Raw genomic sequence first — 72,089 nt, forward strand, 5'->3', positions numbered from 1 at the left:
GTGGTTATTTGGAGGGTCTTAATTCATTGGTTAGTTGGTTATTTGGTAGGGTTGGTTGGTTTTTACTAATTTATAATTGTTTTTTAAAATTTTTTATCAGTGTCGAGGTTAGTTGCGTTGGTTAAGTTGGTTATTTGGTGGGGTGGATAGCGTTGGTTAGTCCTTCTAAAATTCCTATATTTGATAAAGTCGTCAAGTGCGTCACATCAACGACGTCATACCTATTAACGGCATTTTAGTAAGCTACCGTTTAACGGCAGTTTAAGTACAGCCTAAATAAAAATATATACATATTTCTAGTCTACTGTGAATATTCTTGCAAATTACAAAAGTGAAGGGTGTAAACAAAACAAAGTAAAAAACTACAAGTCAGTTTTGTATGTTTTATTTTTAAATATTTATTTTTATAATATTTTAACAAAACAGCGTTATTTTTTAGGGTAAGTTACTAAACTAATTAAAAAAAATTATCGCTTTTTGCCACTTTTTTAATTTCTTACTCACTACCAGAAAAATGTAAGGACATAATAATAACAAATCAAAATAGCCTTAAAATTATAAAATATGTCTATTAATACTACCAGTCCATTTTTATTGTGAAACAATCTATCTATACCCTTCTCCATCACAATTCACTTCTACAAGTTCACAACTTGCAAACGGCTATTTTGATTTATTTGGCTTAAAAAAACGGTGCAAATTTTTGCTTTTGCTACAAAAGAAAGCGGAAGTATTTTCTTTTAAAAAACACCCAAAGCTTACATTTACAAAAAAAATATTTTGAAAATATAAGACTTATTTTTTTTTCTTATATTACTATTATTATTGTTACCCTACTCTAAACATGAAACATATATTTTTTATATTTTTCTTTAGTGTGTATTAGAAAATTATCGTTTCTCAAGAAATAATAAATACCTATCTAATTTTTTCAGTAAATTTTATATCAACTTCTTCAACAAAGACATTGTTGAAGATTTAATTAAATCCACAGAGTTTTTAAACTATAGAGTTGCCAAGTCACTCGTTCTTTCTTACTTATTTTCATGGCAACAATATTTTCTTATGAATTAAGTTGGGGAGAGTCAGTTTTTAGTTTAAAAAATTTCTGACTTGGCTAACCCCATCTGAATTTCTCTATTGTAAATTAATTATTTTTATTTTCTTGTAATGTATACCGGGTGTTCTTCCAAAGTGGCTCACCCCTATAACTTTTTTATTTTCTCAGAGAAATAAACGAGATTTGCTATGTTAGTATACGACATAAATTAGGATTGATTGACGTATTCAAATGTTTTCGGTCACTTCCTGTTTCATCGGAAATGACTACAGCTTTTGATTTTTAAATGGCACCCTCTTTTACTTTATTCCATAGAAAATGACCCTTATGTCATATACTAACATACCAAATCTCGTTTTTTTTGTCTGAAAAAATAAAAAAGTTATAGGGGTGAGTCACTTTTGAGAAATACCAGGTGTATTGAGGACGATTTTTTTTCACAATGTAAAAATACATAAAGCAAAATTAGTGAACCCTACAGTGTTTTTGTATCATTTAAGTGATCTACTACGAAAATAAAAAATAAATTACATGATTACTGGTGACATTTTTTTGGTTTACATTGTTTTCTAACGGTGATATAACTGTTACTTTCTTCGACTTAAGTATATATGTAATAAAAAAAACCGGATATGTGACGAAAACAAAAAATATACAGGGTGCTCTGTTCCAGGAGCCCTTTGTTCTAGTGGTGTTGATTCAAATTCTCGTCTGCTACTGGTGCCTTTGTCTCTTGGGACTGAATCGAATGCTACAGCAAAAATAAACAGTGTTAAAATAGTCTACATCAAAGCTAGGAACATCTACAATAATTAATAAATACAATAATGCTCTATGCAATATAATAATGTATTTCTCTTAAAAAATCAGTAATAAAAAAGTTATTCATCTTGTAAAGAAAATCCGGGGACGTACTGTATATTAACACAATAATATTATCAGTTCGGCCTCTACGAATATTTTTCTATGTCAAATATAGTTCAGAGTTTTATCGAATGCCGAATATCGCATGTCACTTTGTCCTAAATAGGATTGTACTTTGATGGAACTGGAACTAAAAAACACAAACTAGGCAAATTGAGTTAATGTCATGCCATCTGCACATGGAAAAACAAGGAATAATCTTTCTAAACTTTTCCTCCAAGAAATCGTGGAAAATTTTAAAAAAGGCATATTCCAAATCGATTTTGTTAGTGGGATATGGATGCTTTCCAATATCGTTATTTTGGACTAAGTAAAACGGACATAAATAGAATTGAACCATGAATAATACCTTTTAGATTGATTGGATGAAGGCATATAATTTTAATAAAAGGTATAGAGGTAGCTTGGATCCTACGAAAAAAAATATAAATGGAGTTATGGATATTAAAACCATTTTTAAAGGTCTTTAAAAAGCATTTTCCAATTCAGAGACTATAGTATTTTTAATATTCCCATTTAAATCTCAATTTTTTTAGTAAGGTTTGTAAGTTTACTTAAATTTTACTTATCTACTTGGTGATTTCTGAAAATTTCTGATCATCTCTATTCAAGCTGGTGGCTTACCTGCGATCCAGACAAGGAATGATCCATACTAGACTTTCCAGATTTCTGTTGTTTCAAATACTCTTTGTCGTCGAAGATCTTCTTGTCGCCTCCTGCAGGTTTGTGCTTGACATTGTCCAGAGAACCGACCTTGCTGTTCGCGTGGAGCTCTATTTTCTTATTCTCGATCTAAACAAAACATGTTTCAGTTAGAGAATTGGAAATCACACCATGTTTCATCACGGTTACTAAATATTTGACTCAACTTTCGTTTAGCTGAAATCTGTTATATAAAAAATGAGTTTATACAGGGTTGTTCACCACATACGATACGGAGTATTGTAGCTAAACGATTAGATTTTTACAAATTTTAAGTTTTGGGTTCGTTGAAGGACTATTAGAGCTACAATTTAAAAATATTTTTACAAGATACAGAGTGTCCCAAATAAATAAAAAATATCAAAGTTGTATTTTTTTAAATGGAACACCCTGCATATTATTACATTTTTAGTTTCTACGATTAAAATAAAGGTAAATTTGATAAAGGTTTATCACACTTAAACCTTACCGTTTTTGAAATATTTTTAATTTTGTGAAATTGCAGTCAAAATTTTAAGGCTTCATTTCTCCAAGGGTATCAAAGTTTTTAATACTAAATATTTACTGAAGTTTATTTATTGATCAGTTATTGTGTTGCAATAATAAAAATTATACTACCTTATACAGAGTGTCTAAAATGTTATTTTAAATAATTACTAGCTTTAAACGGCAATAACTTGTTTAATTTAAATCGAACACCCTGTATATTTTATGAGAATCAGATGCACAATTTAATTGTCTATCAAATTGTATTATACCATTTTTTACCTATCTCTTCAAGTTTCCGTAGAAAATGGATTTTCTTGTAATTTTAAATTCATTTATCAATATACCCATGGAATACTGACATTTTAGATTATTTTTAAAGATGTACCAAATTTTTAAAGAGTATTTTTAAAGATGTACCAAATTTTTAAAGAGTACAGATACTAATATTGTCGATATAGTTTGTTTATTTCATTAAAAAAATAAAAAAAAACTGTTTAAATATTTGTTAAAGAGGACCAATTAATATGATTCCAATATTCAAACTACATTAATTGACTGTTTGCGTTGATTAATAATAATTGCTCCAAAAACTAAAAAACTGAATTTTTTATGTGTATTAGACAGTGTGGTAAAAAGTAACACCTTAAAAATGATATTTAATTTTTTGACAAATGCTTATTTGTAACAACAGAGACATTCATTTTTATAACTTATTATTTTATTGATTTCTTATTCAAATCCACATTTATTTAGAATACTTTATTCACGAACATAATGAAGTATGTAATTAATTAGTATTTGGGCGGAAATAATGGTGGTATATTTAATTAATGGTATACTCTTTTATGAAGATTTAAATAGTTTTTTGCTTTTCATTTTGTTAAAAACGATAATATTACTAGCCTGTACATTTTGTACATTTGTTGCTTTAAAAACAATCTAAAATGTCAATATTCCATGGGTATATTGATAAACGAGGTCTAAATTATAAGAATAATATAGACAGGTAAAAAATGGTATAATAAAATTTGATAGACAATTAAATTGTGAATATGATTCACGTAAAATATACAGGGTGTTCCATTTAACTTAAACACGTTATTGCTAAAAATTATTGCTTTAAAGCTAGTAATTATTTAATATAAATTTTTGGACACTCTGTATAAGGTAGGAAAATTTTTATTATTGCAGCACAATATCTGATCAATAAATAATCTTCAGTAAATATTTAGTATTAAAAACTTTGATACCCTTGGAGAAATGAAGCATTAAAATTTTTACTGCAATTTCTTAAAATTGAAAATATTTCAAAAACGGTAAGGTTTAAGTGTGATAAACCTTAATCAAATTTACCTTTATTTCAATCGTAGAATCCAAAAATAGAATAATATACAGGGTGTTCCATTTAAAAAAATACAACTATGATATTTTTTACTTATTTAGGACACTCTGTATCTTGTAAAAATATTTTTAAATTGTATCTCTAATAGTCCTTCAACGAACCCAAAACTTACAATTTGTAAAAATCTAATCGTTTAGCTACAATACTCCGTGTCGTATGTGGTGAACAACCCTGTATCTGATTTCAGCTATTCTAAAATTTAATAAATTTCCTTAGAAAATGAAAACAGCTTATTTCCGCGGGAAAATTTTTGTGTTTATATGTTCAGAAAAATAATAAAAAAAAACGTAAAATGTATTTTTTTATAGCAGATTTCAGTTATTCTAAATTGCGAAATTTGGAAATTACGCATTTCAGCAGGAAATTTTGTGTTTTCCGTGGTTCCCAGTAGGTTTTTAAAGACATTTTTTTTTCTTCTAATAACTGATTTCGGCTAAACGAACGTTGACCCAAATATTTTTATAAATAAGTACTGTATGATGTTATTTATGTTCTAGATTATTTTGGGTGGAGACCCCTAGAGACCCTTAGTTTAAATTAATAAAATACGGAAATAAACAACAAAAAAATCACGCACCCCAAAAATCTGCGTGTTTATGTTTACTAATTAAAAAACTGAGCGCCTTTTTATACATATTAAAAAAGTTGTTACACTTGGATGATTTTAGGCACGTAAACCATTACCCAAATTAAAACTTTGCGAGGAGTGGTAAATAGGTTAGAAGGACGTTGAAAAATTCAGCGGAAGTTAACCTTAATTTGGGGATGTTTTTCCTTAATTTGATAACAGTAATGTTGAGAAACCCTGTTAATGACTCATATTTTTTAACAGTTTTCCATTATGAAGTGTATACCTATTAGGGTGTCAGTTATTTACAAAGTTTATCATTTCTCTCACGATGCCCTCTAAATTTTTAGTTTATTGTCTATAAAACAATAACAGACCATTGTAAACCCTTAATATTTACATAAACTTTGCCCCAAAGACCATTCATTTAGGAATTTGACACTTTTTGCAAATATTTTTTTTTCTCTCGATTTTGTTCTCTCGTAGCCATGACAATTACACATTCTTATACAGAATTAAACGCTCTACAAAAAAGGTCTCTTGCAATTTTTCGATAAACCTACTCCTTCAAAAGTTATTCACGGTTAAAGTTAACCACTCGGTAAATTCCTAAATTCTTCAACTTTTTTGACAAAATTATGATTATTTTTGAAAAATTTCATCTATTACTGTAAAAATATACAATTCTGATGGTGTTAAGGTTGGGAATTAAGAAATCTTCAAGTCTAATGGAGTTTAAACCATTTAAGCTGATTTAAGTATAGCTGATTTATTTTAATAAACATTATTTATTAAAATAAATGAGCTATACTTAAATGGTAGGAATAACAATTGAAGAAACCTTTTTTGTAGAGCGTTCACTTCTGTACAAGAATATGTGATTGTCATGGCTGCGTGAGAACAAGATCAAGAGAAAAAAAACATATTTGCAAAAAGTGGCAAATACACACACCGGAAAAGTCTAGGGATATTACAATTTTATCCAGCCATCATCAGTAATTTTATTATTTGCATTTCTGATATAATAAAATTAAAATAAACAAATCCTAGTTTACAGGACGTATTGGAAATAAAAATGCGAAATTTACCGAATTTTTCAAATTTACCTTGATTTTTATTGAACTCAAAAAATATACACATTTTTTTTTATTCTAAACTGTGAATTAAAAAAAAAGATAAAACCATTTTTACTTAATAAAGGGTATGGCCTCCTGTACTGTTTATTACAGCCCTACATCTTCTCTCCATGCTCCTGATCAGGTTTGTCGATCTCTTCTTGAGGTACAGCCTGCCACGCTGCATTCACGGCCCGAACCAGATCCCTACGAGTTTCACGAGGCATACCCATTCTCAAAATGCTTGTTTGGACCGCGTCCCATACGTGCTCCATGGGGTTGAGGTCAGGAGATTGTGCCGGCCAGGGTAAGATGTTTAATTGATGAGCATTGATAAACTCACTTACCACTTGTACTGTATGAGGCCGTGCATTGTCATGTATGAGAATGAAGTTTCTCCCAAAATCATGGGCATTTGGTAACACGACAGGCTCAAGAATTAAATCACGATATGTGATTTCTGTTAGAAACCTTACAAGAAAAACGATATCGGGTTTTCGGCCTAACTGGACTCCTCCCCAGACCATAACTGTTCCACCTTGATAAGGGTGCACTTCCTGAACATGATCCAACCGAATAAAATTTCCCGGTTCTCTCCATACCTTAAGCCTTCTCGAATCCGGATGAATTCCAAAGCGTGACTCATCCGTGAAGAGAACATTGGCCCATTGTTCATTCGACCACTGAACATGATCTTGAGCCCACAAATATCGTAACCTCTCGATTTCTCTCTCTCGTCAGGTTCCAGGGCGTCTGCTTCGTTGACGTCTCTAATCTATTGGTAACAGTGTCAGGACTAACGGTTACATTATGCTTCCTGGACCAAACTAAGCTCTGGTGCTGTAAGAGTCGGTCGGCGTCGAGCATTTAATTGTAAAAAATGATCTTTGAGGTAGCGCGATGTCGCCCTGTGTGCTTTTCAGCAACATCACCACTTTCACGGTTGCACTTAATCGCGATATTACACTTTGCGTTGTATTTAATGCTCTAGCTACGTAGATTTGGCGCACTCCAGCTTCGAGCATACCCATGGCCCTTAGCATTTCGTCTCTGTTAAGATGTATACGCTCCATAATGTCGTTTAATACTAAACAGAGTTATTTGAATGAATTTTGGCCAATTATCATAAAAACATAGCCAGTACAGGTTAAATTCGAACAATTGATGCTAGGTGCTTTTTATACATTTGACAAAAAATGCACAAACACTTTTGCAAATATCTCAAATTTAGAAATAACTAGTGTGACTACTTCGTTTCAATCGAAGTAGAAAGAATCGGCCTACAAATATGTGGTTGTTTATTCGAAACATTTATTTTTAACTTTAATAAAATGATATCCCTAGATTTTTCCGGTGTGTGTATGTAAAACAATCTCAGATACTGGCCTGAGCGTGTATGATAAGTTATAACTCAAGATAGGGTAATTTCTACTAATCTGAATTTTGTCATCCGATTGATATTTTCAAATATATTCCTGGCTAACCAATATAGCTTCTCATCAATATTCCTAAATCTAAAATGTATACCTATAAGCAAACAAAAGCGAAAAAAACAGACAGACTAAAAACAAAAAGCGTTTCTACGGTATCACAAGTCAAAATAAAACTAACATAAAATAATATGAGCAGTTTTACGTTATGATAGAACATCATAAATTTTCGTATTTTTAGCTCTAGCATTTCGTACAGACACGACAACACAATATGGATCAAGTGAAAGTGAAAAGCATTATCGATATATCCTATCGAAACATTTATGTAAATTGCATGTGTATACAGTGTGATTTTTATTTTAAAACACTTTTTACCTCACACAATAATTTTTAATTCGGATGAGTCTTGTTATAAGTTTAATTTTTTTATATTTATCATAAGTATATTAATTACTATTTCTATATACAGGAAGGCTTCAAAACACACTTCTTAAAGAACATGAGAAATGGTGTCTGGGAGTTTTTTGACATGAGAAATTTGATTTTAATGTCAATATGACTCCTACTTGTAGAGGGCGCCACCTATTTACTTTTTAAATGGTTTGAAGAATAATAACTTTTCGTCCGTACCTGTATAAAACTACTGAGTAAAAAAATATACATTTTTTAAAAAATATACATATTAAATATACAAATATCATTTTTTTGAAGAAATTTAAAATTTTAAATTTATGATTAATTTAAAAAAAATTTCAAAGTTCCCAATTTGATCATTTCAGTCAAATAACTCTAACTATATATAATCTACTCAACATGTTTATTTTTTGTCAATAATGACATACACTTCTCCAATAAATTAACGCACCACAAAAAAATAACCAAAAGTTTAAGTGAAGTTTTTGTCAAAACCACTTAACCGATTTGGACGATTTGGAAAATTTGTGACACCCTGTAGAGTTGATCAGTTACAGTATCAAGTTAAAATTGAAATCATATTTTAGCCTTATCTTTTTTTTTACATTTTGTTTTTTTATTTACTCCATTATCTTCCTTATTACACGAGAAACAACATTTTATAGGATGACATGATTTAATATTGGTTTTAATTAACATTTTTCCATTTTACTCACTAAAGTAAGTAGCGGCCTTGGTAGCAGGCTATGGAAAAACACGGATTACCAGTAAATGTCAAATAGAGATGCTTGTTGTCAGTGTCAGTCGTTTCCGTCCTTTTATTATATCAAAAATATGCAACGTGCACGTGAAACAGGAAATCTTACTGGCGAAGAATGTGCTCAAGCATTAATATTGTCTGAGGAAGGTTGGAGCTACCGAAGAATTGGTGAACGATTTAATGTAACTCACTCAACCATTTCACGAATAATTATACAACGGTATAGATATACTAGGAGTAATTGTCGCAGGCCGGGACAAGGCAGGAATCGAAGAACCAATCCGATTCCGGAACGTTTTTTAAAACTCTCAACATTAAGACAACGTTTCGTAACAGCTCGGATCCTTCAAACTCAGTTCAGAGATACTAATGGTCTACAAGTTTGCACAGAAACTAGCATCTCTATTTGACACTTACTGGTAATCCGTGTTTTACCATAGCCTGCTACTTACTTTAGTGAGTAAAATGGAAAAATGTTAATTAAAACCAATATTAAATCATGTCATCCTATAAAAGTTTGTTTCTCGTGTAATAAGGAAGATAATGGAGTAAATAAAAAAACAAAATGTAAAAAAAGATAAGGCTAAAATGTGATTTCAATTTTAACTTGATACTGTAACTGATCAACTCTACAGGATGTCACAAATTTTATTAAAAAAACACGTTATAATTGCTACACCCGGTGTTAGTATAAAAAGGGTTCCTATCAAAATACAGTTAGTATAGCAACATGGTGGAAAGAATAACCTATCATTCAAAAAAAAAATCGTCCAAATCGGATAAGTGGTTTTGACAAAAACTTCACTTACACTTTTGGTTATTTTTTTGTGGTGCGTTAATTTATTGGGGAAGTGTATATTGACTATTTCCATTCTAAATATCTTGAAAACGCTTGCTCGTTTTCAAGCGATTTTTATCAAGAGACATTTTTTACGTAAAAAATCACGGAAATATATATTTTTTTACTCAGTAGTTTTATACGGGTACGGACGAAAAGTTATTAGTCTTTAAAACAGTTAAAATACATGTAGGTGGCGCCCTCTACAAATCGGAGTCATATTGACATCAAAATCGAAATTATTTAGAAAAAATCGAAATAAAAATGAACCTTCTATACAGTGTATCTCCGAAACTAAGCATTTTAGGACATACATTTATATGAAGTTTTTTACTTATTTTTATCTGGAGAATACGCTGCCTAAGTTTCCGGAATACAATCCGGTCCGTCCTGTATATTCACCCAGTGGGAAATAAGTACAAAAAAATTCAAAAGACTCCTGGACTATATTCAGTCAAAATGGATCAAGTAAATTGTGATTAGACAAAAAGAAGGAAACGTTTTACTTGAAATTAGTTTACCAAAAACTGATCTTAAACCGCAGCAGGTAAAACTTCTATGATCTAGCTTATCTGATCAGTTAACTGCCAGGTAAAACGTTACGTCTATGACTGGGCTTTAAGCTTTCCTGTATATTATTTATTAAAGTTATATTAATCAATAACCATTAAAAATAATTTGTTTTTGCTTTTGATTGTTTGTGATCATTTCTAGCATGTGACATAGTGATAAGGACATCACAAAGAGCACGTGTTCATTTCTCTGAGTGTATTTACAGGAGAGCACACTCAAATTTCGTTCATGTTCAACGTGAGCTACTTACGTTAGTATCATTGTTTTCGTTTTTTTCTTGATTTTTTTCCTCGTTCTTATAATAAAAAGTAAAATATTTAATTTATGCTTATAGTTAAAGGAAATTGATGAAAAATATTTTAACCAATGTAGTGAATTCTTTTCTTATTTTAGGGTAACGTTGCCACGACCATAAATATTGGGTAGTGTGAACATTGTTGGCCATTTATAGTTATTTTTTATACAAAACGATAAAATGGTATTTTATCGTCGATCGAAAAGATTAATTCAATTAATTGATGGAGACAATAATGCAATTTTATCGTAGTGTATAAAACAATATTTTTTCCATAGCGAGTTACGTTTTAAAAAATATTCAGAAATTATTATTTCAAGGAATTTATTACGAGTAGAAAAAATATAGTGCTGGGTAGGTGTTGGTTTTTATGTAAATTGACAAATAAATAAAGCTGTCTCTTTAGTTGTCAGTTTTGAGTCAATATTTTTTAATTCTCTTTCGTGTCGATTGCTGACTGAATTGGAGCCGGAAATGGCTCAAAACGAAATAAGTAAATTACCAACAGATATTCAGGCTGAGGCGACAAAGGCCATATCCAAACTACTTCTATTTAAATCCCGAATAACTTATGAAAAGGAATAGAAACATTTTCAAAAATGGAAGCAATTAAAAAACGTGCGAGAAGAATATCCTCCCCTAGGTATCCTCCCTGTTAAAGTATCATTTAATCTACCCTTGAGGGTTAAAATACTATTTTAACACGCTAATAGTGAAGAAAGTCCAAAGAAGAAGACTTTCTTTCTTCTAATTTTAAATAATTTTCATTCAGAAAAATCCTTCACTACATTAATTAAAAAAATAATTATGAAATAAGGGATGAAATGAAAAAATATGGTAAGCATAGCCGTAGAATGCTTACTTTGACATCTCCACCACCTGGTTGATGCTTAATATTATCCTTGGAGCCTATTTTCGATTTGGCCTTGTCCTTGAAGTCCAATTTAACGCTTTCGATTTTTTTATCCCCTCCCTTTGGTTTGTAGGTGGCGTTTTCCAGTGATCCAATTTTGGATTTGGCGTTCCATTCTAGTTTTTGAGTGATTATCTGGAAAAGAACAAGGAAAGTTTATTTTTATGTCCTTTTTGATAGGATTTTATGTGAATATTCTAGATATACGTGTCCTGAACAACCTATTTTAATACAATATTTATTGCTGCTAATTCACACTATTGTCAGATTCGTTTAACTAATACTTTAATTACAATGATGATAATTGTAAGTGATGAAATGAATAAAGTAATGTACTACAGGGTGAGTCTCAAATAAGTGCAAATATTTTTAGGGGTAGTAAATTGTTTGGAATTTTTTTTAGTTTTTAGTTAAAACACATCATTTCTTAATAATATGGCAACATAGGTACCCAAGTAGCAAAATGAAATTCTAAAGGGATTGAATTATTTTATAACAGTCGAATAGCGTTGTCTTAAGGACTGCTTGATTTTATTAAGCGTTTGGTTTCGACCATTCTGTTTTTTAATAAAAGTTGTCATATTAAACTATTTTCTTGTGGTTTTTACAACGTATCCTATAACGCATTAAACGATAATTTCTTTTAGTATGATATAACACTTAATAAGACAAAGCTATATGATAACAAACATATTATTTTATTAGACTCTTATACCCACCATGTAAGAGTTCCAAAATATTCATATAACTAGTAGTCACAAGATCATATAATAGTTACTTAAACTTGTCTTATTAAAGTTGTATTACGTTGTATGATATTTTATGATGAATATTTTATTGCGTTAAACTACGCTGCTATATACAACACTAGTTATATAGCCTTATATGATAAAATTGTAATTAACAAAATAAATTTGCTGTAATATCTGCATTATAAAACTGGTAATGTATAATATAACCTCATTTTAAATTAAATGGTATACCTAGTTATTTATTTTGTTATTGTTGTTGTTGCAAAAGTAATATCTACGTACGAGTATAATCAATTAGAGCTATTATGAATTCTGGACAAAGTTGGAAAAAAGTTAACAAACGCAGTGGTAGTTATAAAAGAGCATGTAAGAAAAAACTCCTCGAAATTACGGTAAATAATCCCGAGAATTCCCTGGGCCAAAAAATCCAAAATCTTCTTGGGTTGTCTGGCTTCTTCAAAGCATTGTTGCCACGTTGATGTAAAAGTTTTACTGTAATAATAATGTTTGTATTGTTTTATTGTTGTTTTTCCAAGTCCTTAGGTTGCCGCTCACTCGTCGGTCATGCATGAAATGCATTGCGTGCATGAATCCATGAAAATCTGATCATGTTTGTTAGTTTAAATACTAATCAAATGAGATTTGGTAACATCTATTTGTCACAAATCTCAATATGTGAAAAATAGTTCTATTGTGCCTGGAAATTCTGCGTAATGATAGATATTTATCCTATACCGTTTTATTTTACAACAAAGACTTATTTAAGGGATTCATTTATAATAAAATGGTTGCATTATAATTCGCCATGTTTAAGGTAGAATTTTTGTATGGCGTATGGCCGCCATTATATGAAGCAAAATTAAAAACATCAAAATAAATTGTAACATGTTATTTTTGAGAACTATTTTGTGATAAGATTCCCACATACAGTAATAAACTGTTTAATTAAATTAAAAACAAGAATTTTTGAAAATTTTATTTTATTTTATTGTTTAAATTTATGCGTAAACCTTAATCGAAATTAAAGCGCTTTAATTTTTTGCCAAATACATACCTATAATCTACCAGTAAAATTTTCGGCGCAACAAAAATTGTCCCTACTTTTCAAACCCTATTAATGATTTTTTATATTACATAATTGTTGTACCTTTTGGCTCTACCCGCCATTTTCACCGTCGAGTAAAGGCTACTTTTTAACAATCCACATCCTCTAGATTCATTTTACGACACGCTTAAAATATAATTTGCTCCTAATATTCTTCGGTAAAAAATAAAATACTCTTTTACCTCGCTAAATGATCAAATGTTTTTAGTGTTCTGTCTCTTAGATGTGACCACGTAATACACAATAAAACTAGTTTTATAATAGTTATATAACGCTGTGTAAAATAGTTGCATAAGAGTTGTATACCCTTTTTATAGAACTTCTATACTACTAAACGGTTGTATAAAAATGGGCCTATTTTGGTTGTAAAGCTATCATATTACGGTCTTATAGCACGTTATACGAATTGAGGTATCCTATAAAAATGATCATATAGCTGTTTATACAGCTTTTATAAAATAAAATTTGCTACTTGGGTAGTAGATTAAATTTACAAGAAAGAAAACCCAGAAAAGATTCAGTGGTTCTCAAAATTAAAAAGTATTTTTTTTATTTTCAAAATAACTCGGTTATTTTGGACTTATCTGAAAAAAGGGTAAAGAGAAAATATGTTTCTTTTATCGAGATCTACCATCCCTGAAAATATTTGCACTTATTTAAGACTCACCCTGTATAATGTAGATACTTCTTTGCCATATTTAATCTTATTCTATCTACCAAAATTAATTTCGTTCATTGTTTTAGCGGATTATAGTGTGTAAAATGTTGTATGTTTGGAAATCTGGGTCACTCTGTATATTGTAGAAACAATGCAAGAGCTAGAGCCATGCAAGAGCCAATTGCTGCATAAGGACAAATTAAAGTTGTATTTTTAGTTCGATTAAATATGAATAAATACATTGCTCAGACCGTTCCTAGATATTAACAACGTGTGGCTAACGTTCCTTTAATTAGAAAGGCAGACAAACACGCAAAGCAAATCGATATAAACAACGTAATATGCTACCATTAAATTCAATCCTAGGTTTTAACTTATTAGGTAACTAACATACATGTCGTTAACAAGAAGAATTATTTTTTTTAAACTTAAAACAAACAACTTATTTTGGTAACGATAGAATAAGAAAAAATGTTTTCAAGTTATTACTAAAGAGATGATGTTCACTATGCCCAATAATACAGTACTGTGATAATGGTGATTGTCTTAATCTAGCTCAATATTGTAGGTATCACAATCTACTTCACCAAATTCACAAAATCTTACTTTTCTAGGAGTTGGACAACTCCTCACGCTCCTAGCAGAGTTTAGATCCTGAAATATTCACATGATGATGAAACAAAGAACGTTAAAATTATGGAGAAAATGAGAGTTAAAGTTTTTAATGTTACTTAATTAAAATAAAACAAGCTGGAGAAGAAAACTTGACACAATGTTTGATTATATTTTAAATTGTATAACTGCGAACTAAAGTAACTCAAAATACACCTGTGGTAATTTTTAAGAATGTTTGTTTTATCCTTTTTTGGACTTGAACCATTTTATCTCTGAAAATATTTGAAATTTGAGATATACAGGGTGTTTTAAAACAAATGCGAAAAACTTCAGGGGGTGATTCCTTGTTCAAAATAAAGGGTAGTTTGCTTTATAAACGTTGGGTCAAAAGTCAACCATTAGGGAGATATCGCGGTACAAAGATGGCGGAAAAATAATGTTTTTATTTTTTATCTTGAAAACGAAAAGAGATAGACTAATGAAATTTTACGGGAAGCATTACTGTTATGAAAATACACTTTCTGGTAATTTTTCACTTTTTAAAATGAGTGGAAGGGGTTGAAATAAACTACCCCTATAATTCTTGTTAATGAAATTTAAAGAAAAATCTTATAAACACATGCAAAAAAATTAATTTGGATAGTTTAGTTTATTTAGAAACTTTTTTATCTCTTGTGTTTTTTTGATAAAACTCACTGATTTGAAATTAAAAAATAAAATGTAAAGCATTACATGTCAGGACAAAAAACATTTTTAGATAAAGAATCTAGTGGGCAGCTGTAATTTCTTTAGGAAAAAATCTAGTCGGCCGCTGTCACTTTTTAGGATGTTTCTAATATTGTTTTATTTGACATTACCCTACTGCAATACGTTATTATCTAGATTATTATTATTATCATTATTATCACTAGATTCTTAATCTAAAAATATTTTTAGTCCTAACATGTAATGCTTTACATTTTATTTTTTAATTTCAAATCGGTGAGTTTTATAAAAAATACAAGAGATAAAAAGTTTCTAAACAAACTAAACTATCCAAATTAATTTTTTTGCATGTGTTTGATAAGATTTTTCTTTAAATTTCGTTAACAAGAATGATAGGGGTAGTTTATTTCAACCCCTTCCACTCATTTTAAAAAAGTGAAAAAATTACCAGAAAGTGTGTTTTCATAACAGTAATGCTTCCATAAAATTTCATTAGTCTATCTCTTTTCGTTTTCAAGATAAAAAATAAGAACATTATTTTTCCGCCATCTTTGTACCGCGATATCTCCCTAATGATTGACTTTTGACCCAACGTTTATAAAGCAAACTACCCTTTATTTTGAACAAGGAATCACCCCCTGAAGTTTTTCGCATTTGTTTTGAAACACCCTGTATATGTGTATATTGGTTCATCGGTACATTCTTCTTCGTCATTAAGGGATTTGTTGATTTCACATTGTCTATTAATAATGTTTTCTTGGATTTTTATAAAAATTATGGTATATAGGCGGGATAAAGGGAAGAAAATCTTTCCCTAAGTATTTATAAAAAAAACAGCCTAACTTATTGATGTACAGGGTGTCCCACTAAGAATAGCTCTCGGCTGTATCTCGGAAAGTATTAGCCGTAGGGGCTGCGGAAAAAAATATTTATAACTAAAGAGGCTATGAGAAATTGCTGGAAATTATTTTCAAGTTTATAGAACGACCGCTAGGGGGCACAACTGCAACAAAAAATAAGAAAATGGAGTTTTTACACCATTTTGCCTAGATAAGGTGTACTATAAGTAATAGCTTCATAATCTTCAGTAAATTTTGGATTTTCTTTGTTAGAACCATTTTTCCCGATCTGCTAAAATAAAGTGGTGGGGGAAGGTTAGATCTATCTTTATATAAATGTTAATAACTCCGGACTGTATGATCAGAATCCAACAAACGAGGGCTCGTTTAAAAGAGCGTTTCTTACTCTATATTACACCATAAAAATAATAATAATAATAAGGTTTTGAACGTAGACGCTAGGGGGCGCTTTATTACAATTTAACAAACATAGCGCGTTTTTTTAAAAAAATAAATACGAGAGTATATGTAATTTTAGCTGATAGTAAAGAGTAGTAAAAGCTTAAAAAGTCAGTGAAAACCGCATCTTGATATCTTCTTTCAAACCGAAGATATTAGCAAAATTATAATAAATACCTAAAAATAAGCCTTTAATTACCTTATTTTTAAAACACGGTATCCCTCTTGATTATGCCCATTCCAACAAAAAATAAGATAGAAACAGTTAGTTTATTTTAAAAGTGACGAAATACCAGAATACCATAATACCAGAGGTATTAATAATTAATATTAAGATATTAATAACAGTGAAGAAGAAACGATGATTCAGTAAAGTCATGGTAGGTTTTGGAAAAAAGTTGCTTTTCACCTAATAGCATAAACGTCAAATTGTTATTAGATCAACATTTTGATAGCCTTAGCAGCGTTTTTTTATCTGTTGATTGCTTTTTCAAAATGCCAACAACTTCAACTACTTCAAATAATGAAGTTATTTTGAAAAAAGCAATTAAAAGATAAAAAACGCGGCTAAGACTATCAAAATGTTGATCTAATAACTGTTTGACGTTTATACTATTACGTGAAAAGCAACTTTTTTCCAAAGCCTACTATAACTTCACCGAATCATCGTTTCTTGTTCACTGTTATTAATATCTTAGTTATTACATATTAATACATCTGGTATTATGGTATTCTGGTATTTCGTCGATTTTAAAATAAACTAACTGTTTCTATCTTATTTTTTGTTAGAATGGGCATAATCAAGAGGGCTACTGATACCGTATTGTAAAAATAAGGTAATTAAGGGCTTATTTTTTGGTAGTTATTATAATTTTGCTAATATCTTCGGTTTGGAAGAAGATAACAAGATGCGGTTTTCGTTGACTTTTTAAGCTTTTACTACTCTTTACTATCAGCTAAAATTACATATACTCTTGTATTTAATTTTTTTGAAAAAACGCGCTATGTTTTTTAAATTGTAAGAAAGCGCCCCATAGCGTCTACGTTCAAAACCTTATTATTATTATTATTTTTATGGTATAATATAGAGTAAGAAACGCTCTTTTAAACGAGTCCTCGTTTGTTGGATTCTGATCATCCAGTCCGGAGTTATTAACATTTATATAAAGATAGATCTAACCTTCCCCCACCACTTTATTTTACCAGATAGGGGAAAATAGTCCTAACAAAGAAAATCCAAAATTTACTGAAGATTATGAAGCTATTATTTATAGTACCCATTATCTAGGCAACATTCTGTAAAAATTCTATTTTCTTATTTTCCATAGCAGTTGCGCCCCCTAGCGGCCGTTTTACAAACTTGAAAATAATTTCCAGCAATTTCTCATAACTCCTTTAGTTATAAATATTTTTTTCCGTAAGCCCTACGGCTAATGCTTTCCGAGATACAGCCGAGAGCTATTCTTAGTAGGACACCCGGTATTGTACTAATAGTGAAAATAATGACAAACAAACTATACTTTCAGAATCGATAGAATCAGACCATTCAGATGGCTGATATTCTGATTAACTTGGAGCAAATGGTTCAGACATTGTTTCATTGTCATCCAGATTTTTTTTGCTCTAAACTTTAGCACGTATGTTAAAATCGTGCAGAGCGTTAAATTTTATGGACTTGATCCAGTTCACTTTTGAAAGGAATCAACAGAATATTCAGAAATCAAACAGAAACGATATAAAGACGATTATCTTAAAATAGTAGGAAATTGGACTTGATCCATTTTAATTCTGACCACTCCAAATAATGATGACGTAACAGTGAACGATGGCTAAACAGTCTTTACGTGATACGTTTGTTAGTATTGTACGAGGAAACAGCCTTATATGCTTTACACTTAAATTATTCTTCATCAATTCCATATTGTCTACCAACTTTAGACAAACCAGTAAATAATATAATCACTGTTCAATTATAAATAAAATATCTGACTTACTTTCTTTTCACCCTTCTTAGGAAGGTATCTCTCGTTCTTAGCCTCGATCCTAGGCGCTGCGTTCTTGAACTCCAGCTTCTTGTTCTCGATTTTCACCTTCCCACCACCCGGCTTGTAGTGGTAGTTCTCCAACGACCCGATTTTCGACTTGACCACCTTCAAATTGGGCGACGGAGCTGCACCGACCTGGATCTTGTTCATAGGAACTTCTGGAATCATCGAAAAACACAAATTTCGACCGGAAAATGAGCTAAAACGAGCGATTTTAAGGGTGAAGGATGCCCTAGGATGGCCTGGGAACGACTAAATCCATTACTGTCATTAGTCCGGAGGTATTAGGCGGTGCAAGTCACAGATTAGGAGCTTAATAGAAATGGTATTGTTCGTGATGGGGTGGATTTTGATTTGTTTCGGAGTCCTTTATAATATTTTAGAATAGAAAAAGAAGGTTTCGCGGTATAACTTTCGGAAATATTAATAGTTTACTTAAAGTTTGGGAAGATTGATCGTTTTTTTGTAAATGAAGGGGCCTGTGTTTGTTTCTATAGTAGCTTATTGATTTGAAAATAATATTAATATATATTCGATACCGATTAAACTTTTAGTTACGTAATCGAGGGCGCGATTTTTAAATGCATTGTTGCCAACCATGACATATTCGGCGCCGTGCTGACTAACTGGAATTTAAATTTCCCGCTGGGGATTCAGGCTGTAAAAAATGTCATGTTGCCAAATTTATTTATTTATTTCATGACATTGTCATTCGTTTTGACACTTTACTTTTGTATAATTTAGTATAATATAATATAGTATAAGTTTTTGTTTTAAATAAATAGTGTTGTGATATTTTAAGCTTAAATTTTTTTACTAGCAGACCTTGTCGGACAAAATCTCCTCAATAGTGCCAATAAGCAAGGAACAACAAGGATTCCGAAGAAACCGATCAACTACTGATGCACTATTCATACTCAATCAACTAGTTGAAAAATCCTTAGAATATAACTCTCCAGCCTATCTATGTTTTATAGATTTAACAAAGGCCTTTGATAGAGTCCAACTAAAAGACATCATCACCATCTTAGAAAGCAGTAATGTCTCGAAAGAACTCACAGAACTAATTAAGGACTTAAACACAAACACAACAACCCAAATAAGAACAAACTTTACCTTAACGCAGCATCTTCGAACTACAACTGGTATTCGCCAAGGCGACAGCCTCAGCCCTCTGTTATTCAACACAATCATGGATCAAAAACCATCAAGAATACTGGATTAGGATATCGAATGGGAATGCATAAAGTAAACATATTATGCTATGCCGATGACGCAGTACTTATTGCAGAGTCAGAGGACGACCTCCAAAGAATGCTACAGACAGGCAGAAAAACTTAACATGCAAATTTCCACAAATAAGACCATTACAAAGGAGCCTCTACGGTGCAAATTGGTAATAAAAAACAAAACTATTGATCAGATAATGTCATTCGAATACCTCGGATGCAAAATTACAAGCTCAGGATTCCTGGAAGAAGAAGTAAGGAAACAAGGCAATAAAGCTGCCGCAATATCAGGACATCTTAAATATCTCATATGGAAAAACAAACATTTGAGTACAGAATGTAAGTCAAGAATATACAAAACCTGCATACGACATTGGTGCGGAAACCAGAGCTGAAACATCAGTAACAAAGAGAATCCTACGAACTACTGAAATGAAGACCTTAAGAATGATAACTGGATACACATTGAGGGACAGACAGAGAAATGTAGACATAAGAGAAAAGTGCCAAACAAACGACGTTGTCAGATGGATAAGGCAGAGAAGAAGAGAATGGAACCAGCGTGTCAATAGAATGGGCCCCGACAGAATGGCCATAATAATTCGCAACAACGTACCCCATGACAGAAGACCTACTGGACGACCACCTAAACGTTGGCAAGACAGTTGGCAGTCAACCTCGCAAGAGTTGCTTAGACGAGGAGGAAACCGGAACTAAACAGGCGATACACCTTCTAAAAGAAGAAGAAGAAGAAGACCTTGTAGTAGTATATTGTTCTTTTTAGAACCTCTTTTAGTGAGAAGTAGTACAAGATAGCTTAATAGCCGTACAAAAATTCATATTAGAATATTTTGAACGGGAAAGCGGTAAAATGGCCCTTTATGTCCCATAAGTGCAGTTAAGAAGCTGAGTTTTGTTGATATAAATAATAACTGTTTATATATCTATAATTAATTTATTTTTGTTTCCTAAAATATTTAGATTAAAGGAAAATATGAAAAAGTGGGCAACGCTGTGTCGGTCAAGCTTAATCACGTGACTAAAAGTTTATTTGATATGAACTATACTAAAAGTTGGAGTTGACAAATAATAATAGCTTTTCACAGTGTAGAGAGATAAAGTCAAAAGTTACTGGTTTAAAAAAATAGGATTAAAGTTAATTAACCAACCAAGTGTTTGTAAATTATTGAAGTTATTATTAATAAAATATTTTGTTTTATTTATTCCCAGTGGCGGATATAGAGGGGGGCCCACGGGGCCCTGGCGCTCCCTAAAATCTATAAATTGGGTTAAATATTAAGCTTTTGGGTTAAAAATGGCGCTCTAAAAAGCATATTTTACATTACCTTGCCGGAGTTTCTGGAATACAGTTCGGACCACGCTGTATATAAGATATCTGGATAAACTTGCAGAATCCAGTAATAATATTTAATAATACCTATTTCTATTAAGTTTCTTTATCAACTCACTTTTTTTTTCAGCTGATCCTGGAGTGGTTGCTGCGGAATCTGGCGACTGTAAACTGGATGGAGTCTTGGAACCTCTGGACAGGGACCTTCCCTTAGTAGGTGTGGTGGACGACGTCCTGGATTTGGTGGATTTCCTGGGAGACCTGGAGTCTCCATTACAAGACTGGTCCTGAACGGAAAACGGTTTTTCTTGTTGTTGAATTGTTACAGTTTTAAAATATCGCTACTTACATTTCCTTGAGTTGATTCGTCTACGCCACTGTCGTTATCTCCTTCTGTAACAAGAGAAAATTACGTTAATACAATTTGCTTAAGGAATAAAGTAAATTGATAAAAAAAATATTCATGTTTAATGTTTATATCTTTCTGGCGAATTCATTTGGGGATGTTTTTTAATTACGTCAAGATTTTTTAAGGATTTTTCAAAAAAATTGTCAAAAAAAGTACACAACGAATAAAAAAAAATATTGAAAGTATCTAACTTTAAACTAAAGTGTTCTTGTTTTTGTTCCAAACCCATTACTATACAGGGTCCGGCAAAAGTGCGTCGGACATCTGTAGCTGCTAGAATAAAAACTTGGGAATTTTCGAATTTTGTTTAAGTGCAAACCTAAAGTATGTACGGGGATGTATTTCAGAAAAATATTTTAACTTCTATAGGGTGGCTCAAAAAAGTGTGAGTACATCGGGATGATTTTTTTTAAATGGAACACCATGTATATTATTGCATTTTTGGATTCCTTTTGGATCACTTTACATACTCCTAAGATATGAGTAAATATATTTCGATAATTTCAGAGATATTAATAAATAAATAAAAATATATATTTTTCTTCTTTAAAAAAATTATTACAAATACAGGAACTGTCCTGGAATCAAAACTATATGAGGTTTTACTTTAGATAGTCTGTACTTAACTTTGCTATAAATAGCGTAATCTTAAACCATACAGGGTGCTCAAAATTCTATGCCAAACTATCTAAAATATAAAATAATTTTTCTTTTTTTTTCAACAACCTGTATATTATTTTTTAATTAGATAGTGTAAAATCGCTATTTTTGGGGCTTACTCAACCGGGTCTCACAATGCAAATTCACCTCAAATATCCATTTAGTTGGTCATTGGCAAGCACTCTCTCATTGTACATGAAAATAACAAAACAAACATTTACTGATCTGGATAAAATTGATAGTTAAATAGTAAGACTCACCCGGGGGTACTCCGCCCCCTAGCCACTGACATCACTGATATTCTATTCAATATATCCCATTCCATCTAATTCAAATATTATTCGGATCTATTGGTTAATAATCTTCAACAACTAGCTAGTGTCACCTGAAATAGTATAGGGGCTTCCCCCGGACGCAATTCTGCCGCTAAACAGATTCGCATCCCAATCGAATAAGCTAATTGGGGTAGCTCACTACCCCAACGCCGCATCGACAATCGAGAAGACATTATGGAGATCTCAAACTCTCAAGACCAACTCGAAGGCAGGACGTCACAAGAGGTTTTCTTCCTGTGGTCAAACGACCCCGGTGGCTTACAGTCAAACGACTTGCAACTATGTTAGTCAAAAAGGCTCGCAACCCCCATTTGTCAGCTCTATGACAAAACACAACACTACACAGCCGGCCGGCCTATCAACTACTGACTGACCTGCCGCGCGCCGCGCCGGCAAGCTAAGCCTCCTCTCTTACATCACAATTTTACCTGATCACAAATATTTACATCGCTTGCCAATGAATCATACTATTTTTTCTAATCGACAACTTTTCAAACAGAGTGTTTTAGCATCACTAGATAAATAAATAGAGAGTTTCCGAAGGAATGCATATTGTTTATTAGAATAGTGAATAAATAAAAGCATTATTATGACGAACTCATTTTCCAAGTTTTACAATAGAGAGTTAAAAAATGAACATGTTTTGTATTTAAATGGTTTTGAATTATTTCATATGGCTCTTTCAACGGTAAAATACGAGAGAAAAATCATTGGGTGGCTTTGATAAAAAAAATTTATGGAAAATTCCATATGAAATATAAAACCGCGAATTTCTGCGAAACCGTTAAAAATTTTTAAATACAAATAATGTTAATTTTTTTAATTCTCCATCTATTGAAAAAATAATATACACGGTGTTCCATTTAAAAAAAACAAAGAAAAATTATTTTCTATTTTAGAAAGTTTGGCGTAGAATTTTGAACATCCTGTATGATTTACGATTACCATATTTATAGCAAAATAAGTACAGACCACCTAAAGTAAATACCTAATAATATGGTTTGATTTCAGGGCAGTTCTTGTATTTTTAATATTTTTTTTTAGAAAGGTGAAAAATACATATTTTTTATTTATTTATTAATATCTTTGAAACTATCGCAATATATTTACTCATATCTTAGGATCAAGTAAAGTAATATGAAAGAAAGCCAAAAATACAATAATATACAGGGTGTTCCATTTAAAAAATCATTTTGAGCCACACTATAGAAGTTAAAATATTTTCCTGAAATATATCCTAGTACATACTTTCTTTACTACTTTTTATTCTAGGAGCTACATATGCCCGATGCACTATTGCCCGACCCTGTACATGACTGTGAATAAAAATATAAATTTATTCTTAAGATGACACGTACTATTACGACTCAATTTCAGATCCAAATCATTCTTTTTCTCCTGATCCCGATCAAGAGCTTCTTGTCTGTGATCAGACGCCTGAGCCTTAACTTGCGACACCTGCTTGGAAGCCTCCTTGCTTGGAGACTGATGCGGGACCCCATTTGACATTTCGATACCTTTAAAGAGAACGACGCTCTAATAACGGCCTAGCAAAAAGTTCTACAGAGTGCTACAGAGGTGTGCTATAAGTTTTAGAGAATTAGTAGTGAATATTGCGTCTTGAGTCGTGAACATAAGCGGTAACCTTGACTATGTGATTTGTTTGCAGCGTCTCCTGGTGTTTTGCTCTCGTCGATTTTGTCCATTCTCGAAGGAGGTCGAGAATCGGGTCTCGACGGGGGTTGATCCTCGTATCTTCTTTGCATCGTTACATTCTCCATAGATCCTTGTCTGTTTGGAAAAGAAAAAACTTCCTGTTAACTTTCCAGTAAGCTTACAGGACGTTTAAAAATACCGATCTCGATTCATTTCTTTCACGATTAAATTGATGAAATAACATGATCAAATTTTCGACAGAGGACTCAATTGATAAAAAGCAACGTGATTGTGTTATATTTAACGTCAGTTTAACAAAAGATTCAAGTATCCTGAGAGAAGCTCTCAGCTGAATCTCAGAAAGCATCAGAACGCGCGGAAAAATATTTATGAATGAAGAGGCTATGAGAAATTGCTGGAAATTATTTTCAAGTTTGTAGAACCTACAGAGCTACAGATCATACTCAAAGAAAATAGGACGAATAATACCTGAAACCAAATTGTTACCATACCACCAAACAGTGCGGTGGCACATATTTTTTTTAACATAGCCGCTTGGAGAGATATTTATATTTTTGATATATCTGTTTCGACTACGCCTATGATATCGCTTATACAGGGTGTTTCAAAACAAATGCGAAAAACTTTAGGGGGTGATTCCTTGTTCAAAATAAAGGGTAGTTTGCTTTATAAACGTTGGGTCAAAAGTCAACCATTAGGGAGATATCGCGGCACAAAGATGGCGGAAAAATAATGTTTTTATTTTTTATCTTGAGAACAAAAAGAGATAGACTAATGAAATTTTACGGAAGCATTACTGTTATGAAAACACACTTTCTGGTAATTTTTTCACTTTTTTAAAATGAGTGGAAGGGGTTGAAATAAACTACCCCTATCATTCTTGTTAACGAAATTTAAAGAAAAATCTTATGAAACACATGCAAATGCTTTAATTTGGATAGTTTAGTTTATTTAGAAACTTTTTTATCTCTTGTGTTTCTTTGATAAAACTCACCGATTTGAAATTAAAAAATAAAATGTAAAGCATTACATGTCAGGACAAAGAACATTTTTAGATTAAGAATCTAGTGATAATAACGATAATAATAATCATCTAGATAATAACGTATTGCAGTAGAGTAATGTCAAATAAAATAATATTAGGAACATCCTAAAAAGTAACAGCGGCCGACTAGATTTTTTCCTAAAAAAAATTACAGCAGCCCGCTAGATTCTTTATCAGAAAATGGTTTTTGTCCTGACATGTAATGCTTTACATTTTATTTTTTAATTTCAAATCGGTGAGTTTTATCAAAAAAATATAAGAGATAAAAAAGTTTCTAAACAAACTAAACTATTCAAATAAATTTTTTTGCATGTGTTTGATAAGATTTTTCTTTAAATTTCGTTAACAAGAATGATAGGGGTAGTTTATTTCAACCCTTCCACTCATTTAAAAAGTGAAAAAATTACCAGAAAGTGTGTTTTCTATCTCTTTTCGTTTTCAAGATAAAAAATAAAAATATTATTTTTCCGCCATCTTTGTACCGCGATATCTCCCTAATGGTTGACTTTTGACCCAACGTTTATGAAGCAAACTACCCTTTATTTTGAACAAGGAATCACCCCCTGAAGTTTTTCGCATTTGTTTTGAAACACCCTGTATAACTGTGATGGCAAACAAGAAAATTGATTTTTTACAAAATTTTACCTAGATAACAGGTACTAAAAATAATGGCGTCATAATCTTCAGCAAATTTTGTTTTTTTTTTTTTGTTTGAATTATTTTGCTGAAATGGTGGAGTAATGTTAGATCTGTTTTTATTTAAATAATATCAACTCCGGAGTGGGTAGTTGAAATCTAAAGAAGTAGTCTTCCTTACCCTATATTATACCATATAAACAATAATAATAATCAATTGACAGTAGACGCTAGAGGACGCTGTCGTACCATTTAACAAACATTGCGCATTAAAAAAAATGCGATAATGTCTAATTTCAGCTGAGAGTAAAGAGGAATAGAAGCTTAAAAAGTCAGCGAAAATCGCATCTTGATATCTGTTTTCAAACCGAAGATATTAGCAAAAATATAACAATTACGAAAAAATAAGCCCTTATAACTACTTTATTTTTACAACACGGTATCAGAGACAAATATAAACGATTAATTTATTCTAATATCGATAATACACCAGAATACCATAATACCAGATATTTTAATATCTAATAATTAAGATGCCATTGACAGTGAACAAGAAACGACGACGCCTCAGTAAACTCATGTTAGGCTTTGGAAAAAAGAAAGCAACCTCAAATAGTCTCAGCAGCGTTTTTTTATCACTTTAATCTTCCGTTTTAAGTTGCAGGCAAATTGTAATGTAAAACGTAACGTGTAGACACGGTTTTAGAACTGCTTCAAAGCGAGATAATAGTGTAATAAATCGAAATCGGTATAAATCACTAACAAAACACAAAACTTGCTTTGTCTTTGTCCCTATAAGTATAAGCAGTGTAGTTCTCAACCTTTTTCTGACATATCTACAAGAAAAACGGTTAAGAACCACATCAGGAACAAATTTGATCGCTTGCCTTGAAATATTGATCGATTCCTGGCTTCCGCTGTGCCTTTTTTGATCGAAAAACGGCCCCTGCGACGAAGAACTCATGCTACGCCCCAGTGAGGCTACGGAGGGGGGTCTCTGGTCCGCTAATGGACTCCTGCCCCCGTCCGCATACCTCTGGCCCTCGATCTCCGCGGTATCCAGAGTTTGCGATCTGAAACAGCGCTTTCCAGAATAACTCTTCTATTTGATTGGGTGAATTGAACCGTGACCATCGAGAAAAGAAGGCCCGACGAAATTAAAGATAAAGGATTATACTATATCCGTATTGTAGCACATTTTTAGACGACTTCATTATTTTTAAGATTTTGATGGTCAAACATCCACAAAATATTCGTTATGTTTGGACTACATTTTCTCGAAAATAAAGACATAATTTAAAATTCCGTTAGAATACGGAAATAGATTGAAGTTTTGTGATTACAGTGATATAGAATTTATATGGTTTGGTAACAAATTGCTCGCTTTTTTATGGCAATGCTGAAGCCCTGCAAACCTTAATCAAAGCACGTGTGTTTGGATGATTTAATCATCGATATCAAAAAATCTGTTACCAAAAAGTCGTTATCTGCTACAAAAATTAGGCAAAGACAACTAAGGACTGGCTTCCTCTCTCGATGGTAACGGTTTGTACTGTATGTACCTGTAAAAAGAGTCTTCTAGAGAGGGTCTGGGTCGGTTAAACGACGGTACTGAGCTCTGCTGAAAGATCTGAGGCCGCTGAGCCAGCAAGGGAGGTCGAGGATATGGAGTCTGAGGTCGGAATATCGGAGGTCTGGATTGTTGCTGGCCTGGAGGAAACTGTCCTCCAGGAACCTGAGTGGTAAACGGCTAAATTTAACGATGATTTTGCAGAAGAATATAGTACTTTTTGTAACGGGAGTACAACAGTAACAGTCGATAGATAATTTTGGATTGATAAAAAATAACTTTAAAAACAACTAAAATATGGACGATGGGTTCCTCGCTCTCTCCAATAATAGCTTCCATGGAATGGATTGAAACTTGTTTGAGACCCATGCCATTAGCTCTGCAGTCGTCAAACCTAAAATCTGGTTTCGATGTTGACGATACTTTCATAATCTGGAACGAAACCGATAGACAGTTGGACTCCTTTCTCAACCATCTCAATTCACAAAATGATTCCATCAAATTTACGATTGAAAAAGAGAAGGACTCCCGTCTGTCGTTTCTAGATGTCCTTGTTAGTAGAAATGGGGGAAAACCCACACACACGGGAGAATATTTAAGTTTTCAGTCAAACCTTTCTGAAGCAACTAAGAAAGGAATAATTAAAACTTTATGTCATCGAGCAAACACCATATATGCTAACCTAACCTAACCAAGCATCACTTAAAGTCGAATTAAATAATATTTAAATGGATTTGCTTCAGAATGGTTACTCTGAGAAGTCCATAGACAAAATTATATAAAATTGTAAGACTGACAGACTGACTCATTGGTTCATCGACTTGAGGAGGATGCTTTCTCTCTCTTTACAATTCCATAATATGTAAAAGGAAAGTTAGAAAAGATCAGGCGAATAGTCAAAAGTATAAAATTAAAACTGTCTTCAAATCTGGATCGACTCTAAGAAGTGTCCTAACACAAACAAGACCGGAGTCATCGAAACAAGAGAAAGAGTGTATTTATCAGGTACCTTGTGAATGCAGTGAGTCGTATATTCTTCTTCTTCTCAGCCATTACTCATCCACTGCAGAATGTAGGCCTCTCTCAGTTTCTTCCACTCGTTTCGATTCTGTGCCCTCCTCATCCAGTTCTTACCGGCTACGGTTTGGATATCATCAGTCCATCTTTTAGGAGGTCGGCCGACTGGGCGTTTTGCTAGGCGTGGCCTCCAGCAAAGAAGTCTTTTTGCCCATCTTTCCTCGGACTGTCTGGCCAAGTGTCCTGCGCAAGACCATTTAGAGTAGCTATCCTCTCTACGATGTCCGTTATCCTCGTCTGTCGGCGAATGTCTTCATTTCTAATGTGGTCGCGAAGACTGATACCCATCATGGCTCTTTCCATAGCTCTTTGGCTCCCTCGCAACCTGTTCACACTTCGTGCCGTCATCGTCATAGTCTCCAAACCATAGGTCATTACAGGCAAGAAGCATTTGTTGTAAACATCTCTTTTTAGACTATTTGGGATTTTGCTTTTGAATATAAAGTTAAGTTTACCAAAAGCTGCCCATCCGAGTTTGATCCTTCTAGAAATTTCGGTTGTTTGATTTTCCTTGTCGAGTTTTATGGCATGACCTAGATATATATACTCTTTAACGTTCTCAATCCTTTGTCCATTAACATTAACTTGCTCTTCATTTTCATTTAGGGTTTTAGTTTTAGACAAATTCATTTTTAAACCTACTTGCGCAGATGTGTGGTGAAGTTGTTCGAGCATTGTTTGAAGTTCTTCCAACGATGAGGCCAGGACAACGACATCATCAGCGAAGCGCAAGTGGTTAAGCATTCCGCCATCTACCTTAATATCCTTATTGTCCCAGTTCAGCTTCTTAAATACGTCCTCCAGGGCCAGTGTAGTCGTATATTGGAGTCGTATATTGGAGAGACTAAACGTCCTCTAAATGTACGACTCAGCGAGCACAAAAAAGATGTACAAAAAGGTGGAACAATGAAGTTAGGTATTGCGGACCATGTTTGGTCCAAACAGCATAATATAAAGTGGTGAGAAGCTCGGGTTGCCCACAGGGAACCTCATTGGAAAAGGCGTAAATTTAAGAAGCCGTTTTTATAGCAAGCAATAATAACATTTTTAGCAATCCTAGTACCGAAATACCTACGATATGACAACCACTGATAAAACGCTCCAATGCAAGCATTCTATGTGGACATCTTCACAATTGACTGCACCCTCAATAGTTTTAGGAATTAGTTTAGTTTACCACTTGACAACAGTCAGTGATCCTTCTGACCGAAACGTTGTGTTAATCAAAATAAATAAAGACAATGGAAGTCCAAAATCGTTTTATTTTCAATACTGAAACATTGTCTCAGATACTGGCTCTTGTCAAAGTCTTGAGACTGTACGATGAGTTATAACTCAAGAAAGGGGGACACAATAGATATATACAATAGATATACAATAGGTCGCGGTGATTAACCCTCCCCCACCCATACAATCTACAAGTCCTGCATGTAGTTGTATACCATCAAGACATAATATAAAGAAGATCTATCGACTGTTCTGATGTTCCGTTACAGAAGCAACTCCCACTAACCGGTCCTCCACGTGGCGGAGGGGTCCCTCCTGGACCTAGAGGAGGTCCTCTCTGGACGAACTGTGGTTGCTGGACGGGTTGCCTGACCACCTGTTGCTGCGGGGGTCTAGGCGGTAGAACCCCCGGACCGATAGATTGGGGTCCGCTGTTGACTGAGTACCCTTGATTGTACTGGTGGGGCGGTACCGTTCCTAACGATTGCGGGCCGCTGGAGGGGACGACATTAGGAAACGGCGGTCGGTAATTGAAATTTTGCCGGCTGTCTGTGCGAAGCAGGGGAGGTCTCGCTAAAAACGGCCCTGCGGGGGGATAGGAGGGTGCTGGCGGTATGTCTGTAGGTGGTTTGGGCGGTGGCTGTTTAGGAAAATTCGTTTCGTATTAGGTTTTGTATTAATATATGTGTTATAAACTAAAAATAAATAGACCTCAGTATCTACGAATATAAGTTATTTTTGAGTAGTGTATTTAAGATTTTTTTTGACCAAAAAATTATTACTAGTCAGGAACTTTCTTATCTTCCTTCCTTCTTAGACTGGACACACACGTCATTTTCGAATAGACACAAAGTCTATTCATTTTTAAGTCTACCGGGTGTTTCTCAAAAGTGGCTTTCTGTCGAATAAAGTAAAAAAATACCCAGGGTGCTATTTAAAAAACAAAAGTTGCAGTAATTTCCGGTGAAACAGGAAGTAACCGAAAACAATTGAATACGTCAATCAATCCTAATTTCTGTCATATTCTAACAGACCAAATCTCGATTTTTTTATCTGAAAAAATAAAAAAGTTACAGGGGGTGAGCATCCTTTGAGAAACACCCTGTATTGTGTCTGCATTACGTTAAGTAATTTTATAATATTACAAACATACTAGTATAACCAAACTAAAAAATCTTAGGCATAGCCCACACAGGAATACTATACAGGGTGTTTCAAAACAAATGCGAAAAACTTCAGGGGGTGATTTCTTGTTCAAAATAAAGGGTAGTTTGCTTTATAAACGTTGGTTCAAAAGTCAACAATTAGGAAGATATCGCGGTACAAAGATGGCGAAAAAATAATGTTTTTATTTTTTATCTTGAAAACGAAAAGAGATAGACTAATGAAATTTTATGGAAGCATTACTGTTATGAAAACACACTTTCTGGTAATTTTTTCACTTTTTTAAAATGAGTGGAAGGGGTTGAAATAAACTACCCCTATCATTCTTGTTAACGAAATTTAAAGAAAAATCTTATCAAACACATGCAGAAAAATTAATTTAGATAGTTCAGTTTGTTTAGAAACTTTTTTATCTCTTGTATTTTTTTGATAAAACTCACCGATTTGAAATTAAAAAATAAAATGTAAAGCATTGCATGTTAGGGCAAAAAACATTTTTAGATTAAGAATCTAGTTATAATAACGATAATAAATAATCATCTAGATAATAACGTATTTCAGTAGAGTAATGGTCAAATAAAATAATATTAGGAACATTCTAAAAAGTAACAGCGGCCGACTAGATTTTTTCCTAAAAAAATTACAGCAGCCCACTAGATTCTTTATCAGAAAATGTTTTTTGTCCTGACATGTAATGCTTTACATTTTATTTTTTAATTTCAAATCGGTGAGTTTTGTCAAAAAAATACGAGAGATAAAAAAGTTTCTAAGCAAACTAAACTATCCAAATTAATTTTTTTGCATGTGTTTGATAAGATTTTTCTTTAAATTTCGTTAACAAAAATGATAGGGGTAGTTTATTTCAACCCCTTCCACTCATTTTAAAAAAGTGAAAAAATTACCGGAAAGTGTGTTTTCATAACAGTAATGCTTCCATAAAATTTCATTAGTCTATCTCTTTTCGTTTTCAAGATAAAAAATAAAAACATTATTTTTCCGCCATTTTTGTACCGCGATATCTCCCTAATGGTTGACTTTTGACCCAACGTTTATGAAGCAAACTACCCTTTATTTTAAACAAGGAATCACCCCCTGAAGTTTTTCGCATTTGTTTTTAAACACCCTGTACATGAATAAAACTAGTATTCCTGTGTGGGCTATGCCTAAGATTTTTTAGTTTGGTTGTTTTTATTTCCCACAATAATGTCATCTTCATTGTCATGTCATACTAGTATAATCATAAATAATCTTTATGTCTAACGCCTCATATAGATACTATTTGAGGCGTTTTTAGTATTCTAGTAGATCTTCTGACTATATGATCTGGTATCCGGTCTGTAGTAAAACTACTAGATTATTATTTGTTTAAGTAAACTCTGAATAAACCATTTATTTAAAGAATTTAGAATAATTATATTTATAATTTGAAAAAGGCAGTTATAGCTAAGAACTCTGGCCTATATATAGAACTATTCATTAGTGCAAATGGATGATTTAGCATAGGTGTGGTTTAGCTACAAAATTATTAGAAACCCATTTGTTTCACAAAATTAAAATATCGATTTCCAATAAGCAATCTCCTTTACCCCGATTTTTCATAAAGCCCTATCTATTTCTGACATTGTATCTTTATTTGGATAATCGGCAATTCTTAAAAAGATCAGTCACTGACAATTCAAGAAGAGATTTTATTTCAAAATAAAAATGGATTTCTATCGTGTATTAGGTATTATCTAAAATAATCGAAAATGAACTATTTATTGTGTTTGTGAACTTTTAAAACTTTGAACTTAGGTTGATACAGCTTGTAGAGCTCATCTGAATTTAGATACAATATTCCTGAACATGTATCAGGGATATCACGTAGTATAATCAGTATATTTTCCGATTTCAATCTAAATTATTGATATCGTGACGTGGGGAATGGATTCGTTTCAAATATAACTGCGTTCTCGATAGCTACAGTCGATCGTGTTTATTTTTTCCTCCAAAACCCTCAAAAAAACTATAAATAAATAGTTTGTCTTCTCCGTGCCAACATCTACCAGGCATAAATCGCATAAAATATCTATCTCTATCTTCTACGAATCTAATATTAAGTATATATATTTTTTTACAAAAAAGAAATAATATACACTATACATTTGATGGTGTGAGTGTCCACACAATGAATCTTAATTATATAATTATTACAAATCCTTTATAAAATTATTGGAAATAGGTAGTATAGTGTGTCCAACGAGTCAGGGAATTGGAAATCTCTCATTGGAAAGACTATAAGTACTACCAATATAAATTCAAAATACACTCACCGGCAAAAAAAAACCGGCCACTAAAAACTAGTCCCACTTTCAAAGTTGGATTTCTCGCGAACCGCTCATTAGATTTTGATGATTTTTTTTTAGATTGTAAACTAATTCCTTCTTAACGGATGCTACGAGAGAAATGTTTATTCCGAATTTATTTTGAGTATATACAGGGCACAACAATAAGACGAAGTTTTTTGCCCGAACTTTGTAACACCCTGTAGGGTGCAGCAGCTGTAGTAGCTATTGCTAAATCAAGTCACATTGTGGCCTCATCTTTTGTGAGCATTTTGTTTTTTTAATCACGACATTATCTCTGTTTGTATTGGAGATACACTGCTTTAAAACGAACGTCTCGGAAAAATGTTTCACAGGCAAAACCGCGATTCATCCGTGAAAAGGACTTTAGTCCAATGTTCAATATCCCAATTTACATGTAAACGCGCAAACTGAAGACGTGCTCGCCGATGTCTTGGAAGTAGCTGGGGTCCTGTGGCAGGCCTCCTAGCAGACAAGCTGTTTTCTTTTAGTCTTCGTCGGATTGTTCTCTCTCTCACTTGAGTTCTACGCACGGCTTGTAGAAGATGTTGATTTTGAAACGCTGCAATTCTACGATTTCATGGAAGTAGCTGGGGTTCTGTGGCAGGCCTCCTAGCAGACAAGCTGTTTTCTTTTAGTCTTCGTCGGATTGTTCTCTCACTGATTTGAGTTCTACGCACGGCTTGTAGCAGATGTTTATTTTGAAACGCTGCAATTCTACGATTTCTTGGAAGTAGCTGGGGTCCTGTGGCAGGCCTCCTAGCAGACAAGCTGTTTTCTTTAGTCTTCGTCAGTTGTTCTCTCACTGACTTGAGTTCTACGAACGGCTTGTAGCAGATGTTGATTTTGAAACGCTGCAATTCTACGATTTCTTGGAAGTAGCTGGGGTCCTGTGGCAGGCCTCCTAGTAGACAAGCTGTTTTCTTTTAGTCTTCGTCGGATTGTTCTTGTTGACTCACTGATTTGAGTTCTACGCACGGCTTGTAGCAGATGTTTATTTTGAAACGCTGCAATTCTACGATTTCTTGGAAGTAGCTGGGGTCCTGTGGCAGGCCTCCTAGCAGACAAGCTGTTTTCTTTTAGTCTTCGTCGGATTGTTCTCTCACTGATTTCAGTTCTACGCACGGCTTGTAGCAGATGTTTATTTTGAAACGCTGCAATTCTACGATTTCTTGGAAGTAGCTGGGGTCCTGTGGCAGGCCTCCTAGCAGACAAGCTGTTTTCTTTTAGTCTTCGTCGGATTGTTCTCTCACTGACTTGAGTTCTACGCACGGCTTGTAGCAGATGTTGATTTTGAAACGCTGCAATTCTACGATTTCTTGGAAGTAGCTGGGGTCCTGTGGCAGGCCTCCTAGTAGACAAGCTGTTTTCTTTTAGTCTTCGTCGGATTGTTCTCTCACTGATTTGAGTTCTACGCACGGCTTGTAGCAGATGTTTATTTTGAAACGCTGCAATTCTACGATTTCTTGGAAGTAGCTGGGGTCCTGTGGCAGGCCTCCTAGCAGACAAGCTGTTTTCTTTTAGTCTTCGTCGGATTGTTCTCTCACTGATTTGAGTTCTACGCACGGCTTGTAGCAGATGTTTATTTTGAAACGCTGCAATTCTACGATTTCTTGGAAGTAGCTGGGGTCCTGTGGCAGGCCTCCTGGCAGACAAGCTGTTTTCTTTTAGTCTTCGTCGGATTGTTCTCTCACTGATTTGAGTTCTACGCACGGCTTGTAGCAGATGTTTATTTTGAAACGCTGCAATTCTACGATTTCTTGGAAGTAGCTGGGGTCCTGTGGCAGGCCTCCTAGCAGACAAGCTGTTTTCTTTTAGTCTTCGTCGGATTGTTCTCTCACTGACTTGAGTTCTACGCACGGCTTGTAGCAGATGTTGATTCTGAAACGCTGCAATTCTACGATTTCGTAAAGTATTCAGGACAATAAAGCGGTCGTCAATTGCATTTGTCTTCCGTTTTCTTCCTGAACCCACTCGCCTGGTGAAATTTCCCGTGAAACCTGGTGAAATATACCGATTCCAGGCATCCTGGATTGTTGTTCGTGGTATACCCGGGATATCGGACACATGACGTTGACTTCGGCCATCCTCAATTAAAGCCACAATACGAGCAACATCCGTCACAGATAATGGCATTTTTTAATTTGACAATGATGTCACTTTGATTATTTACACATAAAACTTTCTGCCTGCGAAGCATTTTTCCGAAACGTTCGTTTTAAAGCAGCGTATCTCCAATAGAAACAGAGATAATGTCGTGATTAAAAAAACAAAATGCTCACAAAAGATGAGGCTACAATATGATTTGATTTAGTAATAGCTACTACAGCTGCTGCGCCCTACAGGGTGTAACAAAGTTCAGGCAAAAATCTTCGTCTTATTGTTGTGCCCTGTATATGCTCAAAATAAATTCCGAATAAAATTTTCTGACGTAGCATCCGTTAAGAAGAAATTAATTTACAATTTAAAAAAAATCATCAAAATCTAATGTGTGAGGTTTTTTTTGCCGGTGGGTTTATATAATAACTTCAAAATTAGATTACACTAAAGTGATCTGAATCTTCTGAGTACAAAAATCTGTCTACTAGGTGCTTCTACAACGACTATTTCTTTGATCTTACCGCTTGTATTATACCATCGTCGATTTTTACAGAGTTGCCGTCTGTCGTAGGCCCGTTTGTCACGTTTTGTTGCGACATATTTAAGTGGACGTACTCTGACTGCAACGACATCTTATTTAGACGTATTTTTATTATTGTTACAACGAGATTCGCTCTTCTACACACTCGAGTGCATCAATACGGCAGTGGACAAATTATACAAGGGATGTTTGATAAGATTTTGACAGTGACACTTAGGGAACTTTTTTTTTATAATTGAAAGATAATTTGTATAAAGATGTCGACACGTTGATATCGTATAGAGACTTTAGCTGTCACATTAGTCCAAAGAAATGTCATTATGTCACTAATCAAATTTTATCAAATTATACCACGCTTTTACATTAAAAGTTTACTCATTGCGGTGCTGTGCAGTACTTGAGAAATTTAGGACCTCAACTTTCACCTGTTGAAAATTTCCGAAAAGATAGAGTAAAATCACATGGTACTCAGCTAACCATGACTCTGATTTCAAGATTTTTTTATACAGGGTGTCTCAAAACATTTACATATTTTTTTATATGGTCCGAAATCTCTATGCCAAATATTACTGCTACATGTTATCTAGCACACTTTTTTAACTTCTGTTTTAGTTTGTAATTTGAACGACAAAATCTACACACAATTTTTATTTTTTTTCAACCTACAGTAACGTCAAATATATTTTTAGTTGCAAATCATTGACAGTTTCATATATGGGTAACATTTAATTTGTATATCAACCCCTGGTTGAAGCATAGCAAAAAATGGATAAAGTACATTTGGTAGCTTTACACTGTCAATAATCTGTCAAGAGATAAAATATCTTACGAATAACATCTACCTATATCTAAAGCCACAAATATTTGTGATAAGTCTAAATACTTAAAGCTCTTAAATATTTTAACAACTTGTTCTGAAAGAAATACAGGGTGGATCGCAAAAGTGGTTCACCCTTATAACTTTTTTATTTATTCAGATAAAAAAAAACGAGATTCGGTATGGTTAGTATATGACATAAATTAAGATTGATTGATGTATTCAAATCTTTTCGGTCTCTTCCTGTTTCACCAAAAGTTGCTACAACTTTTGATTTTTAAAGGGTACCCTCGGCATTTTTTTACTTTATTCGATAGAAAATGACACTTTCAACTTTTGACATTTTCGAAATACCAAGTGTGTGGTAACAAATTATTGATAAAAAAATGCTTTTTCCAAATATGCTAATGCGAGCCACCCTCATTCCATTTGAAAAAATTGAGATATTATTAAAAATACGATTTGGGCATCTTTTAACCAGCCAAGACAAAACATTAGATAATCAAATCAATTTTTCCAAGGCTCCTTCATTAAAAATTAGTGTTTTTAACACAGCCATGGCACACTAGATTGAAATTTAAAATGCGATTTCTGATAATGTCAAAAGTTGACATATGATATGTCATTATATTCAGAGTGTCATTTTCTATCGAATAAAGTAAAAAAATACCGAGAGTGCCTTTTAAAACTCAAAAGCTGTAGTAATTTCCGGTGAAACAGGAAGTGACCGAAAACAATATTTGAATACGTCAATCAATCCTAATTTATGACATATACTAACATATATCTGAAAAAATAAAAAAGTTATTGGGGTGAGAGAATTTTTTTAAATTTTGTGATCAAATAAAATAATTGTAGTATCTATTATCACAAATTTATTATCTATTAAGTAATGTAATATTTTAGTAGTTTTAGATGGTAATAAAAAGATCCAAGTAATAAAATTTGATATTACGGTAATAAAACTAATAATAAAGCAAACTAAAATAAATATTGATAAAACAAAAGCGTAAAAAACATAATGAAGCGATTTTTTCAATCAAGGATGGAATTTTTTACCGATAAAAATATTTTTGTATTTCTATGGAAATATTGTAGTTGTATAAATAAACAAATTAATAGTGCACATATACCGTAAAAATAAAAAAAAACACCGTCAAGTAGGCTTGGAAATGACTTTGAATCTTCATTTCCAAGTCAACTATGACGCCCATTTTTTTCTATCATGATATATTACACGTACAGATTGACAATTTGAGAACATCTCTCATCAAACTAAAAATACTATAAGGTCTATCAGTTCTGTAAGAACGTTTTCTAACTGAAATAATAAAACCACATGAATTTGGTAATATGTACAGTACGTCTGTCCGTTCTGTAGCTACGGGGTATCCGTGAGAGGGGAAACGATATTCTCTCCATGTTTTTCGTAAAAAATTAGACGACACGTCTCATCAATAAAAATTCGACAAATTTGCAAGTAGCCAATAAAATAAGTGGGCGGAGCGATTTGCCGTGACGTACTCGTCAAGTCGACGTATAAAATATATTGTTGTTTATTTAAATGTTTTTTTGCCAACCGGACGCCGGTTTTTTTTCGATCATGCGATATATTGAAACCATTAATAAAGAGCTGTATGGAAGGTTCTGTCTTCAAGTTATTATACTTTTTGAAAAGGATTGGACTAGAGAATGTAACCTAGAGATCAGAGGAGAACCATAATAGATCTAAAAAGGTGACAGTGATATATGTGAGTATAGTGAGATTTGTATTCCAAATTGATACTCCCAATTGGTATTTTTCAAATTTTCACTCTGTATATTACTTTACGTGGCTATTACAAGCTTTTATAAGCACTATTATTTAACTCTATTAATAATAATTTTTTACAACAGAAAAAAATAATCACTGATGCTACAGACGATAATAATTTAAAAGACTTTTTCTTCTAGGTCTTCGTAAACTTCACTAGAAACTATTCATATTAAAGTTCCAATGTTATCAAATAAAACGGGACATAAAAAATCTCATTTAGAACGGAATCACCCGCATATAAACATATTTTTGTTCGTACTGTATGTAAAATATGCCGTAAACTGCGAGCACATTAGTCAGAAAACTATGCACAATACGTCATGACCCATAATATATTAAACTAAGGCCGAATACATATTCGTTTTGGTTTAGCCTTGTCCACACGAACGTTTAACGCTTGCGGACCCTCTTTTCCACGTCTAATGGCATTCTTCAACGTTATGACGCGAATTTAATTTCATATTTTCAATTTAAATATATTTCGTATGGATATTTTTGCAGAAAATTATTAATGTACAGGGTGGCGGTAAGAGATACAGGATCGGTTAAATGGAGGTAAAGATAAAATGCCGTATTGCATTTTTATTTTTTATTTTTTTTGCATAAAATATTCTGGTGATGGAATTTTCTGTACGAAACGTCGGCAAATATCAAATTGACAATATATAGTGTTGTTTTAAGAGTGATGAAAGGATTTAATTAAATTGAAAAAAAATCAGGTCCGTATTTAAAAAAAAATAAGTTGATGATGGTGGCCAGAAGCCGAAACGTCAGAGTCAATATTTAATCACACAGAGTTATAGAGCAGAAAGAGTGGCCATGAAAATGTGTTTTCCATTTTAAGTTATCTTAACAAATAAAGACAGGAGATAATAGAAAACAAAATTGAAAATTCCGTTTTTTTTTCGAATATATTCGGAAGTATTTGGAATTTTTCAAAATGCAATACGGCATTTTATTGAGCACCAAATTGCGCAACTTTGCCTCTATTTAACCGATGCTGTATCACTTACGGTTTCCAAAATCCCAATGATGAGCGTCGAATTCGAGCCACCCTGTATAGAGTGTCTCATCGGAAACTTTAATTTAATATCTAAAGGAGTCCCTCGTTTTATACGCGGTTTTATTAATTACATATTAGATAGGAAAGGTTTAGCTATACAGGGTCCGGCAATAGTGCGTCGGGCATCTGTACCCATATAACACAAAACAATCCTATAGAATCTTGAGGATATCCACCAAGGATATAGTAAATATCTTAGGGATATCCAAAAACCAGAGGAGGATATTTATGGGATATCCAGATGGGACAAAAAAAGTCATCTTCAAGACATCCCTAGGCAAGCCTTTTACGATTATTTGGGATATTTATAGGATAATACAAGGATGATGTTGGGAGCATTATAGAATATTTTTAGGACATTATATGAGGACTGTTATTTGACAATACTTTCTTCATTCTGAGTTTATAGTAAAAACGTTCCCGATTTAGTTTTATTTAGCCACATTTTGACGTTATTCATTGGATATTTTTATTAACAGCTCTAAAATATACCTACATATTATGTCAATGAATTTTGCGTCAAAATTTAGAAGTTTATTTGTATGAGTTAAGACCTTTCAATTTATACTGTACCATCGAAAAAAAAGGCGTCCAATTGGCTTGAAAATTACGATCGATGACATTCCCCATATAATTTTACATACAAAATAACAGCAATCTTCATTTCCAAGCTCCCTCCGACGCCGTTTTTTTCGATCGTTTGGTATTATACCAGATTATACTACCCTTTATGGAGTCTAGCAGTTTATGTCTAGCCAACAGCATAGAGCAACAGTTTACATCAAAGTTAGCACACAGTGGTACACGGGATACAGGTATAATTTCTAACACCACACATTCCAGAGACACAATTTAAACACAAAAATAGGATTTCTGTTCGAATAGATCAAACACGAAAATGGGTTTAGGGATGAACAAGCGCTTTTCAACAAATTTTCACCTATAATTTTGTCACAAATTTTTCATTGTGAAACCCTGAGTCGTTCGTCGTTTTTCGACATTAGTTGAGGTTAGGATAGAATTTCTGCTAGAACAAGGCTAGAACTATGAGTATAAGAAAAAACTAAGTCAAACTCAACCAGTTTTATTAGTTTCAGTCATTTTTAAGCCCATTCAATATCGACAAACGACCGAATTCACATCGAATTTCACTAAATCAAAGAACTGAATAATACACGATGCAAAAACAAACTGTCGAGCAGTGTTCCCAACTCTCAAAAATTTATCTCCCTAAAAATCTAAAATGCTCGCATCAAAAAACCTCAAAATATCCCTAAAAACCTAAAAAAATATCCCGAAAAAAACCCTAAAAATATAAATAGTAATAAATAAACAAAATAAATAAACAATTTGTTGTGTTTTAAGTGGTTGACCTTGAAACGTCTGATCACAGCAGTGTAGCGAACTGTTCGAAACTTTTCCTTAAAGCCAAATCGTATTTGCTTAAGCTATCAAACCTTCTTATATCCAAACAACTAAAATCCCCACAACTGTTATCCAAGATTCGGTGATTAAAATAAATAAATTATTTTGTTTTATTTATACTTTCCTATTAATTTTGAAAAATAGCAGTAGCGGTTATATCTCCTATTTGGTAGCGGTAAAATTCCAATGAAATTTTATCCCTAAAAATATCCCCAAAAAATTTTACTCCCTACAAAAATCCCCATATAGATTTTTTCTCCCCAAATTTAGGGATAAAATCCCGGAGTTGGTAACACTGCTGTCGAGATGGATTGTGGGAATTTTTTTGCGCGGGCGTTTTAAATTCTCTTTATTAGTTGGAGTGGCCAAGCTCATAAATATCCAGATTATCCAGAAGATACCAACAGGATATTTTGTTGCCTGGACGTAATATTTATCTATCTGTATGGTTTATTGCATTTTATGTAATATAAAAAGTAGTACATTATTTATTTATCCTAAATATCTAGACGATATTGTTAGGATATTTTATTATCATGAGCATGTTTGGATATCTCAGCTGGATGTACATTAGATATACGACAGAGATATCCATAGGATATTCTATTCTGAGATATCTACAGGATTTCAGGATGTCTGGAGGATATCCTATAGATGTCTTTATAAGATGATCTTATAATGGGACATTCCGACATTCTATGAATATCCTGCGGATATTGTGTGTTATATGGGTAGCTCCTCGAATAAGAAAATTGGAAATTTTTTGTTATTTTTCTACTTATTTCAGACTTACCCTGTATAGTTTATGTAAATGTAAAGTAGGCAAAGTAAACCCCCCGTTAAAACTAGGGTTTCCTGTATATTAAATATATTTGTTTTTATATTCTGCTAAAAAAATGTTCATACTACTTTATTAAATATTTTTAGTTAGCTATAAAAAATGGTTATTTTCAATAAGTTGATCCAATCTAAATAAAGTTATCAATTCTAAGAAAATAGATAAAATATTTTTGCCAAAACATGGATTAACTAACTCAGATATTACCTCAAGATCATCTTGAAAATGTAATATTAGAAAAAGCGCTTGTAATATACAGGGTGAGTCTTAAATACGTGTAAATATTTTCTCTTTAACGTTTTTCAAATAAGTATAAAATAAATAAAAGTTATTTTGGTTTGAAAATTAAAAAGAAAATAATTTTTTGCTTATACCGATCTGGTCAACAAAACTGCATGATCTGGATTTTCACGTGTAAGACAGTGATGTAGATAGCTTAATAAAAATCAAATATACAGGGTGGTCCGAACTGTATTCCAGAAACTTCGGCAGCATATTCTGCAGATGAAAAAAAGTAAAAAAGTTTGTATAAATCTAAAATACTTAGTTTCGGAGATACAGGGTGTAGAAGTTTCATTTTTATTTCGATTTTTTCTAAATAATTTCTGAAGTAACGTCAATATTTGGATGAAAATTGGTGTTTGGGTGTTTTGTGACACTAGAAATTTGATTTTAATGTCAAAATATCTCCTATTTGTAAGGGGCGCCACCTACATGCGTTTTGACGGTTTTGAAGAGTAATAACTTTTCGACGTTACCTGTATAAAACTACTGACTAAAAAAATTAAAATTTCCATAACGTTTTGCGTAAAAAATGTCACTTGGTAAAAATCGCTACGAGCAACCGTTCTCAAGATATTTATAATGGAAATAGTCAATACCATGTCATTATTGACAAAAAATAAGCACACGCGTTGAATAGAGTTATTTGACTGAAATAATAAATAAAAATAAATAATGATTAAACAGTTTCTGTTGAACTTTTGGCACAAAAAGATTTAAAATTTAAAATTTCAGTCTAATAACTATTTGGCCAACATGCTTAATTTGTCAATAATGACAGGTATTGATAATTTCAATTTCAAATATCTCGAGAACCGTTACTCGTAGCGATTTCTACCAAGAGACTATTTTTATGTAAAAAAAGTTGTAAATGTATATTTTTTTACTCAGTAGTTTTATACAGGTATGGATGAAAAGTTATTACTCTTTAAACCAGTTAAAGAATATGTAGGTGGTGCCCTCTACAAGTAGGAGTCATATTGACACGAAAATCAAATTTCTCATGTCCAAAAACTCCCAGACACCAAATTTCATCCAAATATTGACGTTACTTCTTAAATTATTTGGAGAAAATCGAAATAAAAATGAAATCTCTACACCCTGTATCTCCGAAACTAAGCATTTTAGGACATACATTTATACGAACTTTTTTACTTATTTTAATCTGCAGAATATGCTGCCGAAGTACAGTTCGGACCACACTGTATTAAAAAGAGATACATATTTTTATGGTATTGCCGAATTTTGCAGCAAAATTTCATTCAGGGTTTAAGAAAAATGTTGTATTTAGGGTTGGAAGTTTATTTTTCACAATTAGTTACACTACAGCTGTAATATATTACATTTAGCTTGGATATATTATCTTCATTTCAGTAGTCTACATGAAAGTTTTTAAAACAGTTTATTTTTTTCCTAAACACGTAGAAACCGGCAACGCTGTATGCCGATTTTTTATTTTGTCTCTCTGTCTATCTGTCCAGAATGGTATATTTTAGAACCAATTAATTTTTTTCTGGGTTTTCTTTCTTGTAAATTCATCAAGGTATTATGTTTTTAACTAAAAATTAAACAAAAATTCCAAAACATGTTTCGAAAAATTCCAAATTTTCCAAAAACAAATTTTCGTGTAAAATAACTCATAGACGTGTTTCTGGTATGGAAATATACTTACTACCCCTCAAAATATTTATACTTATTTAAAACTCACCCTATATATTTTTCAGATAATTATATTCACCAGGAAGATCACGAATCAGTAGTAAACCAAACTATTCATAAATTTAAATAAATGCCATTATTTTCGTAGAAATATTGACGATTTGTTAAATCAATAGCAGCTTTATAGACAAAATTCATTTATAATGGCCTAATTTTAGCCACTGTGACGCGACAAAAATACTAATTGTTATAATTAATGGGATAAACTCACGGTAATCAACACTAAAAAGTTTTCATTGGAATAAAACATTACAAATTTAATGAAAAATAAAATAAATAAGTAATATTTTGATATTTCATTTTTAAATATAAAAAATTCAGATAAACAAAACAAAGAAAAAGAGAAAAAATCTACTGCCAAGTTATACGTGCCTGATTTCTACCTTACTAAGCAGACAAGTTCAACAATACACAAAAGGCTAGAGAATTCAAAAAGCTTCAAAAACTACGATTTTTTTCACAAGTGATCAAAATACTGTCTCGTTGTTTTGAGTGACGAAAACGGTGTCAAGTTACCTGTTAACCCTCAGAGATCGGCAACACACAAAGACACAGCGATGGGAAAAGCCGACTGATGGAAATGGAAAGCTCGAGGCGGAAAATGACATCGAGTGCCCTCTATGAACCGATCGATATGCGTGTTATATGTATATACTGGGCGAAGAAAAAAATAGGGCGTATGTGCGTAATATAAATAGACAAAAATTACTTCTTAAAACGAAGGTGGCTAAGGTAAATAGTGATCAGCAAGACTAGTCTTGGTCTTGGTTTTGCTGTTTGGGCAAGACCAAGTCCAAGACCCACCAGTGCAAGACTTAAGCAATATAAAGACCAAGACTCAGTCTCTTTAGTCATCTTAGTTTTCATCGATAATAATTTAATATAAATAAAAAAAATAAAGAAATTTTTATATCTATCTCCCACTTATAATATATTGAATACAAAATAATAAAGAAAGCCTTCTCACAAAAAGTATAATTTTTACTCCTAATAAAACAATATTCTATTTTTTCAAACGTCACAAAAGTATTAATTTTTGCGATGTGATTGACAATATAAGAAGATCATTTTAACGCCTAGGCATAAAAGTAAATTACTTTTACGCCTATGCAAGTAGAAAAATATTATTAAATTGACATTAAGTGTCAAATTCAACGAGTGTAACCGCATAACTCTTCTTGACACAATAAAGTTACTTACAAGGTAATACTTTATACTGGGTGCGTCTCAAAAGTGGCTCAGTTTTCCAAATAAAAAAACGAAATTTTGTATGTTAGTATATGACATAAATTAGGATCGATTGACGTATTCAATTATTTTCGGCCACTTCCTGTTTCACCGGAAGTGACTACAACTTTTGATTTTTAAATGGCCCCCTCGGTATTTTGTTACTTTATTCGATAGAAAATGACACCCTGAATAGAATGACGTATCACATGTCAAATTTTGACATTTTCGCATATGGTTTATTTGAAATGGTAACATGCGATTCATAACGAAATTTTGACTCAAAATACCAAGTGTGTGGTACTAAATTTACGGTATGGATATTTATCGATTTAACAATTTAACCATTTATCGATTGATCGATTTATTGGTTTAACACTTTATCGATTTATCTATTTAATGATTTATCGATTTAACAATATAACCATTTATCGATTTATTGATTTATCGATTTATCGATTTATCGATTTATCGATTTATCGATTTATCGGTTTAATACTTTATCGATTTATCGACTTATCAATTTATCTATCGATTTATCGATTTATCTATTTATCTATTTATCTATTTATCTATTTAATGATTTATCGATTTAACAATTTAACCATTTATCGGTTTATCGTTTTATCGGTTTATCGATTTATCAATTTATTGATTTATCAATTTAACAACTTAACAATTTAATAATTTAACAATTTATCGATTTATCATTTTATCTATTTATCGATTTTTCGTTTTATCGATTTATGGATTTATCTATTTAATGATTTATCGATATATCGATTTATTTATTATTTATCGATATATCGATTTATTATATTATTTTATTATTTATTTATTTGTTTTTCATTTATCGATTTATCGGTTTATCGATATATCGTTTATCGTGTATCGTTTACCGTTTATCGTTTATCGTTTGTCGTTTATCGTTTGTCGTTTATCGTTTATCGTTTATCGTTTATCGTTTATCGTTTATCGTTTATCGTTTATCGTTTATCGTTTATCGTTTATCGTTTATCGTTTATCGTTTATCGTTTATCGTTTATCGTTTATCGTTTATCGTTTATCGTTTATCGTTTATCGTTTATCGTTTATCGTTTATCGTTTATCGTTTATCGTTTATCGTTTATCGTTTATCGTTTATCGTTTATCGTTTATCGTTTATCGTTTATCGTTTATCGTTTATCGTTTATCGTTTATCGTTTATCGTTTATCGTTTATCGTTTATCGTTTATCGTTTATCGTTTATCGTTTATCGTTTATCGTTTATCGTTTATCGTTTATCGTTTATCGGTGTATCGATTTATCGATTTATCGATTTATTGATTCTTCGGTTTATCGATTTATCATCGATTTATCATCGATTTATCATCGATTTATCGATTTATCGATTTATCGATTTATCGATTTATCGATTTATCGATTTACCGATTTACCGATTTATCGATTTATCGATTTATCCATTTAATGATTTACCGATTTAACAATTTAACCATTTATCGATTTATCGGTTTATCGATTTATTGACTTATCGCTTTATCGATTTATCGATCTACCATTTTATCGATTTGTTGATATTTCGGTTTATCAATTTATGGATTTATCGATTTAATTATTTATTTATTTATCGATTTATCGATTTATCGATTTATCGATTTATCGATTTATCGATTTATCGATTTATCGATTTATCGATTTATCGATTTATTGATTTATCGATTTATCGATTTATCGATTTATCGATTTATCGATTTATCGATTTATTGATTTACCGATTTATCGATTATCGATTTATCAATTTATCGATTTATCGATTTATCGATTTATCCATTTATCGACTTATCGACTTATTGATTTATTGATTTATTGATTTATCGATTTACCGATTTATCGATTTATGGATTTATCGATTTATCGATTTATCGATTTATCGATTTATCAATTTATCGATTTATCGACTTATCGACTTATTGATTTATCGATTTATCGATTTATCGATTTATCGATTTATCGATTTATCGATTTATCGATTTCCCACTAGTAGTTATAGAAAGCATTTTTGGTAAACTCTGTCCCTAATAGTTTCTGAAAAATAAAATTATTTTTTTTAAAAAGGTCCGATTAATATCGATTTATCGATTTATCGATTTATCGATTTATCGATTTATCGATTTATCGATTTATCGATTTATCGATTTATCGATTTATCGATTTATCGATTTATCGATTTATCGATTTATCGACTATCGACTTATTGAATTATCGATTTACCGATTTATCGATTTATGGATTTTAATAAAATTTGTTTTTCCTTAATGTTTCTTCAAGCCAAGTAAAATAAGAACAGGAAATTAATTTCCTTCTCAGAAATTTTAGCAATACGATGAAAAATATGATAAAAAATGTCTATACCTATGTGGCGGATTCATCTATCCAAAAAAATCCTTTATGGGTATTTCGTCACTGCACTGCAAGAAAAATCTACAAAATAAAATAGTTATTTTTTGTAAACACTTCTGCGTTAAACCTAAACGGATATTATTTTATGATTTTTTTTTTCATTTCCGTTTAGGTTTAACGCAGAAGTGTTTACAAAAAATAACTATTTTATTTTGTAGATTTTTCTTGCAGTGCAGTGGCGAAAAACCCATAAGGATTCTTTTTGGATAGAAAAATATGATGTTTCCTAGATCAGTTTTCAAATTATTATTTAAGCGCTCGGGCTGAATTTTCCATCAGATTCTCATAAAGATTTTTTTTAAAGTACATACCTCGCACTTTAAAAAAACGTAACATCTATTTTTGAAACAATAATTGATAACCAGATTGTGCGAGACTACTAATGACTCGCTAGCCTTGACTCCTGTTAAAGCGTTGACAGAGTAATTAGACTCTGGCAAAACTATCTCGTTGCAATATTACTGCAAATCAATTTTATGCAGTTTACCTAAGCCAGTTTTTTTGTTATTATTGTTATTATTGTGAAATTCCAAATAATATTGAAGCTTAAGGAGATGAATCTTCTTCAGCGCTATAACATGTATAATGTTTCTAAATTTACATATATATTTTACAAATAACGCGTTTTTTCAATCACCAAATAGATGATGACTCAACTGAAGTCAATAAACCAAAAAGGAAAAGAACTAATATTGGTACACTTATATATATGATTCCGTCATTCTAACAATTATATTCGTGACAAATACAGACCTTTCACCATTAGAAATAAAAAAAGTACTTAAAAGTTTATTAGTTATGGTAATAAAAAATTTACAACTAAAGTAATCTGAGAATATAAGTACCTACTTTATTGAAATTAGAAATAAAGGAATTAGCTGTTTAACACATGTCACAAACGATATATATTTTTTTTAACTAAAATGAACACTAACTTCAATAGGATTTTTTTTTTCATAGCAGCTGTTAAAATTGCCTTATTTCTATCAAAAATAGTAGATAAGTTCTAGCACGTTTTTTAATTGCTTCCATTTTCGAAAATGTTTGTATTCCTTTTCATAAGTTATTCGGGATTTAAATGGAAGTAGTTTGGATATGGCGTTTGTCGCCTCAGCCCGAATATCTGTTGGTAATTTACTTATTTCGATTTGAGCCATTTCTGGCTCCAATTCAATCAGCAGTCGACAAGAAAGAGAATTAAAAAATATTGACTCAAAACTGACAACAAAAGAGACAGCTTTATTTATTTGTCAAATTACATAGAAACCAACGCCAACACAGCACAATATTTTTTCTACTCGTAATAAATTCCTTGAAATAATAATTTCCGAATATTTTTTAAAATGTAACTCGCTATGAAAAAAATATTGTTTTATACAAAACGATTTTCCTTTTTACAAAATGGTTTATTAGTATACCAGTAAGTAAGCTAATGAGAAATAATAAAAAAATGTCAATTAGCGATAGAGACGTGCAAAGCCGTTACTTTGCAGATATTTATATGTAGGAAAGGGCTACTTTAGGGTATTAACCTATATCTACTGTAAGCCAATAATAAAACAATATGAGGGTGTAATAAACTGTACTTTATTGATTCGTTTTATTTAATGTCATTCGTTCTATTTGTCCTACTTGCACATACAACTTGCAACCTCTTATTAGATGATAGAGAAAAAAGAAGACATTTTAATTTAAGAAAAATATTCACCAAAGGATTTTTTCGAACATCACAAAAGTATTAATTTTTGCGACGTGATTGACAATATAAAAAATTTGCGCCGGGAGGCACGTTTAGCCGCCCATACTAAAATATGTTAATATCTCAAAAACTGCGACTTTGACTGATTTTGATGTTATTACAAATTTTGTTGCAAATATTATTCCTAATCTTAATTTGAAAACCGCGTTTCGCTAGCTACTGTAATTTTGGAGTTACGATTTTTTAAAATCTTTAACTCCCTCCCATACCCGCTTACCAACCCCCCACCCCCACCAAAAACTAATGGCCAGATTCTCGGGTGCCACAGTACTTTTGTGCCAAATTTGATTAAAATCGGTTCAGCGGTTTTTGAGTTATCGTGTTACAGACGGACAGACAGACAGACGAACAGAGAGACAGACACCATGAAAATATTTTGTATTTAGGTCATTTATGACCCATTTTGAGTGAAATTAAAAAAACTTTTTTTTGCCGATCTTAATAGCCTACCATACCTATTGGTATGGTCGGCTAAAAATTATTTTAACGCCTAGGCATAAAAGTACAGCATCTTCACGCCTAACTCCCAGTGGATGACATACCAAGAATGTACAGTACGTCTGTCCGTTCTGTAGCTAAGGGGTATCCGTGAGCGAGGAAACGATATTCTCTCCATGTTTTTCGTAAAAAATTAGAGGACGCGTCCCATCAATAAAAATTCGACAAATTTGCAAGTAGCCAATAAAATGAGTGGGCGGAGCGATTTGCGGTGACGTACTCGTCAAGTCGACGTATAAAATATATTGCTGTTTATTTAAATGTTTTTTGTCCGCGTTCCTTTCATAGACACAGATCCAGCAGACGCACTTTACAACTTTGAGAAACACCTCAGAGTAGTATTGAGTAATAAAAAGGATTGGAAGGAAGAAACGTTTGCTCAGCATGTAAAAGACCATAGCATAACGTGATCTACTGATGCTTCCAAAACCAAAGCAGGGACAGCGATTGGGATCACCGCGATCGACTTTCCGATTAAATTTCTTATCGAACATATACAGGGTGGTCCGAACTGTATTCCGGAAACTTCGGCAGCATATTCTGCACATTAAAATAAGTAAAAAAGTTCGTATAAATGTATGTCCTAAAATGCTTAGTCTCGGAGATACAGGGTGTAGAAATTTCAATTTCATTTCGATTTTTTCCAAATAATTTCTGAAGTAACGTCAACATTTGTTTGTTGTTTCAATTTGTTTGTCAACAATTTTCATTGTTGTTTCAACAATGAAAATTGGTGTCTGGGAGTTTTTTTGCCACGAGAAACTTGATTTTGATGTCAATATGTCTCCCATTTGTAGGAGGCGCCACCTACATGTGTTTAAACCTTTGAATAAGAAGACTAAGGAAGGAGCATAATGCTATCCATGTATTCATGCATGGTGGGCGGAAAAAGCACCATAAAAGCTCTCTAGGGTGGGGATCCTTGACAGTTCTGTTTGACGATTCATTTGACACATTTGAATTTGATTTGAAATTTTGTGGATTTGTCAGTCTTTACGGAGCTTATTTTATGTTATTTATTATTTATTCTACTACTGATAGTTGTATAAAGGTAGTAAATCTAGATGGAAATTGTGGCAGCACTTAAATTAATAGTGACACTATCGTCATTTATCGAAAAGACTCTAAAATAGTTGGTTGTGTAGCGTGCGGTAGATCTCGGCAAAAATTGAGTGAAATAATGGAACAACTTTTCGCTAGTAAGTGACTGTATAATATACATACGTATTATATACTTATTTATTTTTATTAGAATTATATATTTTTATAACAATTTTAATAACTACCAACATTTATTCACACAACGTAAAATAAACCAACAAATTATTGAGTCTACCCCACGTCTACCCTACATCATAGTTTTACATTTTTAAATAAAATTAGAATGACACTGATAAACCAGAATTTAAGTCGGCCATATTTGAGGCCCATCGCGGTGTACCTAAGATTTTTGATATGCTCCTTCCTTAGTCTTCTTATTCAAAGGTTTAAACTGTTGTGAAGTGTTGACTAAATAGTTATCAGATGAAATCATAAATTTGAAATGTTTTTGTGTCAAAAGTTCAACAGAAACTGTTTTATAATCATCTTTTCGCAGAAGATTGATTAATTTAAAAAAAAATAAAAATTTCTCAAATTTATTCTTATTTATTTTCATTCCAAATATCTTGAGAACGGTTATTCGTAGCGATTTTTACCAGAAGAATTTTTTACGTAGAAAGTCACGGAGATGTATATTTTTCCACTCAGTAGTTTTATACAGGTATGGACGGAAAGTTATTACTCTTCAAGACAGTCAAAACACATGTAGGTGGCCCCCTACAAATCGGAGTCATATTGACATCAAAATCAAATTTCTCATGTCAAAAAACTCCCAGACACCAATTTTCATCGAAATATTGACGTTACTACAGAAATTATTTGGAAAAAATCGAAATAAAAATGCAACTTCTACACCCTGTATCTCCGAAACTAAGCATTTTAGGACATACATTTATACGAACTTTTTTACTTATTTTTATCTGCACAATATGCCGAAGTTTCCGGAATACAGTTCGGACCACCCTGTATATCGAAACATTTATATTTATGTCTCCGAAAAAATAACGACTGTCATGTTCGTCGCCGTTTAAGATTTGTTAAAATGAACTATTTGAGGTGCGTCAAATTTAATTGGTCGAATCGTTTAAGAAACAATTGTTTCGTTACTAAATTCGATAATGACAGGGCAGGACCGATGGAAATGGGCGCCTTTAGTCTAGATGATGTCAGAAAAGTATATAGAGGTCAGCAGACATTTTTAAATTACATAAGTTCACACCTTAACATATATGGTCTGTATCTGTACATACACACACACATTATTTTAAATAATGTCTAACTATATAAATATAACAGTTCAAGCTATAAGATATAAAAAAAATATAAAAATATACCAAGTGCGTCTCAAAAGTGGCTCACCCCTTCACCCCTATAATTTTTTTTATTTTTTCAGATAAAGAAAACGAGATTTGGTATGTTAGTATATGACATAAATTAGAATTGATTGACGTATTCAATTGTTGTTGGTCACTTCCCGTTTCACCGGAAATTACTACAACTTTTGGTTTTTAAATAGCACCCTCAGTATATTTTTACTTTATTTGATAGAAAATGACACTCTGAATAGAATGACATATACTATATCAACCTTTTTCGGCATTTTCGAATATGGTTTATTTGAAATTGCAACGTGCGATTTGTATTCGTAACGACATTTTGACTCGAAATACCAAGTATGCAGTACCAAATTATTCGTAAAAAAATGCTTTTTCTAATTATGCTAATAAGCCATCCTCGTTCCATTTTAAAAAAAATGATATATGGTTAAAAATACGATTTGGGCATCTTTTAACCGGCCAGGATAAGACACTAGAAATATTATTCAGAAGAAATTTCCGAAATAGCGGCTCGTTTTTTCGTTTGGTTGTGATAGAATGGACTTTTTACGCTCCATAAACACTCCCTTGCTTCTACCGCTTCTATTAAGCATTTTACTTGTTCTCTGTTCCAAATCGCTTGTTTTGACTTCGACGACATCGCAATTTGTCAGTTAATTCTTTACTAAATTAACTAAATACCTACAAATCCTGGACTTAACTGAAAAAAAGTGTATACATTTTGGGCATACCAACAGAATACAGCACCGATGTCCGCAGTAAAAGTTTCAACTGATTGGTAATCTTTTGCTGCACTTGCAGCCCTCCTCAACAACTGCTCACACACGGCTATTTCTTAAACTGCGCGCAACAAAAAAGTAGCCTACGCAACCAAGCTGCGATCGCAACGTTGCAGGTTGCCTAGGTATTCACACTTGCAGCAGATCAATTTGCGCAGTTTTTTATTGTGCTGCGCAACAAAAGTAGGCGCGATCACGATCACGATCAGGGCAGCGATAACATGAGCGATCATTCTAGCACACACCAACGCGTTCATGTTCACCGCCGTTCCTATATGTAGTGAGCTATCCTGTAGGTATACATATGTACAAATTAAAAATGTGAATTATGTATACCGAAAAAAAAAACATTCTTAAATATTTCCCTACAATATTTAATTTTAAACAATAAAAATGTATACATATGTACTATCCAATCCAACTGCAACTCCAATTTTGTCTCAAACTTTCTATTTTTAATTCTATTATTTTTGTAACTTGGATCGAATAAATCGTAGAGAATTTTGTATATTTTTACAGCCTTAATTAGCTGCTCTGTTAACTCCATTTTTCAATTGCAACAAGAAAAAACACATAAAATAACGGAAAATTTTTATCAGTTGTTGCCAAAAGTGTCAAAAGTTGACATAGGATATGTCATTATATTCAGAGTATCATTTTCTATCGAATGAAACAAAAAAATACCGAGGGTGCTATTTAAAAATCAAAAGTTGTAGTCAGTTCCGGTGAAACAGAAAGTGATCGGAAAGAATTGAATACGTCAATCAATCCTAATTTATGTCATATACTCACATACCAAATCTCGTTTTTTTATTTGAAAAAATAAAAAAGTTATAAGGGTGAGACACTTTTGAGATGCACCCGGTAAATGTATGGACCAAATAATGAGGAATTATAAGACCTAACAAGGCCAGAATTATCGGAATTTTTTTTTGGTCCAGAGGGGTATACCCAAATGTATAATCTGTAATGCAGTAAACCTCTGGATCAGGGAAAAGCAGAAGGTCCACTGGAGAATCAGATCGGAGCACACACATGACAATGCTCTCATCTAAGGTCTATGATGGAATTCACGTCTGTGCCGGAAATTTATACCAAAATGAAAGAAATAGAATTAACCAAGGAATGTAAAAATTTAAATTACTTTTTTTCATCAAAAAAAGGCATTAAATTTAAGGATTCACGTGCAGTAATACTCATCAAACTAACAAAAGCATTCTTAAACGAAATTTAATTTTGGCAGTGGTCCTAGGAAGCATGACTATAGGAATAGTGTATTTATACAGTGATCGAAAATAACATTTCTACCTGCCAAAACATTATATTATTGAATAGATCCTTCCTCCTTTCATAATCTTAAATTGGTTCATATTAATCTATTAAAAAATAAAAACTTAGCATCATCTTTTTAATAAATAATTCTTTGTCGTGAAAATTAATAATTTATTACACCTTGTATAAAATTTTAGGTTGTTTTTTATTGCGGCTCTGTTATAATATATTAAATAATACCTATAAATAGACAATATTTTGAAGGTTGGTAGGTAGGTATTAAAATATTATAATTAAAATTATCTCAAAAAATATATCAAATCAATTTAAGGAAGTACGAGATTTTAATAAATGTCTTATAATTTGATACATACGTGTCTAAAGACTATCATTTGATAATTTAGTGACATTTACCAAAACTAATATGTTATAGTGTTTAGTGTTTGCTATATTTAATTTTTTTACCTACTAAATATGAATGTTAGTTTGTATTGTCTATTTTAATACAGCTCTTTTCTCATTTTCTTTTTGATATACAGGGTGAGTCTTAAATAGGTACAAATCTTTTAAGGGTTGTATATTTTGAGCCCAGAAACACCTCTATGAGGTTTTTTTCGCAAACAAAAATTGGAATTTTTTAACAAAATTTTGGGATTTATTTTAATTTTTAGTTAAAGAACATAATATCTTCATAATATGGCAACATAGCTAGTAGATTAAATTTACAAGAAAGAAAACCCAGAAAAGATACAGTGGTTCTCAAAATTTAAGCGAGAAATCATTTTTTTTAAATACCTGTTAATTTTTTTTAAAAAAATGTTTCTTTTATCTTTATCTGTCAGCCTTGAAAATATTTGCACTTAATTAAGACCCTGTATAATTTAAAAATCTGTGCATCACTTATTGCGCCAATTAGTTTCTCAAAAATTAAAAAAAAATAACACACTATATATTATTTATTACAGTACAGGTGTATAAAATAATACCTATAAATAGATATTATTTATCACAATTTACTATAAATAATCTTCAAATTGTAAACAATATCTTAATACTATGTAGTTTGATATAAACATGTGCATAAAGTGTAATTTTATATTATTTAATGTTAATTCTAATTCAAACATAAATATGTAGCATTTGTGCAGACTTTTTAAAAAATAAAATAAAAAATACTGACCTGTAGGTTGAGCCTGGGTATTTTCTCCAGGTCCTGGCTGTTTTTCCGCAAGTTTAACAGGATTTTCCACTACCTCTGTCATTTTTCTTCGAAGGAAATACTATGCCACCGACCTAGGACTATAAAATTTCACTCTACGCCCGAACCAGTGTTTAAAAAGTGTTTTTCACACCGAGACACTTTAATGTTTGATTTTAGCCAAGCGCGGACATAATATCGCGGCAATTTTGAGCTACTGTTATGTTTTTAGCGTTTATACACACGCACCGGCTACACCAATTTTTCTATAGGCTACACCTCCGTGTTTAGGATGTACGATTTTGGCGACTGCTCTTATCGATCTTGTCGGATGCTGCGACACATCTCGCGATTATCAAGTCGATGCGAAGGGCCGGCGCTGTTGTCAGATCGGCCAGGAAGTTTCCCCCTTTTTTAAACTTTTCGTCCTGTTTAACTTTTGTCTACGCGCAGGATTATCCATGAGTAAATGCAAGACCAAAACTCTTGGTTTAAAATATGAGCGACTTAACTATTGCGGCTATAGCAATAGTTTCGGAGAAACCATTTTTATAATAGTGGTTTATTAGTAATTTTTATGCTAATAAAGCACTACATTTACTTCTATGCTATTTTTAAAACAACTTGGCAAAAGCGCAGGTGCCCTTTTGAACTTATACACCTATAACGGGTGCTTCTCAAAAGTAGCTCAGCCCTAGAACTTTTTTATTTTTTCAGATAAAAAAAGGAGATTTGCTATATTAGTTTATGACATAAATTAGGATTGATTGACGTATTCAATTGTTTTTGGTCACTTCCTGTTTCACCGGAAATGATTAAAACTTTTAATTTTTAAATGGCACCCTCGGTATATTTTTACTTTATTCGATGGAAAATGACATTCTAAATAGAATGGCATATCATATGTCAACTGTTGACATTTTTGCTTAAAACAAAATTAAATTTTAAATTTTAATCTAGACTGCCATGCCTGTGAAAAACACTAATTTTTAATCAAGGAGCCTTGGAAAAATAGATTTGATCGTCTTAAGTTTTTCGTGTCTTTTCCTGGCCGGTTAAAGCATGCCCAAATCGTATTTTTAATCATATCTCAATTTTTTCAACTGGAACAAAGATGGCTCATTAGCATATTTGGAAAAGCATCTTTTCCGAATAATTTGGTACCACATACTGAGTATTTCGAGTCAAATTGTCGTTATGAACGGCATGTTACAATTTCAAATAAACCATATACCGAAGATGCCATTTAAAAATCAAAAGTTGTAGTCATTTCCGGTAAAACAGGAAGTGACAAAAAATAATTGAATACGTCAATCATTATTTATGTCATATTCTAACTTACCAAGTCTCGTTTTTTTTTATTTAAGAATATAAAGCAGTTATAGGGGCGAGCCACTTTTGAGACGCACCCGGTATATTCACTTATAAGGCCAAGCGATGCTCATTTATACTTAATATAATAAACATTTTATTCTAAAAATCGTATTTTAAGTATATAATATGTTAAAAATTATTTTATGGATTTCTTTTTTTTACGTCCTAAATAATTTTACCGATTTTTATTCTAATAACACTAATTTTTGTTTTTTAATTTCATTAAAACTACGGAATACAACAAAATATGTTGGATTTTATTTCAATATATTTTTTCCGAAAAATATACTTCTTGACATAATGGCGAATGAAATTTTATATTACATTTTTTATTAATATAATGGCGAACGAGCCGGTCTAAAAGTCTGATTAAAATTTAATCATAAATAATACATTAAATGATTCAAAAAAACAGATAAGTGCGATTAGTCTTTATAAATGTAATATTTTCTTAACTTAGAAGTTTAATATTTTCACAGCCTTCGAGGGACTGTAGACCTGGGTATATATGGCTTTAATTTCAACTCAATACCTCCACGCGCTCTCGTGATAAAGGGTCTTGGCACACAGACGGACGGACAACAAAATGATCCTAAAGAGTTCCGTTTTTTCTATTTTTTTTTCTTTTTCTGAATTTTTTTATTCTTATCTTAGTATTCTTTGACCTGTGGTTTGTATCTCACTTATCTGCTTTTATTATCTTCAATTATTATCTTTCCATTAATGAAAATGATAACTTTTAAACGAAGTAAGTATTAGAAGTACCTATTTAATTAAAATAACAAAAAGCAAAAAGAAAAAAGTACTGAAGAAAATTAAAAAAATGTTTGGTTTTGGTTTGGTTTGGAATTTTATAATATATTAATGAACTGATTTATAATTAATGACACATATCTATTACTAGCCTTCCTGAACCACTAAGCCCTACTATTAACATTTTTTTAGAATACTGCAGCTATTTTCGTAATAAAATTTCGTGAATAGAATATATTTCTCCACACAATGATATTTCGAATTCATAGATGTCTTAATGAGATCCTGCATTAACAAATTCTGAATACATCCAACCACTTGTCTTTGGTTTATTCTTCTTCCAGGAAAAATTATACATACAAAGAAAAACCTCACCAGAATACTAAACTAACAGGTAAATCCATCAACGGGATGGCTTTGAAAACAATAGTTCACCACAAAAACAATAGAAGACTTAAGCCCAGTTCATGGCAATCTACGATTTTTTATTTCGTTTCAGCGTTAAATTACATTTTGTACGTTTGTATTTCACGGTTTTTAGATAGGGATGTGAATGAATACGAGGTTCTTCATTGTGTGCGAAAACTTAAGTAATGTTATCGAACGTTTGTAATTTTTTTACTTAATAGCTTGTTTTTATTTTTTTAATGAGGATGGGGTATAATAGACTGTTAGCAGAATAATTAGGATAAGATGTCTGATTAAGTTTTTATAATAATTTTTCGTTGCGACATTTATTTATTTTTGTTTACGAAATTTATTCATTTCATGTTGAAGGTTTTTGTCGGAGGAAAAACGTAAAAATCATCAGTATTGCTAAAAAATGGATATATAAAATATAGAAATTAAAAATAAAACCAAAAAAACCGCCAAAAAAATGTATGGAAGGAAAGGATATGGAATGGAAGGGAAACGATAAGAAAGGAGCTGATATGGAAGATATAGTGAGAATGATTAAATATCCCTAATACCGTATGATCGAATAAAAACGGCATCAGCGGTGGCTATGAAATGAACATCGATGACATTTCCCATATAAATTTACATATAAAATGACAGCGATCTTCATTTCATACCCATCGCTGACGACGTTTTTTTTTTCGATCATACAGTATTAAATGTCATTTCATGCCAAAATTTCCCAGCAAATATTTCTTAACCATTTGTCTTTTATGACACATTTTCGTGACAAAAAACAAATCGTAGATGCGTTAATCAAACATTATTCTCATAATTAAACGTGTTTAAATTAATATAAAAAGATTATTAATTAATTGGCTACGCCCGATGAGATAACCATACGTGATTTTTTTAATGGACGATATAAACTTTCATTGGAAAGTGACTATTTTAGTAAAATGCATAGATTTTATAAAGAAATTTGCACTACGCATATATTTTGTAATTCATAATTAACAAGGCTACGTGAAAAGTATTTGATGGTCTAATTGTTTAAGCAAATAAAGGGACTAGCTTTCCAAAGAATAAGTTTTCTGCGTGTATAAAGAAAAATTGCAAAATAGAGAACTAACGAAAGTAGTAATTATTTGATTACAAAATAGATTAAACAAAAACTAATTTAATTATTACTCTACTTAGTTTGATTTGACATGGTATTTATTAGTTCTAGTTTTTGTATACAAGTAACAGATGAAGTCGATTAGTTTATATCTTTGAATAAGAGTAATTTTATCCAAAGGTTTATCTAGTGTACGGGACATAGAAAATCCCATGTAAATTTTGAAAAGGTTAAATATTATCTCCTCAGATAATTTTATGCAAAAGTTGTATTAGACTTTCTTGAAGAGGCGTTAAAGTTGTATTTTTGTCTATTATTTCGTTTCATTTGGAATAGTCATTTAGAGGTTATTTGCAAATATCTACCTTCAAATTACTAAAATGTATAATACGACCCAGAGAATTTTGGTATAAAATAATTAAGATTTTTGCAACTTCTGAAATAGTAACGATGGGTAAACAGCATTTGGCTGGAAATAGGTAGTATTCCCGCTATGTTATATTTGTTCGCAGGTCAGTCTCCGGAAAGCCTATACCTGTGCCTATACCGAATAAATCAACAGTTTAAAGAATAAACTAGGCAGAGGTTTGAAACTAAAAGCACGGTTTAAGCACATGGAAGTGTAAAGATAAAAATAATTGAACATGAAGAAAACAACAATAACTTGAATATACGTCATGTTGAAGAAAAGAAAAACATTGACTTCCGTCTATTGGAGTTACAGTAGGAAAAGACCACAGGATTTTTCGGCTTCTTCCTATGGAAAACACTACTACACTAAATACAGAAATTTAGATGGACTGAAAACGATAACTCTGTGGAAGCTAAAGATTCTCCCCTTAACAGCTTTGTATTGTGAGGCGTGCATTTAACAATCATTTGGGGTGTTGTTTGGCTGTGAATGGGGGATGTAAATATTTTATTAATCAGTATACACACACCGGAAAAGTCTAGGGATATTACAATTTTATCCAGCCATCATCAGTAATTTTATTATTTGCATTTCTGAAATAATAAAATTAAAATAAACAAATAGTTTACAGGACGTATTGGAAATAAAAATGCGAAATTTACCGGATTTTTCAAATTTACCTTGATTTTTATTGAACTCAAAAAAATACACACATTTTTTTTTATTCTAAACTGTGAATTAAAAAAAAAGATAAAACCATTTTTACTTAATAAAGGGTATGACCTCCTCTACTGTTCATTACAGCCCTACATCGTCTCTCCATGCTCCTGATCAGGTTGTCGATCTCTTCTTGAGGTACAGCCTGCCACGCTGCATTCGCGGCCCGAACCAGATCCCTACGAGTTTCACGAGGCATACCCATTCTCAAAATTCTTCTTTGGATCGCGTCCCATACGTGCTCGATGGGGTTGAGGTCAGGAAATTGTGCCGGCCAGGGTAAGATGTTTAATTGATGAGCATTGATAAACTCACTTACCACTCTGGCTGTATGAAGCCGTGCATTGTCATGCATGAGAATAAATTTCTCCCAAAATCATTGGCATATGGTAACACGACAGGCTCAAGAATTAAATCACGATATGTGATTCCTGTTAGAAACCTTTCAAGAAAAACGAGATCGGTTTTTCGGCCTAACTGGACTCCTCCCCAGACCATAACTGTTCCACCTTGATAAGGGTGCACTTCCTGAACATGATCCAACCGAATAAGATTTGCCGGTTCTCTCCATACCCTAAGCCTTCTCCAATCCGGATGAATTCCAAAGCGTGACTCATCCGTGAAGAGAACATTGGCCCATTGTTCATTCGACCACTGAACATGATTTTGAGCCCACAAATATCGTACCTCTCGATTTCCTCTCGTTAAGGGTTGAGCTCTCCAGGGGCGTCTGCTTCTTAAGTTGACCTCTCTTAATCTATTGCGAACAGTGTCAGGACTAACGGTTACATTATGTGTTTCCTGGAGAATTAAACTAAGCTCTGGTGCTGTAAGAGTCGGTCGGCGTCGAGCATTTAATTGTAAAAAATTATCTTGCTGAGGGGTAGTAATGCGATGTCGCCCTGTGTGCCTTTCAGCAACATCACCACTTTCGCGATAGCGTGCACTTAATCGCGATATTACACTTTGCGTTGCATTTAATGCTCTAGCTACGTCGATTTGGCGCATTCCAGCTTCGAGCATACCCATGGCCCTTAGCATTTCGTCTCTGTTAAGATGTCTACGCTCCATAATGTCGTTTAATACTAAACAGAGTTATTTGAATGAATTCTGGCCAGTTATCATAAAAATATAGCCAGTACAGGTTAAATTCGAACAATTGACGCTAGGTGCTTTTTATACATTTGACAAAAAATGCACAAACACTTCTGCAAATATCCCAAATTTAGAAATAACTAGTGTGACTACTACTTCGTTTCAATCGAAGTAGAAAGAATCGGCCTACAAATATGTGGTTGTTTATACAAAACATTTATTTTTAACTTTAATAAAATGATATCCCTAGATTTTTCCGGTTTGTGTAGTTTAATAAAGTTCCTTTAGTTACAAATATTTCTTTTATTTGTTTAATTATTTTGGATGTATGTGAGATCTGGGAGTTAATCGTTTCGGAGATGTTTAATTATTTTGGATGTAAGTGAGTATGCGAGATCTGGGAGTTAATCGGGTAAAACCGAGGATAAAACACAGCAATTAAGTCAAACTCCGCGAATACAGTTCAACTAATTCTCAATCCAGTTAATTTTTTTTTTGTTTAAGTGTGATAAACCTTAATCAAATTTACCTTTATTTCAATCGTAGAATCCAAAAATAGAATAATATACAGGGTGTTCCATTTAAAAAAATACAACTATAATATTTTTTACTTATTTGGTACACTCTGTATCTTGTAAAACTATTTTTAAATTATAGGTCTAATAGTCCTTCAACGAACCCAAAACTTACAATTTATAAAAATCTAATCGTTTAGCTACAATATTCCGTGTCGTATGTGGTGAACAACCCTGTATATACCATATAAAATAAAATAATTGAGAGATCGGGCTACGGAAAATCACACAAATTTTCGGAAAAATTTTGACACCTGCACACGCACACAATCGTCAATTAAAAAAACTACTATTTTAAATATTTTAATAAACGCAAAAATAGCACAGTATTTATAAGGTGAAGTTATAAAAATTTGGAAGAACTAATAATGCAGTGACGCACACAAAAATCAAACGAATACTAAATTCTAAATTTCATTTATCAAAAGCATTCGATAGTCGTGGCTCAACGATAACCATTTAGTCGCACGGCGAGGTTGTCACATATGCTTTAGTATACAAATGAATGAATGATGTTATTCGAATAAAACCATTCGATAGTTGAAATCATTCATTCAGTAACCATTCGATAGTCTAATTCATTCGATAGTTCCCATCGCTAGTTCTGATGCACCACACGCCACACGGTATAATACAGTGGCGGCACTAACAAATAAATACCATTTTTTTTTTTGTTTTTGAAATGTTATGAGCAATCTCAAAAGTCTCCAAAATAAATTGAAATAATTTTGTTTAACATTTGTACCCGCTTAACAAGCCAATATCAACTTTTTGCCAATACGTGTAATTGACTTGCTTACAGAATTACCCCCGTATCATCCGCGCTGTTGGTACGCTACCATGACCACTTTCATAGCCAGAAGGCCAGGAAACCGCGCCGCAAGAATCACCTTTTGAGAAAAAGAAGCGCTCCATCGAGTTGTGCTTCAGTTTTCAGTGAAACGCCGAGCCGGGAAGCTAACTGTGAAGCTAACTAAAGTGAACTATACTTACGGGGTGCGCTCGAAAAATAGACAGTCGTCAGTATGGGGAGGAAATGCAGTGGAATCGTTCTGCTGGTCAGTTTATGTAAGTTGGTTTTTTACTATTGTAAATTTAAAAGGGAGAGTCAGATATTAGTTGAAATAAAAATCTCTGAATGGAGAAAATGAAAGATAAAGTTTTTAATGTTAATTAATTAAAATATAACAAGCTGGAGAAGAAAACTCGACACAATGCTTTATTATATTTTAAATTGTACAATTGCAAACTAAAGTCACATAAAATATAAGTTTGGTCGTTTTTAAGAATGTTTGTTTATACTTTTTTGGACTTGAACCATGTTATCTCATCATATTTGAAATTTTAGATATAAATCGGTTCATCGGTACATTCTCCTTCGTCATTAAGGGATTTGTTGACTTCACGTTGTCTATTAATAGTGTTTCTTTGATTTTTATAAAAATTATGGTATACAGGCGGGATAAAGGGAAGAATATCTTTCATGTGTTGTCTTTTAGAGTGTGTTGTTAAGTTACGTCTATATGAAATGATAAGATTTTTCTTCCTGGTTCAGTTTTATTCATATCAACAACATGTCAGATATTTAAGTATTGGTAAGAAAAACAGCTTAACTTATTGGTGTAGTAATAGTGAAAATAATAATAAATCAAATTATACTTTCAGAATCGATAGAATCAGGCCTTTCAGATGGCTGATAATCTGATTCACTTGGTGCAAATAGTTCATACTTTGTTTCATTGTCATCCATTTTATCAAAAAGAGCACACACAGCATTATTTTATGGACTTGATCCAGTTCACTTTTGAAAGGAATCAACAGAATATTCAGAAATCAAACAGCATAACTGACTAACTAACATAAACCACTCCATATACAGCTTTGCTTAAACCCAATGAAGTTGATACCTTCTCAGCAAATTCTTCTTTCATTTACACCTTGTGTTTTTTGCTGTTCTGTCATTTGATGTCATTTTGTTTATGCTTGTTTTCTAACGTAGTCCCAACTTTGATCAGGGAATCTTCTTCGTCGTTTTATTCTTCTCAAGTTTCTGATTACCTTTTGTCGTATTTTCATTTACGCCTCTTGCGTATCACTATGTAATTCTAAGTGGTCCATTTTCAGTCAGTATTTTTTGCTGCATGACCTATTCATTGCATTTTGAAGGGTTTAATTCTGTAGAATGCCCTTGTTACCTCTGTCTTTTGTCATATACACTCGATCTTCTTGTGACCCATTAAGAGTCTATTACGCTGTACTTTTGGTTTGGAAGGGGTCGGGTAAGGCGGGTGTGTGGGCGAAGGAAATATATATTATATATCACAAATCTGCCTAGGGCTTAGCCCGATCCTGTCGTGTTAAGTTACACCCAAAATTCCAAACACGCGTGCTTTGATTAAGGCTTGATTAAGGATTGCAGAGCTTTAGCATTTGCCATAAAATAGCGAGCAATTTGTTACAAAACCATATAAATTATATAGCACTGTACTCACAAAACTTCAATCTATTTTCGTATTGTAACGAAATTTTAAATAATGTCTTTATTTCCAAGAAAATTTAGTCCCAACATAAAGAATATTTTGTGGATGTTTGACCATCAAAATCTTAAAAATAAAGAAGTTGTCTAAAAATGTGCTACAATACGGATCTAGTATAATCCTATCTTTAATTTCCTTCTTTATTTGTGTAAAAATATCTAGCCAGTTTTACATAAAACGTTAAATGCCGAACGCTTATTTTGCTACTTTTTCGGACTAGTGAAATAAATGTATTCTTGGAAAAGACCAACTGGCAGTAAGTGCCATTAAAAAATAAAGAAGAGCGGCTAGGTAAATGTTCTCTAGGCCTTGACCTCGCCAAAATTATCATTGACTGTCAATAAGTTGTCAATGATTACAAATAATTTTTTCTGTTATTCAGAGCGGAGATGAATCCAACAAATCAGTGATCAATTATATCAGTACCCCGACTTTGTCTTATTTGTTATATTCATGATTCTCTACACTTTCAAATACAATTTTTTTAATAGATATCTTAGTAATAAAAATAAACATATATGATGCGATTCGTCACCAAGAAAAAGTAATAAAATTAGTAATCATCATCGAACTGAAGAATATTTATTGTGGTTTTCGCGATTTGGAAAGTGGTATGTGTGAGAAAAAACGTCAAACAACACGGCACGGATTGTATAAGAATATATTAACATATATTTGTGCGAGACTTGTTGCATAAGGAATGATGAAAAAGCAAATGAAAATGAATGATATGAGTGGGTACTTATTCTATGAATACCTAGTTTTGTTTTAAAGAAAATAAAAGTTTATTAAGAATGTTGTGTGGTATGTGAAAAATTAAAGCTCAATATTTTTTCTTATAGTGGGCCGATTTTGATGATTTTTTAAGCAATTTGTAGTTAAATGATTAGACTTTTTTAAAATTTTAAATAAAAATCCCTGTCTTTCTATATTATACGAGAAAAAACAAAAAAAAATATTATTATTTTAACACACACTAAACCAATGAACACTGAACAACAAACAAAAAATGTAATATACAAAATACCATGTGAATGTAATACAGTTTATATTGGTCAAACATCTAGACCCATAAATGTTCGAATTAAAGAATATAAAGATTATTTACGAAAGGGCGACTTTCACAAATCTAAGATTTGTGAGCATTCCTGGGACACAGGGCAGAGAGTAGATTTTAACGACGCAAAAATCGTAATGAAAGAAGCGATAGTCTCTAAAATAAAAATAAAAGAGGCTTTTTTAATACAATCCAATAAAATAAATGTATTGCTCGTGCATCTGTAGATGTTAGTAATGTATGTCAATCGTTTCTTTGATTTTAAAGAACATAACATAAATAAACACAGCATACGTGAAAATTAAATCAAATTAAATATCTTTGGAGACTTTTTTGGAGATATCCCTAAAACTATTTGCACGTATTTCAGACCCACCCTTTATTTTCACACGTTTTAAATAAAATGAGAACCGCACTGATGAATCGGGGTTTACGTCGGCCATATTAATCACCCCTCGCGTTCTCCTTAATCTTTTTATTCTTGAAATTTACCTTGAATCTATTCGAGACGTCAAATTCTTCATTACACACTGCCAAATAAATTAACTAACTAATTTAGCAAAGAAATTGCCGGAGGTGTAAAACAGCTATAAAATAAATAGTTTTTAAGCTCACCCGGTGTAAAAATGTTGATTGTTTAGGAAGAAACGAGATACTACCGAGAATAATTTAGTTGCTTTTAATTACAACCGTACATTCCGCAGAAGTCGTTTGTTAATTCAAGTAACGTCGTTCTTTTTTTCTAACTGTTATTCATTCTTAAAAGACAAAGTTCACCGGTGGTTAAGTAACAGGCCTGAAGCTTAAAACGAATTATTCTGTTTGAAGAAAGTATTATCCTTATATCCTGCATTAGGTTTTCTTTTAAATTGTTATAACATAAGATTAACTGCAATAGTTTTGCAAAGCTGGTTAAATACCTCGAGTTTCCTACGAGCACAGCATATCTAGCTACGCAACAGAAGCCTCGTTACATGTATAAAATTGTAGCAAAAGGAGACAGGCTTTTAAAGCCTGTCTCCAAATCAGATATTTTGATGCGGTAGTTTCGCTACTCCATAATAGAGGGCAATAAATTTAAAAGAAAACAGTTTTCTACAAACAAAATTTAAAAGAATTTTGTGCAGTGTTGCCATTGTGTAATTCATATCGTAATACTTTCTGATAAAGCCTACCTTCAAATTTGCTACATCATTTAAACATATTAAAATAGATCAGAGCTGTTTTTTTCAATTTGCAATGTTAGTTGGAATTAAATCTTATGAGCTAAATTACAATCACTTCCTGACGTTTGATTGTATAATTGAATCCTGAATTTTCATTGTAATTCGGCGACAATATAATAAGTATTGTTCTACTATTATGATACCAAGTTCATATCGTATAATCAGGAAAAAACGGCGTTAGCGATGGCTATGAAATGAATATCGCTGTCATTTTATATATAAATTTATATGGGAAATGTTATCGATCGTCCTTTTCCAGCCAACTAGACGCCGTTTTTTTCGGTATCATACGGTATTTGATATGTACTATTTTTCATGACGTTACAATATTATGGTACCATGAAGCATATCAAGTGATACCATAATATAGTACCATATTACGATACATGGCGTTCGATTGGGCTTAAACTTGATATACTATATCTTCAGTGACATTGTAATATCATGGTACCATGGAGCATATAAAGTGGTACCTTCTATAGTACCATATTTGATGACATAGCAATATTAGGTACATGGCGGCAATAGGGCTTAAACTTGGTATGCTACGTATTTTCGGTGACATTGTAATATGATGGTACTATGATGCATATAAAGTGGTACCTTAAAATAGTACCATATTTCAATACCATTTCCTGACGTTCGATTGAGCTCATATTTGATATATACTTGCGTATTTTTGATGACATTGCATTATTATTGTACCATGAAGCATATTAACTGGTACCATAATATAGTACCATATTATGTACATGGCGTTCGATTGGGCTTAAATTTAAGATACTACGTATCTTCGGTGATATTGTAATATTATGGTACCATGGAGCATAATAAGAGGTACCATATTACGATACCATTTCCTGGCGTTCGATTGGGCTTAAACTTGGTATACTACGTATCTTCGGTTACATTGTAATATTATTGTACTATGATGTATATAAAATGGTACCGTAATATAGTACCATATTACGATACCATTTCATGGCGTTCGATTGTTTTTAAATTTGGTATACTACGGATCTTCGGTGACATTGCAATATTATGGTACCTTAAAGCATATCAAGTGGTACCATAATATAGTACACTATTATGATATCATTTCCTGGAGTTCGATTGGGCCCAAATTTGGTATACTTGCGTTTCTTTATAAAGATTTGTTTAATTAATAATTTTAATTTATTTTACGAATTTTAATTTATTGTTCGATGTCGTGACAGCAACTTTTATGCCGAACTAATATATTATTAATTGTACCTGTGTCACTTATTAAAATCTACCTAGGTCTATATAAATAACGTGGCAAACGGAAGAAATTTGTTATTATAGTATTTTTAATCAGTTAACATTTTTGTACTGCATTTTAATAAATTATTTCCATTATTATTAAATTTATATTTCATTACTAACGTTCCAGCATTAATAAATATCACTATCAATCGCCCTGTATATTATTAATTTTAAAGGTAATTAAAGGTATTTTCTTAGTTAACATTATAAGGTAATGTATATTAAAAATGTATATGTTTTGTAATAATATACTTAAAACTATTTTAATAGCCAAAGGAATAATTAATATAAGTGTATCTGACAAGAAAAGAAGAATAGAAAGAAACACATACTGCATTATACACAGTAAAAAGAATGGGATGCCAATTCAAGCCTTTTTGAATCTGGCAACTGTGCATATTTAGCCGAGCTACAAGGCAGTCGACGAGCCGTCGATCCAAAACCGAAAGTTCAAAATTTTTAATTATATTCTGATTATGACATTGTCGCGCCATCTAGTATTCTATTTGTGCAATTTTAGCTCTTTCATTTCGAGTATTTTTCTGTTGCGTAGCTAGATATTCTGTGCTACGAGGTTCTCTATGAGTATCTCGGAAACTACTGGAGAGAGAGTCGGTTAAATGAGGAAAAAATTGCAGTTTTGTGGGGTCATAAATATGCGCCTTTCAGATTTTTCAAAAAGTTCATGGCTTACTAGATATTTCTAAAAAAACAAATTTCGGCTATTTTAAAAATTGTCCCTAATTCCATTATAATCTATTTTAGACAAAAAGTTTTCAGATAAAAGTTGTAGATAAGCACATCCTTAATGAGATTGCGTCCTCCGTATTTTTTTAAACTAAAACCTGTCATTTTGACATATATGACACAAACGTATATTTTTTTTAAATGCAAACCATAGTTGGCAATGACTTCATAAAAAGCGCTATTTTTTAAGCTTTTCAGTGATATAATTTTTCGAAAAATTACTGTTGTTACAGCCATTTTTCATCATTTCAGTAAGGCGGTACGGTAGAAGTTTATTAAGTTTTAGTTTGTGTAATGTAAATTATAAAGAACCGTTTAATAAAATATTCTGTCTTTTTATAAGTTATAGATCATAACAGAATACCATCACTAAGTGAAATTAGTCAAGAAAGATAAGAATTGGCTATAACTTGGTAATTTTTCGAAAAAAAACATATACCTTATATCGCAAAAAGCTTAAAAAATGGCGCTTTTTATGAAGTCATGGCCAACTATGGTTTCCATTTAAAAAAAAACATATCTTTGTGTCATATTATGTTAAAAATGACAGGCTTTAGAAAAAATCGGAAAATACAAAACTCATTAGGGATGTGATTATCTACAACTTTTATCTGAAAACTTTTTGTCTAAAATAGATTATAATGGAATTAGGGACAATTTTTAAAATAGCCAAAATTTGTTTTTTTCGAAATATCTAGTAAGCCATGAACTAATCTGAAAGACGCATATTTATGACCCCACAAAACTGTAATTATTTCCCCATTTAACCGACTCTCTATCTCCAGTAGTTTCCGAGATACATATAGGGAACATCGTAGGAAACTCACCCTGTATTAGTAATTTTCAAGTTTTATACTTTTTTTGAAAAGTAATATTTCAAAGTTGGAAACCACATTTCATAAGTCATGGCCTTTTTGTTATTTTTGATTCTATAATTTATTTTTTTTTCGTAGATTTTCAAATATGATATATTTGCCTATTTAAAAAATATATATTCCTATAAATTCAAATCATTCAGTTTTATACTATATCCGTATTGTAGCACATTTTTAGACAACTTCTCTAATTTTTTTTTTAATTTGAAGAAGGTTGTAATTTATTTTTATATTGAGTAAAAATGACTTTTGAATAGTGTAGTTTAAAATTCGAGAATAAAATATTTTTTGGAAATTATAGATTTTTGTGTCTGGAAATGCTCTATCCTTTATTAATCTTTTATAATTAGTGTTAGTAAACGAAGTCTAGAGACTGACCTCGCCAAAATTATCATCGATTGTCGATCATTTTTTGTTTAACAAATACTAATATATCTATTTTTCTTAGCAAAGATATTCTAGTATCGAATACTGAATACTTTAGTAGAACACCTCGTTTTAATTGGTAAATGTAGGTCAATTCCTTGTCTAAGTCGTACATTACAATCTAGGCATATTACGATAAAACCACCATGTAGTAGGTACCTACATATACGGAATAAAAACCTATTTTGTTGCAGACGTAGCTAATTTAGCAATACCATCGCTCCCAAAGGCGATGATAAACATAAAAATTCTTTATCGTCTCTTCTGCGTATATGCAATAGGGAAGAATTATTTAGAAATTTACAATTACATATTTTATTGTGTATACATATTTAAAAGCCGTTCGTTTAAAATAATGAAGCATTGATGATTAAAGCTATCTTGAAAATGTTTTACTTAAATATTCTATTTACTGATAACGCTTTGTTTTAATTTTGCGATTTTTACACTTTTTATGGCTCCACGTTGGGCGCCAAATTATAACGTTTTTTTTATAATAATTACTTTTAGGGGACGATCTAAATATAATTAAGTACTAAAACCTGTTGTACTGCATAATTTTTCTGTGTTACAAACAACATTAAAACATATTTGTTTTATGAGATTTATATTGTTATTACAATTTTCCGGGAGGCGTTGACTAGTAGAAAGGAGGGCATCACCATTAATGGGCAGCTCTTAATTAATAATATGCGGTTCGCAGACGATACCGTCCTTATAGCAGATAACGTGGAGGGTCTGCAAACACTTCTACAAAGGCTAAACAACATGTGTAGAGTCTATGGCCTGAAAATGAACCTTAAGAAAACTAAATTTATGATAATCACTAAGAGAGAAGATGTCCAAGCCAATGTTCTAATAGATGATATATACACCTATGGAGAGAGTACAAAATATAAATATCTAGGCAGTTGGTTGGCCGAAAACTTGGACCAATCAGCAGAAATCAAAGCTCGAATAGAAATAGCCAGAGCATCCTTTGTAAAACTCAAAAAATATCTCTGCAGTGGAGACATCAACTTAAAGCTTAGATTAAGAATGCTAAGGGGGTTACATATTTGCAACTCTACTCTATGGTTCAGAGGCTTGGACACTTAAAAAGGCCGAAATGGAGAAGTTTGAGGCATTCGAAAGATGGTGTTATCGGCGTATGCTGAGGATTGCATGGACTGACAAGGTTACAAATGTAGAACTGCGACGCAAAATTCAGAAGGACGAAGAGGTGATTAACACCCTTAAAAAGAGAAAACTTGAGTACTTTGGACACATAATGAGAGGACCTAAATATGCCCTGCTGCAGAACATAATAGAAGGAAAGATAAAGGGCAGAAGGAGCCAAGGAAGAAGAAGAACATCATGGCTCAAGAATTTGAGAGAATGGATTGGAATGACTTCAAACCAGTTATTCAGAGCAGATGATTTCCAACCTCCATTAGGAGATGGAACCCGAAGAAGAAGATATTGTTATTATTTTGGATTATGACTTATTTTACTGTTAAACGAAATAACCAAACTGAATTACATTAAATACTAACCAACGTGATATAGGGAAAGGAAAAGCAGACTGTCTACTGGATAAATAAACAAGGGCACAGGCATACCAAAGTCTTCATCCAAGAACATTTTTCTAAAACTAGAAAGGAACTTCTAATCCTCAGCAGGAATAAATTGTGAATTACTGAAGAAACTCAACCTGTATCAAGAAATTCTTTGCTGCAGACGCGGCGATAAGGATCCTGAAACAGTAGAGCACATAATATATAACTTTTTTTCCATGTTCCTATCTATAAAACATTCACTTGGAAAATTTTTAGTCCAATTCTGTAAATACCTCCATAACCTATTATATTTATTTCTCTATGTGCATT

At 32.2% G+C, this 72,089-nt stretch overlaps 2 protein-coding genes across 2 annotated transcripts in view; one reads left to right on the forward strand and one right to left on the reverse strand.

Annotated features, from left to right (window-relative positions):
* Window positions 1-1,366: 1,366 nt before the first annotated feature.
* Window positions 1,367-36,103, reverse strand: LOC115882086 (microtubule-associated protein tau). The gene is made up of 12 exons (XM_030899941.1): window positions 36,011-36,103; window positions 30,167-30,520; window positions 27,569-27,741; window positions 26,894-27,079; window positions 24,294-24,439; window positions 24,007-24,165; window positions 21,594-21,637; window positions 21,363-21,531; window positions 18,614-18,822; window positions 11,436-11,621; window positions 2,609-2,776; window positions 1,367-1,811 (listed from the first exon to the last, which is right to left on the reverse strand). The coding sequence occupies exons 1-12, from the start codon at window positions 36,086-36,088 to the stop codon at window positions 1,746-1,748; spliced, it is 1,938 nt and encodes a 645-aa protein (XP_030755801.1). The 5' UTR covers window positions 36,089-36,103; the 3' UTR covers window positions 1,367-1,745.
* A 26,834-nt stretch (window positions 36,104-62,937) lies between these two features.
* Window positions 62,938-72,089, forward strand: part of LOC115882087 (protein obstructor-E-like) — a 21,651-nt gene continuing 12,499 nt past the window's right edge. Inside the window, exon 1 of the mRNA XM_030899942.1 lies at window positions 62,938-63,134. Coding sequence (XP_030755802.1) covers window positions 63,092-63,134 — 43 coding nt within the window. The 5' untranslated portion in view covers window positions 62,938-63,091. The remainder of the gene's footprint in view (window positions 63,135-72,089) is intronic.

Source organism: Sitophilus oryzae, unplaced genomic scaffold (genome assembly GCF_002938485.1).
Source record: "Sitophilus oryzae breed Bouriz unplaced genomic scaffold, Soryzae_2.0 scaffold_1745_pilon_pilon, whole genome shotgun sequence".
NCBI lineage: Eukaryota > Metazoa > Arthropoda > Insecta > Coleoptera > Curculionidae > Sitophilus > Sitophilus oryzae.

What these genes read in the sequence shown, in the direction of transcription:
- LOC115882086 (XM_030899941.1), bottom strand. Translation starts at nt 36,088, where the DNA reads ATGTCGCAACAAAACGTGACAAACGGGCCTACGACAGACGGCAACTCT. An exon ending in ACGATGGTATAATACAAGCG is followed by an intron (nt 30,521 to 36,010) that starts GTAAGATCAAAG and finishes TTTCCTAAACAG; the next exon opens with CCACCGCCCAAACCACCTAC. An exon ending in CTAAGAAGGGTGAAAAGAAA is followed by an intron (nt 11,622 to 18,613) that starts GTAAGTCAGATA and finishes GTTCTTTTCCAG; the next exon opens with ATAATCACTCAAAAACTAGA.